Consider the following 55,685-nt stretch of genomic DNA (forward strand, 5'->3'; position numbering starts at 1 on the left):
TAATAATGTATATGTATATATATATATATGTATAATATATAATATATATATATATATATATGTATATATATGTATATATATATATATATAGAGCAGAGGATTTTGACTCCTCTTTCTTCTAATGCAAAACCAAGAATCCGCGTACTGCAACACTGTGAAGATCTGTGGGAGCACTACTCCGGACATATTTATTAGCTACATTTTATGTTTTCTTTAACATTTCTCGTGTCCTCTTTTGTTGAATTCAGTTCCTCATAGTTTTTCTGTTTTTTCTTTATATGTATGTATGCATGTATGTAGGGAAACTTGCTATTTTTGTTATTTATCCTTTTGTTGTCGTGCTGCTGATTTTTTCTCACAATTTTTTCAATTGGATGCACAATTCGAATACTACGGGTAACAATCCTTTTCTTGTAGTCGTCTTCATTATGAACCGCTGTTAATTGCGTGTATTTTTAGAAGTATTGTTTAGGTTATGTGGTGATTGTTCCTACACATTTACGCGAGGTGTTTGCTGAGTTTTGTGAAGTGTAGTCTGTTTGGTGTTCTTGTGTGTGATGTGACACAGGGATCCATTGAAATTGAATTATCTGACATCCTGTGACATTCTAGGTTTCATTGCAACTTAACAAACGTTAGCACCATAGATGTGATATTCGGAGGCGGTGCTCCGACTATCTCATCTATGGTATGTCTATCCCTTTTTCTCGTGGTAACCGGCGGTGCCTTCACTTGAACTGTCACCCCCGGTCACCACGAAAAAAAAGGGGTAAACAGTTTAGCATGTTGAGAGATGTAAGAAATTCGAATATTTCCATTGCAGATATTCGCTTCAACGTAAGAAGCAAATGCACGACGGAACAGTCGGAAAAGAAGGAATATTCATTCATAATTACCGTGTAAAATAAAATAATGTTAACCATGAGATTAAAATCTTAGTCACTTACCTGCCTTCTGATTACAGTATCGCAGTAGATAGAGTACAATAAGCTACGAAATGAGACATTACCGAGAAGGAACCACCGAGCAATAGAGCGAGAATGTGCAGTCAGAGCGTGATTTTTACAGCAACAAAATTTCGCTGAAATAAACAACTAATATTTCCGTTCAGAGGAAAAATCGTACAGCAGTGAAGGGTATCTGGAGATACCCTAGAACATGGCGGATCTACCGATACACAACACATTCATTGCTTTTCATTACGAGAAATTGGGGCCCAAAGTTAGGCATCAAAAATTGAGTGTTTCCAGTTTTGAGCACATGACTTTGTTTAAATAACATAAGGAATCAGAATAAAGATAGCGTAAGGAGATAGAGGAGAAATTCCTCTACAAACTGGTACCAAAATTGTCATCTCACTTTGACGACAAATGAAAAAAATAGACCTGAAATTGGATATTTCGGATCATCTATCGTACTTGGGATCGATGTTTCAGCTAACTGTATGACCACAGGATAGATTTCGTAACTCTGCAGCAGTGACCTCGCAAGTATTCGTTCTCTAGTTACTAATACTATGGTTCCACCTTTAGTTGGTTGTGTTAAAATTATTGCTCCGCTCATTTCACATCATCGACATTCCTACATATTTCAACCTGCTTTTTAAGTTCCGTCCGCATAAAATTGGTAAAACAAATTTTTATAGAATGAGCAAACACTCATTGTTTCACCACGAACATGTTTATCTTGCTCATCTTAACTCTTCTTACTTCATCCTGTTTATCAAATATAAACTGATGGCTTTGTCTGTTGTTCGTAGATGTTACAAAATCTACTTTTCCTTGATTTTTAAAGAGTTCGAAATCATGCCTGTCGCTCAGGAACTCCAATGCGGAGAAATCACGTCCGCTACGAATGATAATCACTATGTAACGACAACGGCAATTCACTTCCTGGCAATGTTCTTTGCCATGCTAACTATTTACATTTTGGAAGTCTCCAAACTACTTTGTCCAATTTTTTCCGATGTTCCGGTTGCTCTGATATGCTGAAACCATTTAAGAGGTACGCTCTGCTTTTGAAGCAGAGGGTCCTGCCGACGTCAGCACAGAAGATAGAGAAACAGCTCAGCTAACGTTGTCCTTAGTCTTTGGGAAGGTGAGGAAGTGCCCCTGCGCGGACACATAGTGGTGATCTGACTTTCGGCAACACAGCCTCCTCATCTACATGGTAGGTTTTTTGAAATCATTTCCTGCTCTTCTCTGCTTTACTGATTTTTTTTTTCAGATGCGCCTGCCCGTTCACTTGTGGAGGCTCTTCAGAAGAAGAAGAACCCAGTTAACACATGGATAAATTTATTGCCATGCAACTTATACGTAAATAAATGATGTTTTATTTTCCTATCTTCTTAGTCGCATACCCGGCTCGACCACAACACTGAAAAATGATGACACCTGGAAAACAGTAAAAACAAAGCGATAAAAACAATTTTGTGTTCTGCCAACTCTTAATTAACACGACAAATCCCTCTATCGTAGCCTTTTCTGCATGACAATGTTTCAGGACAACTATTCAAAAACTATTGATTCAGTTAGTTAGATTAGCTACATGCAGTGTCCTTTTTTTGGTGAACACTTTGAAACACTTTTTTTCCCATTTCCAGCCACTCTAATTTATTTCGTTTACATGCTGCTGCCAGCTCTACTATGGAGAAGGTTTTAACGAATAGCATCACAACCTTTATTATCACACACTATAAATTTCAGAATAGTATCGTTTCAAAGTAGTATTCTTCTTCGGTTTTTCTTCTTCGTCCCACCACATGCTCAATCTCCAAAACCGTAATGACAAAGGAGAAGGATGCTGCTCCTAAAAAAATACCGTAGAAAAACCCGATAAAACAACTTCCGTTTCGTTCCTGCCCTTAGACGGAATCATAGAAAATATCAACTGCCTTCCCCGGAACCCGTCAGTAAGGAAGGAAGGCAGAATACCCGAAAAAAAAATAGGAAATGGAGAAAAACTGTATAGGAAAGGTGGCACCGAAATACGGCAAAGAAATATGGTGGAAAAAAAACAAAAGAGAAATTTGTAAAAAAAAATTAAAATAGGAGAAAGTTTTTCTTTTCGTAGTTTCGTAATTCTTTGCGTAACTCAGTAGAGGGCACAGAAAACAGTAAGATTCACGTCTCATTCGGACATGGGACATGATTTCTTTTAAAGTTCACATAAATATAAAATAACAATAATATAATATAAATATTAGCCCCCTTCACTTTCAGCTGCCCGATATGGGCAGGACCCCTTCATCTGGGAGGGGACCGTCTCCTCGCTATCGCACTTATGGTTAGCACCGATTTTGGCTTAGAATGTCGGCCGTTCCACCACCAACATTATTCACAAAATGGCGTAGAGTGTTGTTAGGTTGGTTGCCGTGATCAGATTCTGCAGCTGTCTTAAAAGCAACATGGATGCTTCACCTTCCGGTGTTCTGATGGAACCATAATACTGCGTGGTGTATTGCACCTCGGCGGGAAACTCAATACTACGCTACGTTTAACGCTGCTTCTGCCGCTTATAGTGGACATCTGCGCGGTAGGAGGTTCGAAAAGGGTGCTTTGACCGTCACAGTTGCTCACATTCATAATACATTTCATGAAGTACGAAAAAGGCCTGCTGCGCTCGCAAAACATTGTTTACTCAGCAGCAGCATTAACTAATTCGGTAGTCTTACCACGGATGTTTGTTAGGTCAGTAACTAGTTCAGAGATGAGATCCTAACCATTTCAAAGCTCACATTGATCGTACATGAAGAGCTCAGAAACCAGCTGCACAAATAAAATATTTACGGGGAAAATTTCGCTAAATGTGACCCAAACATAGGCGACGTAGACTAGTAAGAGCATTGAACAGTTCGAACAGCATTGGTAGACCGATGGATGATTAGCATTCTGGAATTCAGTATGTTGCTGAGAAAAATCACTCAAAAGGGTCCTAGAATGTGATACTTGAACATTCTTGAGCCGCATCTCTACCAAATGCAGTGTGCCACAGCTTTATATACCTTTCGGATTTCGATGTTTAGTCGTACCGCACAGAAAACACGTAGAAAGAAGAAGGCAAAAATAAGCAACATAGACTGGGCCGAACCAAAAGGCATCTCCATCACAACCCAGAATACATGTCCATCGTTGTTCTAAGGTCACGACTGACCACTCTTCATTTACTACCTTGTGTCCCTTGGCTCACTTCAAAAACGACTTCTCCTATTCAATCCTTATTCTAGCAGATAGCTTGCATTCTCTGCATCTACACTGAACATAAACTTTGACACTGGTTTTGATGTCTCCGAATCATGTACTCTGACACAGATAATATATCTGACAGTCTCCCTGATTGGTGATGGCAGCACTGAGTGATCCTTAGATTGGATTCTTCCAAAAACATAGGAAAATAAAAAACGAACACACATGGAACAAAGATAATCGTATGATAACAAACGTGGATAAAAAAGTACCGCACTTTGAGCAACCACAATGTCGCACTTGGTCTTCGTTTATAAATGAAAAAGCTACGAGGCAGTAGGTACGAGTGATGCAAGGACACAGCAAAACACCAAAAAAGGTCACGAAGATGGATTACACATGAATCCAAAAGAATATACGAAAAAGCATGGGCACATTTTAACAAACCCTTTTTTCGAGATTTTCCTTGCTCATGTTGATGTTTACAGCATCATAGGGCTACTATTAATGCATTCTTACAAATATGTCAAGAAGTTAATACAAGAGCAGAAAAAAACGTTAAAAGGAATATGACTCACCGGTGGGTCCCTAACACATTTAAGAGCATTTACACAGCAAAAAAATGTCGTGCGAATAGTAGCAGACGATCAAGAATGGAAGTAGTTATGTGAAGAGACAGGAATGAACAACAGAAAAGCTAACTGAAAGATTTCTCCTTTTACCGTTTCCGTTGCACAAGTCCTCTTCAGTAAATTCCATTACGTCTACCTTCTCAGCAGCCTCATACCTCATTTTTATCATGAACTCAGAAACGATAGCGAACGTTGCCCGCAATAAGACTAACTGTTAGGCTATTTGAACGATGGTGTGCTCTAACGAAGAACTATACTCAAAAGTGATTATAGTGCGACAGATGACATGTGGAAAGCATCGCATGCCTGACCTTCTGAGATAGTCACAGAAAGCCGTCTTCCCTTCTTTGGTCACTTTATAAGATCTTTTTATTGATCTGCTAGGGTCGTGATAAGTTTGGTTTTGATATTTATCAACAGCTAACGTTTCGGCGTTTTCGCCTTTGCAATTTATTCTTTCAAGCCACTTATCACCCTACAGAAAGCATTCAAACTGTAGTAAAAATCAAGCAGCAACACATCGGCTAACGCTTGCCTCGGTGCACACTGTAGTGTTACACTATCGTTCGACTCCGGGATCATAGCACGCAGAACACTAGAGGCTTTTTCGACCACCGCCAAAAGTCCAAAAATGAACAGAAATGATGAGTACGCTTCGATCGCAAACAAACTAGCCTTAGATCAAAATCTCTGCGGGTTTTGATCTACGGGGGCCGTGGGGTTCCTGTAAAAACACCCCTGTGACTTAGCAGTGTTATGTGCTGGTCTGTTGCGCTACCAAATCGTTGCCAAATTCAGCAGATGTGTTGCTGTTTGAGTTTAATTGCCGTTTGAATGGTTTCTAGGGTGATAAGGGACCTCAGAGAAAGAATCACTGATGGCTTTGATTTTTTCCAGGCTCTAAGGAAGGCTAAAATGCCGAAACGTTAGCAGTTAATAGATATCACTACCAATCTTGGCCACATCTTAAGCAAGTCAATAAAAAGCTACGTATTTAACATGCCAAGATTCAAGGAGTGTTGAACATGGCCAATATAAGGAGATCGCTCGCTCGTCTTGTATAACTTGTCTTGAGAATGCTTCCAGATTCACGCTTCAAAAAGTCTTTTTGTTGCACAAGGATGTTTTCGACGGAGGTGGTGAAAGAAGGTTCGAGGACACTTAAGCAGTTCACTCGAGATGTAAAGTTATGCAGATTATGGAATAGCGACGGATAGATACTACGGGAGCTCTAGTTGAAATGGGAACAGGATGGGGTCGGATATGTCTAAGGACGCCACACTCCAACGAAAATGCGTAGCCGCGTTAAGCTGTAAAGTTCTCCTCCGTTTAAACAAGTGAAGTAAACAGTGGCACAACGACTATTGAATATAGCACAGAAGACTGCAGGCAGTCTCCAAACACATCTAATCCCCATGGCTACTAGTGATGATTGTGCTCCAATTCAAAGGATAAAAGGTAAAGTGTCCGGAATCAATCAATCAGCTTTTGACACGCCAATGCATTCACCTTGATTCAAAGTTGCTTGAGGATTACGAACGCATGTCTAGCCTGTACAATGACTTGCGGAGACTAGTCAACGTAACAAGTCAGTGGGTTTGCCCTGCTAAACAAGTTTTACACCAATTGATAACGATTTTGAAGGGAAGGAAAACTATTTGGACACTATTCCAGTTTCAAACTATCGACGAGTCATGCAATTGCAGCAGTACCTTTTCCAACTGCGCTATACCCTCTGTTACAATTTAGGCGAAATCTTCCGACGTTGTCCTAATGACAATTCTTCCAACTCGAATCCGACAAATCTCAGAATCCTCAGAATTCCTCAGAACTTTTTCTTCACAAAGTGTAGTATAGCCGAATGTAAATATATTTTCGTGTCCTCGACACTACTAACGAAGTCGCTGTCGGTGACGCAGCTTCATCACTTCGGAACGATCACTTCAAGAGCTGGAATGGAATTGAGACGTGCGCAGAAGCATATGCAGTTGAACTTCCTGGATAGCCTCGCCAGTGCGATGATGAGCATTCACTTCAGATGTTCAGGCTTGATTCTTTCGGGACCGGGTGAAGTACGGTTTTTTACCGACATGATGGTATGTCGGACTTTCGAAGGGATGATCTCTGAACTGAACTGACATGTTCATCGTCTCTCAGGTGGTGAGGAGGCAGGTGGATATCGCTGTTGAAGAGGATCTGAGCAGAAGTCGTAAATGACCTAAATTCCCCTCCTGCATGTTCGTGAACGCGGGTTCAGCATAGGACTGGGATTGCAGTCGAAGATTTGTACACTTTCTGTAGCTGTTGGATAGTTATTTCAATATCGAAGATAGACACTTGACTGAATAAGTGTTCACCCTAATGAGGGTGAGGTACAACTAATCTGCGGTAAATCTAATAAAACTAAGAAATGATTCAGTAGTGATATGGTCCTCTTCCAAGCATTGCTTCAAATTTTGTCCCCATCAAAGCCTAGGCCGTGGCAAAGTTAGAATTCCTAATATTTGCAAAGGAGTTATTTTAAAAATGTTTCTTCTCTGTAAAAGCTGCTCTTTCGCGCATAAAAAGCTGTTTCAGCTGCTTTCAAATAGATCAACTTAAATCTCCCAGTCAATTAATTAACGATTAATTAAGATATGGAAATGTTATTTTTCAACTTTGTCGGCGAAATGTCGTCCTCCACGACTTGAATAAGGATGTTTCAATGTTTTCAAATAGTCCACAAGTGCATTTTCTGAAACACAATTTCAGAAGCGCCATCGTGGCTATATGTTTCGAGGTCACTGCGCAAACGCCAACGCCCCTAGAGTTCTTCTCCTTCGTTCGCTGCCTTAGCATAACGGTTTGGAGTTGCCTCTCTTGACATTTTGCGTTTGCTACCTGCCGACCGGAAAAAACGTTGCCCGTCATCTCCGCCTTTGCGTCGACTTTCCTGACGACCGCATCAGCTGCATGTCACCTTCGTTGTGAGATTGTTTTTGTTGCTCTGCATTTGTAAATGGACGGCCATTTTTTCGAGGATGCTCCCCATGTCGGTTCCACATCGATTGATCCTTGATTCTCAAACAGCTTTGTTTTTGAGAAGTAGGTTAGTTTTGTTAAGAGAAGTATCACTTTTTGTAAGTAATGTTTTTAATTTACTGCAACCACTGAAATAAGTTGGATGGTAGTAAATGAATTTGCTTAGAATATAATTGCGATCTAAGTAGTTTTTTTTTTTAAGTATTAAAACAATAAGTGTTTTCAGCAAACAGATTTATACAGCCTCAGAATTATGATCTGTAAAAATTGTGGCATTTAAAGTGCACGTAACAACATAGACATTAAAACGATGATTTTTTTTTCCAACGAACTAATTCTTACACACTCAGAATTATAGTCCGCAAAAGTGGCCGTATCTACGGTTCATGTAACAATAAGAGCAATGTAGAGAAGCAATCAACTCGGTATATAGATTATTTTGGGTACGTAGTAAGGCTCATAGGCTAGAATGATTCCCTTCGTCGCATTTTTGCGGACAGAAGGCTCTCATGTCTGGCATGAAATCTTTGAAGGAACTCGTTGCGCATCTCTCTCTCACACAACTATCGTCAAATGCGGTAAAGAAAATATTAAAGTGAAACGAAATGAACGCAAAGCAGATATGAAATCGAAATCTGAATACAATTAAGATGCAAATAATAGCATTAAATAATGCTAAATAGGAATGTTGCGTTAAACTTTCGTCTTAGACATTGCTAAGCGCATTTTGTTTTGCGCAAACCTATCTAACCTACTGCAAAACACTTACGGGAACTTCTCTACACAGCTGATGTGGCAATATACTGCACTATAATAATATAATATAATAATATGTATGTAATATAATATAATATACTGTAGTGACAATAAGCATTCTCAGAGTAAGAAACAGGGAAATTTTTCTGTTAAAATCTGCGTTTAAACGCTAAAATTTAAGAAGGCTTTTCAATTTCTCTTTTTTTAAGTTTAGAAGAATTTATAAATTCTGCATTTCACACATACGTTCAGATCCGAACATTGACAACTTTTTAATTACTAATCTAAACGAATTCCAAATTAACCGCTGAGCGCATTGTTATAAACAGCCTTCTATTTCGAAATCGGGCAAAAAAAAATTTCTCCCGTGCTCACCCTTGAATCTTGAAGCACCTTTAACTTTGTACAGTGATTTTAGTATTCGCAATAGTAGTGTATGCTGAAGCTCCAGTTGGCAAGGTATAATCGATTCCAGAAAGAAAGCGCACGAGCACGATAAGCAATAAAACAATATCTCCTCTGTAGGTACTTGCTACATATGTAGTCAGCCTATGTCAAAGCCCCAATAGAGAAGTTCTAGCTGTGCCTAAAGTAGAACCACGCAAAATTAATGGAATTTTGAGTGTTCCCGCGTTTTCGATATAACTGATAGACAGGTCGATACTTTCGTGAGAAAAGTGGTTGAAGGTCTGCGTCATCTGTGTACAAAGTTTGGTCTGAAGCGCCACAATACTTGTTGCATACTCAAACTTCGAACAGGATTCCGTAATTTCGAATGAACAGCGTCACAAATAGCTGTGACTAATTTCAGTTCACACCCAAAACATACATGATAGACTAAACCGCGTTTTTATATGGCGCATCACATGTGTCAACGAGAACTGCTTTAAGCTTTATCATACGCTAAAATCTAGCGTTCTTGTGACAGAAGTAATGGTGAATAGTGGTGGTCCTTGCAGTGATGGTTTATCAACTATCCCACAACAATATTGAAACCATCGTCGAATGAAGTGAATTGCGGGAAAAGACTTCAATTTTGCATCTTTAAAAGCATCACTCCTCGAATCTGGAGTTGGAGAAGGCGGATTTTCGTTGGAGTATACCTATATCGGGTCGTCGATTATGTATACGAATGAAGTGAATTGCCAATCGGGACGTCCGAATGGATTTTCGACGAATCGCAGGCGAGGGCGGGGCGCAATGGTGGCGCGTTGCAATAGAGGACATCGTAAGGAACCGCATTCTGCAGCCGTCTGTTTACAGTGATGCAGGGAGAGATGAGCGGAGCCGCCTCTGAATACGTCCCGATATAGGTATACTCCAAAAAAAAAATCCATACCACGCCTAATTCGTGGGGTGATGCCTTTAAAAACAATAACCGTCTTTGCCGAGCACACAGATTTACAGCAAACAACAGCCGCAGTTCCACTGGCAGTTCTAGTTTTTATGAATGTGGTTGTTTGAAAAAATTCTTCGCACACGGGCGCCGTCTGCGAGAGGGTTGTCGAAAATCAGTGAGTGTCACTCGACATTCTAATCAAGCAGAAAGAATGAATGGGCTTCTGATTGATCCGGCGCGCGTACAACGGTAGCTAGTGGGAAATTTGGGAGTGGGGAGTTCCACACACCGTTTTTCAGTTTAGTTAAGAGAAAAATGAGCTTGATTACGCTCATACTCGTAATCTACACTTCTAACAACTTCTCCTCCTGAAGAGATCCCACTGAATCAGGCATTGATGAAACGTTGTTGTCGTGCAACGATTCCCAAGGACAGAACGCAAGAAAAGTATTGTGGTTTTACCTTTGCGGAACAAAAGCAATTTAATCTAATACAGCTGCAATTTGAACCAAAGAGTGGAGAACAGCAGCACTGGAGTAGGCGTAGCAAGCGGATTTATCAACCATAGCTTCAAAATCGGTAAATGGAAATGCTTAAACCCAAAAGCAAGACCAACGCTAAAACTTAACTACTTTTAAGAGTTGTAGCGCCTACGTTAGACTGGATTTAGGTCCTAACATGGTGGATAAATAACTTTGATTAGACCGATTATAGTGCTGATAAACAAATTCTTGTAGTCTCGGCTGGAGACTTCCGCTGTCTGCACTATCGAGCGGAGGTGCGAATCCGCCCTAGGGCTCACCAAGTCCTTCATCCCTCCGTGGTCGATAAATTGGTACTAGACTTGTCTGGGAGGATAGAAACCCCCGCAAGTCTTTGTAACGCAGGCACTTTATTCTTGTTTTTATCCTTTATTGACCACGGAGGGATGAAGGAAGACTAGGTCACGTACACGTTACCTACAACATCCTGCCCAGGTGTGAAGAGAGATAGAGAGGCGTGCCAAGATGTTTTTGCCAATAGATATCATATGGTCCTCCGCTATTCCGTTGCATAAGCAGATTTCAACCACTGAATTTACGTTTTCCGCAATTTTTCGTAAAGCTAATACACTGCCCACTAATTAGTAAGCAGGTGCCCAATTTTATATGGGTTTGGGCACACAGTGCAGCAATCGTCTATATAACGACAGTACAGCAGTGGTTGCGGTCCACAAAAGTTTCTTCTTCTCTAGTAAATTTCCAACATGCGCAAAATGGAGGGCTACTTATTTATTTATCACAATTTGTTGGCCACGGAGGGATGAGACTTGGTGAGCCCTAGGGCAAATTCGAACCTCCGATCGATGGTGCAGACAGCGGAACCTCCAGCCGAATGCGCTACAACTGCCGCTATCAGCGTGTGGTAATAATTGGTACTCGGTTGAAGATTTCGCTCCCCCATGAACTTTCTTTCTTAAAACTTTAACCTCGCATACTGCTTAGAAGGATGTCGCTCTGTTCAATTTTCATTTTCTTCTTTACCAATTTTAAGCGACTATCTACGCCTACCCGACTATCTACCTAGACGAAAATCATGCGGTAAGATTACCAGCAGCAATCCCTAAATTGTATACTAAATCTTTGTGTACCAAGTCAAGCGCATCGTTCTACACAACTCTTAGCTACATAGTTTTTTCCATACAGTAAAGATAATGATCGCGTATCATATCAGTACCTGTTTATCGCATCACAGCCGAGGAAATGTGGGGACGATTACGGATGCGAACTCCTTCTGAGTGAAGGAACATTGGGGCAGAGAATTGAAATTCCCACTTCCACTCCACAATTTCCATGGAAAATACCGCAGAATACGTCGAGAGAATACCAAGCACAGGTTGGAGAGACAAATTTGTCCTGCGAACATGGAAGCGTTGTGGATGAGAGGTAAAGATTTAGAAATAGACAAATGGTGTGGACGCATTGCAATTGTTTTGCTCATTGTTGATTTCTCCTAACTCATACGTCTGATTCGAAATAGTTCCTTTCACTCACTTTATTTTGCAGTTTTATCTTTTATTGAAAACCGGCTCTATCTACTATTATTAGGAAGACTATTCTTACTTTTTATTTGTGACTGACCAAGAGGCCTTCGAGAGGAGGGGTCATATAAGGATTTGATTTTTTTTTTGTTTCTGAACATGCAAAAGTCCGATATGTGGCACTAGAGATAGGTAACAATATTGATCTAGAGTTCGAATGAACTTTAATAATAGTTTATACTAGTAATCCCAGTGAGAATAAGCAGCATTTTGAAATTACGAACCTTGTACGACAGAAATGCTCAAATTAGTTCTAAAGATTCGATCATGACTGTTTTTCATAGTAGTAGATCTCAGGTAGGTCTTAGGTATTAGGTTGGTGCAAAAACAATGTGCGTTTTCAAACATTACTTCTAAACGCTATAACTCGCTTCAAAATCAACTTTATCAATCGAAAAAACTATTACAGTTCATGCAACGAGACGCATTCTTGCTTATTCCCGCTGCATGAAAGTTCGAGCTTTCGGAGTCCCAAGATCTTCCGGAAGTCGTTTTCAGCATTACCTTGGTTTTGGAAGATCTTACCTCTCAGGCAGCTGTCCAGATGTTTGAAAAAGTGATTGTCAGTCGACGAAAGGTTCGGCCAAATTGGGGTGAGGCAGAGTCTCGTAGCCTAACTCGTACAACTTCAGTAGCGTCATCTTTGAAATGAGTGACTGTCGTGTATAAGAATCGGACCATTTCTGTTCACTAACGCCGGGCGGAGAAGTCGGAGTTTTCGATGCAGTTCGTCCAGTTCTTTGCAGTACTTCTCTGCGGTGTCGGTGTCGCTAGGTTTCTTGAAGCTGTAGTGGATTACACGTGTAGCACACCACCACCATGGTCACCATGGTCTTCTTTGGTTACACTTTCGGCTTTGGGAAGTGCTTGGGAGCTTCACCATCGTCCAATTATTGAGCAGAACGCTTTCTGTTGTTGTACAGGATCCATTCCTCATCGCACATAACAGTGTGATCGAGAAATGGATCGTTCTTGTTGCGTAGCAGAAGCGTTGAGCAGATCTCGAAACGACGGTTTCTTTTCTTTTTCACCTTCCCAGTTTTTTTCCAATAGCCGGACGACTGTTGAATGGTCAACGCCTACTTCTTGGGCAACCTCTCATGTTGTTTTAAGCGACTCAGCTTCTATGATTGCTTTCAGCAGATGGTCGTCAACTTCAGAAGGGAGGCAGCAACCTTTCTTATCTTCGAGGCTCATATCGCCACAACGAACATTTGGAAGGAACGCCGTACCGTAAATTTGGGGGTTCCCTCACCCCAAACAACGTTGTTATTCCGAGCTGTATCCGCTGCAGACTTCCCAGCTTGAACTCGTAGGAGAAGATTTGGTGAAAATCTTGTTTGGACATCTTCTTATGATCCTTGGTACTGACCCCCATGTGGTCCCCGTGATTCTCGTTCAACATCACTGCAGCACTTATAACCACAACGAAATGCGCTAAACAATCTTACGGCTCCTAATATTAAAGATGAGTGTAACTGCAAAAAAATTTTGTCGTGAAGATAAGGCAACGAAAACGCGCATTATTTTTGCACCAAACTGATACCACGCCAACTTCTGGAGCTGAGCTTCTGTTGGATGTTTGATGCAAAAAAATGTTGCGCGAGGAATCTGTGTTCGTTGTCTATTTAATTGTATTCCAGCTCTCAGGCGCCCTGATTCTCTGAGAATTATCCACATCGAACTTTAGACGGTCGCAAATGAGAGGGTGTCACTATTAGCCAAGATGCCAAGTAAGTTTCAGGCTGCTTCTATTCTACAATTTTCGTATAGATACTAATAATGACTCTTTGAGTTACCATAAATATAAATATTTTTTGATCTCAGGTTCTCTAACGTAATCGAGCGAATTTGCGGCTTAGTTAGCACGCATCACTGCGAGCGGCTGTGATGAGTTGCGTCGTTGGGCAGATTAGAAGGAACAAGTCGCAACCGAAGGAAACCCTTAAACATCAGAAACTGAAGCATAGACTTCCTTTTTCGAGCAGCACTGAGGCAAAAAATATTCGTAGTAAGATTTGAAAAGAAATAATCAATAGACAGTATGAGTTCTGAACTATGCCTGTCTTGGAGAACATCATTGATGCATAAGTAGCTAGAAAGGTGAAATTCTTGTTGCATATACGAATGTTCAATCCTCTAAAGAATAATTGGGAAAAAAAGCAGAAAAAATTGGTAAATAAATTACAGAAAAATGGTTATGACCATATAGTCATTCCTTTACACTCATTCTTGATGAGCGTACTCGGAAAAGTTTTTCCTACTATCAGTTGCACCATATCGTAATAAACGTATTCCGTGAACACCTTTGCAAAACAAAGGATTTTACATGTAGGGAAAAAACTCGGTTTTTTGGGTACAAAAAAAACGGTAAATACCTCGTTTGCGCTCTGGAAGTAAAAAATTGTTTCTCAAAATTTCCCACTGCTATAATTTTATGATGGCGCAACGTCCGGAAATGTCCATTGAAATTATTGATAGTTATAACATTTTCTTCTTCACCATTTTACCAAACTAAGAAGAACGCGCCCTAATTCCATATCTACATGTACAGCTCCTCGTTCGGCTTCGACACGAACGTTTTTCGTTTAGTGTGGGTATTTTCTTATTCTATCTTTGGATTTTCCGTGTAGAGATTGGAGTTCGAAATCAAAGGTTAACGTTTTGTTTATTTGTTGTTTTTGTTTGTTTTTTTTTGTCGTTTTGTTTCTTCTATATTGATTCCTATTCGATAGCAATTCTATGCTACTTCTTCTTTGCAAAACTGGACCCAAATTACACGCTATGTATTTACCCATCACCCTTTAAAGTTGTCCTTTTTAAAGGCAGCATAGCACGAATCTAAGGTGGTGCGGATTTTAGGTGGAGTATTCGTGTACGGGATCGTAGATTATTGAGAGAAGGGTGATTCCGTCCATTTCTTCCTAATTGCCGTAGAAAACGGCCCCGAAGATAGGGCTTTGGGGGTTCTGGTGCACCATTTTCTACAAGGAGTTCGACTGGAGTGCGCCAGCCTTCTGCACGCGCCGCATCTTCCGGACCGTTTTTTTGCGGCAATTAGGAAGAAATTGACGGAATCACACCCCTCTCCATAATCTACTCTCCCGTATACGAATGCTCCACCTGAAATCCGCACCACCTCAGATTCGTGGGGTGATGCCTTTAAGCTTTAGATAAAGCAAGCATCTTGTATCAGGAATCCGTAACGTTTTCATTGTGATAAATAGTGCCAAACTGTGACATTTTGATTTCGAAAGAGTTACTAAAGGCAGAAACCGGCCTGTCGCGTATTTTCCCTTCCTTCTTTACTATGCAAGTTGCTGTGTGACTCAGGCGAATTTAGAGTAGCATTGAAGAAAAAGGAAAACGGGGAATGTTCGTTGAACAGTGAAGGCTAGAACGTTTTGTATACTGGTTTACACTTCAACTCTACTCTACACATAATCACCTGATACGCAAAGGCATTCACACTTGCCTTGATGGGAACAAAATTCTACCAATAACTCCTTGATATTCAAAATCGGCATTACTGATAAGAAGTTGACAATCTTTTTTTACTTTGCGATTGGCATCAAAACATTTTCGTCTTGCTGGATTGGTCAATTTGATGGTTAGGTCAATTTGCTAAAATCTGTTCAAAATAACTAATAACTTGCTATTTGAATAGGTCCTCCTCAACCAAAACAAAACTGTTCTGGAAATTTCAAACAACTGTCAGTGTACGACTAGATGGAGCTTCAATCGTTGGTTTGAGAGACACCAGGAATTCAGAAAAAAAACTACCTATATTTCACATCCATTTACTACCTTTAAATTCTTTAACCACCATGTTGGACCCCTTCTTATCATAACAATTTTGCGTCATTTTTCAGGAGTCGTGTGGAAGATCGGAATCCTGTGGACGCTGCTAAAACTTCATCTACCAGTTCTTCCATCAAGATCAGGAGCAAAGAGAAATATCGATTGATGATGGAAATTGTCGAAATGTTCACATTACGTATCAACTGTGGTGACATACATATATCATACAGAGCCAAGTAAGGAGAACGATGAGGGGATCTTCTGATTTCTTTGACAGAGTTACATGTGTCAACAATTTGGCGAAAAAATGAGAAACATATGTAAGCGCACATGTATATAAAATGCTTTCAAAAAACTAGTTTGGTTGCAATACGAAGCTTGGAAGCCTTAAGGGAGGTAAGGGAGATATTCATTCTTCTTAATCAGTACTAATCCAGGTGATCCTCTTCTATGCAAACCTTCAATTCTGCACGTCAGAACAAACGGAATTGGGTCCATTATTTGATTGTAATTTACGGCTGCACTTATGCCAGCAACTGCAATTGTTAGAACACCCACCGCGATGCAGAAAACTGGAATTCGTTCATCCATGAGGAGATAGTAGAAGGGAAATTTTGACGGGAATTGAAAATTTTCTCTTCACAAGCGAAAAAGGGAAGTTGTGCGAACTGAACATTGAACTAGGAATATGTATTTGTAAAAAATTGAGAAAGAATAGTCGTAATTCTGTACCGTCAGAATGTAAAGAGGAATTTTCATCCCGTTTTTCATTTAGGAAGAGAAAAGAAGCGAACCCTGAATAATGAAGAAAGAAGGAGAAGGACCGATGTTGCCCACATTTTTTTTGCATGCCGTCGACACGCTATGTACTTTTTAAGGAACAGAAAGAAATTTGAACAATTTTTCAAAAAATCCATAAATTCTAAGGAAAACGAGAATAAAAAAATCAAAAACTTGGAAAGTGCTAAAAAAAATTAGAAAGAAATAAGGCTGAATAGGAATTTTGTCATTGTATAAGGGACGCTGATTATGTGAGAGAAAGCTTCAAATTTTCAAATAATGCATATGTTATCCTTGGAAATATAACCATAATAATCGTAGCTGCATGTTTATTATCCTTGTATTCTGTTGTGCAGATAGTAATGGGAAAGCAAGAATTAAAATGAAAGTAAAATGTAGATGTGCAGTTTATATGGTGTTTTTGTGGCGCGCATATTAGTCTTAGTATTAGTTAGAATTCGTGGAATCTCAGAAAATTTAGCCCAACCTTACATAATATTGTTTAATATGAATTAGCATAATATATAGGAGATTTTAAAAAAGTTAAAACTGTAGTGATATTATTGTGAAGAACATTCGCAGCATATCGAACTCACTCCTCATCTTCTATAGGGTTAGCAAGAACGCATACAACGTACACATTATGTGCAGAAATCATAAGAAATGAGCATGAGAAGCAGATGTAGATCAAAAGAGTGGATCAGCTGACGGAAGCCGAATGAGTCAGCCACACAACGGCGTTCGCTGGGAGGTTTTTGATAGTGCGGGCCCGGCGGCGGCTCTTTTCATCTCATGAATTACGGTAGTGGCGCTAAGTCTCACATTAAACAGCACACGCTGACTATCATCGATCCAATACCTAGCACCTCTCAGCGTCACGAACAACTACAATAATTACTTCCTGTTCGTCATTTAAACGAAATTGGTGGTCCCGAAGTGACTTTGTTAGAAGGACTCGTTGGTAGTATTAGGTCTAAGTCCGTTCAACAATTTCAGTTCGAACACAAATCAGCTTGTTTTCTATTCCATGAACAGTTAGAGTTACGATGACATCTCCTGTCTGTTTAAAATCATATCTGAGCCAGGACCCTTCCTCTTAGGTTCTCTTGTTACGGTGCCGCTGCTTCGAGATTAAGATGTCACGGCTCTACCATGTAGCGACAGATTATCTAAATCATAATACTCTGCTTTCGAAAAAAGTGTTAATAAATGAAACACGAAAATTGACTGTGCAAAAGACCTTACGCTCAAATTTGCTCATGTCTGACTTCTAGAAGTAGCCGTAATATTGCTATTATAGAGTTTGTTCATGATATACTGTACTACTGATGTTAGGTGTCCTGATCAAGTTGAGTAGATCAAGTTGACCGAACAAAATCGTAGCTATTCTTATAATTTGTCGCTGCATTTATCACTTCACTTTCATCTATAAATCATTGCACCTTAGCAGCATTCTGAGCATCATCTGCCCCTTCGCCTCGTTTCACGGTCTGTCACAACTGTCCATCTCTTTGTGGTTCTTTTCGATCTGATCCTTATCCACTGCCTCTACGGACCTTTGGTGGCCAATTCGCCTAATCATCCAGATACCGTATAATTTTCTCTTTTTTTCAAAGCCTTCGTCCAAGGCTACATTCAATTAGACTATCATAGATGCGGTGTTGTTCGAGTCGGAAATGCACGTCAGTGAGGTGGTGCAGCGTTTGTTGGCCCGTAATCGCAGGCTGAAGCGAGTCTCATTGAGCCGTCGTAAATCACCGATTATATGTAAAAAATCATAATTGCTCAGCTATTGGACGACTGGATTCCGCCTGGATTTTCGAATCGAAAACACGGAAAAAGCGTATGTTTTCCGGCAGTTACGCCCAGAACAAGTTGCCAACGTGTGCGCCACTGGAAGAAGTTCGGAAGAATGGCTTTTGTTGTCGATTCGTTTGCGCCGGTACTGACAAAAAGGTACGTTGACGTGACATGAGACGGTGATATGTGGGGAAAATGAAAGGTGCTCTGAGGTGGGCGAGCGAGTGTGTTCGTGTGTCGCAGACCGATGTTTGCGACGCGACGAGATGGAGATGGCGAGAACGTTCGCCGTGCGATTAATGAGGCAATGAAAGGCGAGAATTCGGCACAAGAGCGGGCAGTTGAGAGGGCGATAAACTTCACTGCTGCTGCTGATCGGCTGTCTGCTAAAGGAGCGCCCGAAAGAAATTGCGACTCACCGAGGGTATCAATCGACACCATCAACAGTCGTTAGCACCTTTGTGGCGACCGTTCGACCCAAGCAGTTCGTGACACTGCATATTTGGGGATTAGAACAGATCTCTAGCTTCGACACCTCAAGCGGGAGTACAATGAATGACGAGAAGAACGAAAATTCCTTCATGGAGAAGGTGTCGTCATCGTTTTCCATAATTATCCTTTAGCGGCGATGTGGAAGTTTTCTTTGATCAATTTGGCGTGAAAAACGTGTTACCACTTTGTACTCGAAAGCAATTAAAGTTTGCCGTTCTTTTTTCTATCACCAATTCATAAACGTCTTCATTAAACAGGAAAAACTAGTTTTTTTTACAATAGGAAGTAAAAAAAAAACCAAAATTTTTTTGCTTCTTCAATTAAGTGTATTTCCTTCCAGAATTTCTCTGGGAAACAAAAATATCTCACTGGGAGAACTTTAGTATTTCGACTTCATGCGATCGTAACTGATTCTTAAACTCGAATATCTACACTTGTCCTTCTGAGTTAAGTATCCTTTATCCTCCTTACTAGCTTACTATGTACTTACCTTAAATTATTCTTTACTTTGGCAACATTTGGAAGTGAGATGAACTTGTCAACGTAATGAAAAGCTTGCCTTAACTAATAATTTTTGAAAAAATTCCCACATTTTCATTAGGTCTTTGTGATAATCTCTAACTTACATGTTTGAGCGAGAAAAGAATTAACTCGAGAAGTGATCAAAATTCCGGGTTAGGTCTAACAAGAGCGATTTTTGCCAAGTTTGTCAACAGAAATGTGGATTCCAACCATCCACTCTTTTCGCTTCTACTTTTCCGATGGGTCATCGACCAAAGCGGAAGTCGACTTCTAATAATGTCCTACAAATGTACTAAAAAATTTTGATAGAAATGAAAAGTGAAAATTGCATTCCTTCGGGATCTACTAACCACTAAGCGTCTATTAATTAGTTGAACTAGTAGTTGATTGAGCAATCAATCGAACGAGTTGTTACGGAAACGCTATCAGGTTTCCTTTTCTAAAATAAATTTACTGTCGGGATTATCAAAAAAAAAACAATATTGTGAAATGTGTGTTTCGGTGCAAGCTTTAGTTCCTCATTTTCCTCCTTATTTCGGTTCTTGTCTCACAGCGGCAATAATGTAGAGAGCAAAAGAATTTTTGTGGTATTTTGTTCTAAAAACAGGTAACCTACTGAATTTATTTCTCAAGTCTTTGAAGATTCCTCAGCATCAGCTTTTATCTAATGTCAAAAGGTCTAAAATTGGCAGTTAATCTAATTCCTCACGGATTCTCTACTGAAGACTGACCAAGTAGAAAGTGAATGAAAGGTTTGCGTGTTTCGATATCATACCTTCGTTTTTAAGAAAAATATTAAACAAATATGAAAATATCTCTAAATATAGGAAAGGTGAAGGACTTCGTAACCTTTTCTGTGTAAAATACGGTTTCTATATTTATGTAGTTTTGAAGTCTGAGCCAACCAATAAAAATGTCCGCAGATTTTTCTAAGGTGAAATTGATAGAATGAGGCAAGATGTACATATGCGACCACACTGCTTGTCGAAAGGGACCATAGACGTCGTCGGCCAGTTTCCCCTTATGCCATCGCTGCTTCCTAACAGGGCATCGGCAAAGATAAAAGGGAAGCGTTTGCTTCGCTGTGTATGCAAATTTCTATAACGTGGTCGTAAAGAGATTGAAATGGATAAAAACCATCAGGTCGAATTGCAAAACTGCCCCAATTTATTCGTGCCGCACCCGACCGATCGCTTCCATGCCTATTGAACTCTACCAGTCTGTTTCGTTTTTTTTCTAATTTATTCTCTGAGAATTTCTAAATAGTTCTTTTTTATTTCATATGCATGTTCATTAATACATAATTAACTATGAGAATTAGTTGTAAAACATCTACAAAGTGTCACATTACTCCTCATAACCCTTCATTAACCCTTTAAAATAACAGTGTAAACGATTTCTTTGAAGACTTGCATGTTCTACAACTATTTGCACTGTTTGAACTGACATGAGCGCAACGTGTTGATTCAAGTAGTGCTAAATTAGGGCCAATTATCAGCGCGGATACCGTAGGTTGTTCGCATGACTCCTGCGGCACCTTTTGATGTAGCACTACAGAAAAATGCCGCCAGTAAAACACACCATCGCATCTGGAAAATTGAATTTGAATATTTCTGTTCCGTTATGTGACGCTTTTTTTTCTTTTTTCAACTTCCATGGGTCAGTAGCTGCAGAACTTCTTCCGATTTCCAAAAAAAAAATCTACTTCTCCTTCATTAATCCTGGGATGAACAAGTCCATCGTCGTTTTAAGGGCTTTGATTTTGACAATTTTATAACTTCCCTGATGTCCAATAGGATTGCTGCTATTCTAAGCCGTTTGGTAAGTCTGACGATACGATTTTAAATCCACAGATTATTAGACTCGGATATTGGCGAGAATAACCGGACGAAGCATCACCTCTCGCACGTCTGTTGACAAAGTTCACATCATACGCTCTTTTATCCACTCATGCCTGTGCAATGAGTCGTTTCCTCATGTAAACTGACCAATCCTTGCTGGTTTACTTTGGTGATTGTAGAAGACTATGTTTTCGCTGAAACTCGGATACAGACCACATATAGATATGCATCTCTGGATCCCTTTTTTACACCGAAGAAAACCCAGTATCGAAAATTTCCCTCTGTGGCAGAGCATGAAGGGTTCACGGTTACCGTTATGCACTAAGTAGATACTTATATATTAGATACTCAGACATAGTATAGAGTATACTTATATAGTAGGTAAAATCTACATTTTTGCTGTTAATTTAACGAATGCGCTTCTCAACGTCAATCTATGATCTACTGTTAACACAACACTGGCCTTCTCATATTGCATTGAATTTTTGCTTTCTTCTTCTGCTCTTTCCAGGATATAACTCACCCTTTAACCTTTCATTTTTGATTAGATAACGTTTCCTTTGATATATTGCTAACTATTACTGATACTCCTTAAATAACATATAATTATGATCCTTCAAGCAATGCCATTTTCAGCTGAAGTGATTGAGCTAGTAGTTGGCTGATGCGATCAAAAAGCCGATCTCGAAGCTTTCAATTATAAAGGACTTAATAGATGTTGCGAAACAAAAATATTTCAAAGTCAAACCTCTTCTCGACAAAACTATGGTGAATTATCTTTTGTGTTTTTGAGAATGGTTGTGCCTGTCCAGAAATGAAGGGTCTTCATAACGTGAATATCTCCTATTTTAGGGCTTTATGTAGCGTGCAAATTGGTAGAGCTAAGAAAGCATATTTTTTTTTGTTATCTCATAACATTTGAGTCAATCCCGCATCCCTGCGCGGAGCCGGTGCAAACCTCGGCGGCAAGGCATGCAGTTGCATGCCATCTGCATGCATCTGCCCTTTTTCGGTCGGCACACTTCCGCCTGAGTTTTACGACCGTGGTTTATAGTCGTGCTACTCATAATTATGCCCGTCGCTCGATTGTTGCCATGTTATAATGAGTTTAAACTGCTAGCAGATGTGGTTTTTGAGTGTCATAACTTCTGAAAGATCTTAGGACATTACTTGACGTTAGTGGAGTTGTGTAACTGCTCAAAGTGTCTGACCTCAGTTGAGTTTGCTTAAGAAGTGCAAATTAGGTGACGGATATTGTTTAGAAGATGGGTCACTACATGGGCGAAGTTCGCCAATTTTACTGTTCTCGCCATCAGCTTGAAGAAGTCGTAAATCTTTAGAACGATCCGAAAAATCGTTTACGTGCTTCCAGTGCACTCAGGGTGGCACGTGCGTTGTACGGTAGGGACAGAACACAACGAAGACGCGTTTTTTTTTCAATCGAACAACCGACTTTTTTAAAGGGAAGATTTTCATATCTGCAGCTTTTATCCACCTGATTTCGAATCTTTCGATCCATTTCAGTTCTAACCCCAGACAAATGCTAACACTTTGGGAAGTGAGAAGCTTCACCACCACCCAAGACGCCACCCGGCCTTCACAAAAAGTCCAATCTGCGATTGAGTGTATATTTATTGCTGTTTTTCGTTGCCAAAGCAGCGGCGTTCCTCAAAAGCAGACACTTTCAACAAAAAACCACCTCGCAAAGCCGACTCAGAAGCGCTTCAGCACACACCTGCTCGATGTGAACTACAGTAGCCTTCTGAAGAAATTTTCGAATATCTAACCGTATACTTGGTTGTCACTCAGCGTGTAGAAAAAGCATCATTAGGAGAATTCGGGAGGAGATTAGGTATTGCTTACAGAGACATTATTTAGTACTAGAGGAAGAGAGGTAAGCTTGGAAAGACAGGATACGGATACCCCTGGAAAGTTATTTCATGCGAATTGATCAACATGAGGAAACGATTCTGCATGACCTCCTTCCGATACTTTCCCGAACACGCCTGAAATTTGAGTCTCGTTATAAATTTACTACAATTCATTATGTGCTCCGAGTTTACGCTTTTTTTTATTTATCATCTTTTATCATTTCATATATGTTTCTATACATTCATATTATATACGTATATATTGTTTTTCGTACATATTGTATATGTGAACATGGAAAAGTGAAATAAAAATTTTGCAAATGACAAGCGGTTCGTTTCCTTGGTGGAATTCCCAGAAAAATATAAGACAGTACTATTTTTGCAAACTTGTTGGGGAAAAGACATTTCTCTACCTTGTGTTCAAATTATCTTGGCGTTCATGTTGTTATAAAACAACAGCAGTGAATCTTTGAAATAGGGGCAATCAAACACAGCCGCGAGCAAGTTGCAAAAGTCGTTCACGGTCCCGGGCGCTACATATTTCAAACGTTCTCTTTTTCACTACTGCTGATCAGGTAAATCAACCCATTTGTTTGCTCGAAAGACTTTCACGCGTTCGTACATCTTTTATTTTATCCAAGAATTCCATCAGGCAAATCGTACAGTGACTACGAATTCCTATGGCGCTGTGTAGTCCGGTGAGATCAACATTGACAGGTGATGAGGTCGCCACCACCCTGAGAATCCTGAGAATTTCTCCCTGCCGTTCGATGTCTTTTTACCGGGCTTTGTCGATAACCTACATCAAGTGAATTTCCATTTTTCACATCAACTATTACAGTAGCCGTGGTAGTGTACGGAACGTGAAAACATGCGATTTCCACTCCAGCTTCTGCCCTTTCCTCTCTGCGTTCCGTGGACCTCTGCGACTTGTGCACACTCTACGCCATTTGATTTATCTTCTTCTGAGTGGAACAGGTTCAGTCACGCCTTTGATGTTGCCGCCTGACGCGCTTCGGGCCACCCGACTTCTACCTCAGCATTGCCCTGGAATTTCACTCGTATTAACCCCCGTTTATAAGACGAATCGATGTCAAATGTCGGATTTTGCTGTCACGTGATCTACTTTTAGGCCTAGAATTGTGTTTCGCCTAAGAAAAGAGGGGACGATATGTTTTTACCATGCAACTATGGAAAAAGAGGCGAGAAAAACCTTATTTTATATTACTACTTCCATTTTCTGTTAAGAATTGTATCTCGATTATTATTACACGACAAAAATGATCCGCCTATTTTTAATCTTCTTTATTATATAATTTCTATTTTTTGATTTGAAAATTGGATCCATCATCTTGTTTCTGTAGAATATTAATCCAGTACTAGCGTTGGGAATTGAGTTGTGCAGGAATTTGCTTCAACAACTGGTGGAGAGTTTCCAAGAATACTTCCTAGTTGCTACCTATTCCAGCTCATATTTCGGTACAGCCATTTTATTTCGATTGCATTTTATTTCATGGTTGATCACGTCCTATTAATTCAAACATTAAATGGGACTAAAATTTTTGTCTCCGAAGTAAGTTTCTATTACAATTACGACAACTGCACTATGTTTTTCGGAATCCAAAGGTGTAACTGGTGACTTTTGAACGCAGACGCTGTTTTATTTGTTGGAAATGATCTCAGCTTAGCATGACAAAACTGCATGAAGAAAGACTGTAGTGACTCTTGCCAAAAAAAAACCCTTTAAAGTATCAATTAGAACAAAATGATAGTTTTGTAACAATGCACTAATGATCCAAAAACTCAAGCCTCACATTAAATACTCAGTTGTACAGGCAGTTGCTGTCAATAGTTGTCGTTGAATGGTCAAATCAAGGAGCTTTCCGTAACGTGTGTAAGTGTAAACCACTACTCTTACGTGCTCTGAACAAGAATTGTGAATGACGTTCTGTTTTTGGCTGGGGTTTTCCCAGTTGGTTGCAAATAGAAATATTCTGATAAACAACAAATGTTGAGGAGTTGGAAAATTTATCCGAGAAGTGGCCAGATCTCTGATCTCTTGCCTTCATAAATCTTCCAATAACTGACCACTAGTTCGACAACGTTGTTTTTTAAACTAATTATTGGCTGTATCTGGACGTAACATTTGATCAGTCGATCTATTGATTAGATTCATCGAGAAAAATTATCCCTCACAATTGGTCTCGATGCATGATCTCGTTAAATTTTTTTTCTGCACATGAATCGGTTGACGCCTTTTTAAATTACTGCAACATCACCTTCGCATTGAAAATCAAAATGAATATGAATCGAAATTTTCACGATTGGCAAAGTGCGATTCAAGCTCTGAAAATAAGATACAAGACATTCTTCTAAGCCCCACTTATGGATGCTTTTGGAGAATTTTATAGTTCAGTCTTTTTCAATAATTCTATCATGTTTATTTTTATGTTTTCTTACTACTTTTTACAAGCTTTCATCACATGCTTTATTATATCATATATTAGTATATATGTGTAGTATATTACTATATTTTACTAAGAACGTTTCAGTTAGAGAATAGAAATAATATTGAAGAAGGATTCAAATAATGTTTATCGAAGTTTTAAAGTATTTCTTGCGTTGCCTTAACGAACGCAAAGCTCCTTGGTTGCTTCTGAGAATATTCGTAAAAGAAATATTTCGTGCTGCCTCTGGTAATATAAATTTGTGTTGCTGTCGCTGGTGTTTGCTTTTCAAGCTCAACTAGGACTGTATATCAATTTTTTTCAGATGTTTCTACATTAAAATGATACATTTCGAATGCATACGCGTAAAACTAATATTGATGTTCTGAATCATATCTCATGGATAGTAATGGTAGCGATAGACAATATAAATGTGGACCTTGTAAGATGGTTCTTAGAAATACATCTTCAACGCATCCGTTTCCGAAGATCTAGCTATTTCTCCTGGAAAGAGCATGTCATCGTAGTGTGTTCGTGTCGACCAACTGCGGTAGGCGATCGACTTCTGCCTTGTCGACAACGCGCCTGGCTTTTGTCCTTGTTCGGTATTCACATTCAAATCATCGTCAGCCACCCGTGGATCGCCATCGTAAACCGTGGGCGGTTGCGAACTATTGTTGCGCACGATCATCGCGCTACAGTAGTGGTGAGAAAGTGTTTTTATTTTGAGCGTATTTGATGATGATACAAGTGAATTCTTAGATTTTGTGAACACGAGTCATTGGCCATTTTTGTACGTGCTTGTAAGGCAACAGCATTCATTGCTCTATTTTTCCGTTAAAGTTATCGATTTGCTCAGCTCCATTACTGTGCACTACCGTTATATTTCCATTACTTCTTTTAACTAAGAACCTACAGTTCCTGATAAGATTCAAAAAAATAATTTTTAACTACGGCAATAAAACAATGCATAGGAAATGTTTGCTTACTTGTTACTTTGTTTCTGATGATATCCATCATGATTAACTCTATTTTGAAAATAGACTGCCATTATTTTGCTTAAGTTCTTGCAAAAGCTAGAGGTAAGCTATCTGTTTACTACTGGATTTCTCATCCTTGACAACTTCTACACATGTCACCAACCATCGCTAAAATTTTACACTTGACCATGCGATAATCTTACAAATTTTTTGTAAGCGTGGCTAAATGTTGCTTTAATTATCACTGTTTGCTTCGCACCTCCTTTAAGTCCATGTCCAACCTCAAGTCCTCGTTACTGCTACTAATATGTGAGCCTAATTTTCCGCGTTTCCCGAGCGATACCCGTCTCTCTAATTGTTTTGATGATTATTGACAATGAACAAGCCGAGCGCGTTGATAGTTGCACAACGTAGTGGAGTTTGACGACCTTTTTATAGCCGATTCGTGGTGATTGATGAGCAGCGTCGAGCTGTTGGCGCTCTCGTCTCGTCGTAGGTTTATGATCGAATGAGCCACTTGTGTTGTTTCATCTACATCATCATCCTTCGTGCTTCCGTACGAACAAAACCGGCCGGGTTCTGCCCGGCCCCCTGTCTCTGCGCCCCTCTATTCGCACCGGAAATTCCAATGTCCCCGCACGAAAACCTTCACTGGACTGGGTCCCAGCCGCACCTGGGATTTGCCACACACACACTCTCAGACGGCTTTTGCATATGGCTAGAGCAACGAAAAAAAGTAGTTTACGATCGCCCCACACGTGCGATTCTGATTTATCTCATCCGCTCTGTCCTGAAAAACAAGCTTGGAAGCAGGTATTGTTTTGTAAGACATTGCCATGCTATTTGAAACTATGGATTTATGTCTAAACCTGCACGACGTTTGGGCCGCGGTCCGATGAATTCTCGTGCAAACCAACCATATGATGTGTCTCGTCCTAATGGTGGCACTCAGTGCCAATTTCATTAAAAAACCGGAAACTCCGAATTATCCTGCTGTTCTAAAATCTTCTATATCGAGTTCACAAATAGAATAATTGATCGCTATGATCTACAGGTAGTTTAGTCTATCCTTAAAAACGGGGTTATGAACCAGCTTTCCGCCTAATACGTTCGTAAGCACAGGGATAAAAATCCGTTTAACTGTTCGTCTAAAAAAAGCATTAATCAGCATTAATCTCTTTTTGAAAAGAAAATTATTGCCGTACATCTCAAAAGTGAAAATTAATTTCACTTGTGAAGATTGTCACTCTTGTTCATGTTACGATGTCTGTCATCGGAAGCGAGGCGGTTACTGAAGCAGGGGAGCGTCCATGGATTTTTCCTCCACTACGTACTCTACCTAAAGTTTTGCTAGTGAGTGAGTTAGTGATAGAGTGATTCGATCCAATGAGAAAAAATCCAAATAGATTTTGAAAATTACTTATGAGGAACTTTAAAACTGTCACGAGACACCAGAACTTTTGCGGTAAAATCTTTTTTTTTCGACTGCACTGTGGCAGAAAATCCTTTTTAAAAGTTTTTGAGATTTAGTGATGCACATGTTCGGCTGTCCTTGAACTTTGGCATGCTGAATACGTTAAGTTTTTATTGATTGCATTGAACTGAAGCCAAGATCCGCCATAGGTGAAGAAACTTTGAAGAACTGTCACATTTAAAATGCTGGTCCTCAAAATAATTAACTCATAATTGCTGCATGGAACTCGGCGTACGTCACTTTCGGGCCAATTCTTCAGCCTACTGAGAAATTTTGCCCCGGGGCACATTCTTTGATTGTACATAGGAAGTTGACGCGCAGTGAAGTTGTTGGCCTTTCTACTTCGGTCGTAAATCGTTTTTACGACTTCCACCTGGGTGTGCTGTAGGCTTTTATCTGAGCCGCTTTACTCACCTGTGCTTACCGTAGGGAGTCGAACAGTCTTTACTGGCTCTCATTCCATTCTTCGTCCAGGTTTCAAGCTGCTGATGGCTCTAATTATCGATGTGCCTTATTATGCTTTTCGCCAACCGAACCTGGCGTTCTTTCCTCTTATTTCGCCCTACGAAAGCGAATTCGTTGTCATCAACCAGCGAAAGCGCTGCAAATGCTACGTTTGAAACGGGGCAGCTAGCCTTTCTCATGTTTTTCTGGCAGCAGGAGGCCTATAATTTTGACTCTCTCAGGTGCGCGCAGAGTGAAACCACATGCGGTCCCGACCCGGTCTGGTTAGCTGGCGTTTCTTTTCCGCATTTCTGCCTTACCGCTTATTCCTGATGTCTCATGGAACTCAGTAGTTCATTCGCATCGGCTACTGCTAGTCACTGCTCGTCTTTACGTCTCCTTTTTCAGTTCCCGTCTTTCATCTCCATTTTTTGTCTGCTCCTAATTTCTTTGTTCAATTTCTGACTCCTCTATTATTCATGTTCTTCAGCGTTCAGTTCAGTGCTCCATAATTTCCGAAAGAACATGGTACTGTAGTCCGAGAAGTCCACGTGAAAATTCCCCACCAGAACCCTTGAAATCAATGGGAAGCGTCTCGCGCGCGAGCGGCCGGCTGACTGCTTGACTGGCCTAATACCACAGACAAAAAACCACGCAGTGAACGACCGAATTTTCGCCCATTAACATGCTGGTCGAACTGCTGCTGCTCAACATGTGTTTAGTGAAGACGTGCGTCAGAATACAGACGGGGGTACTCACCTCCGGACCTCCGGTTTAACCACCTATAACCGGTTCAACTTCCTAGAAAGTTTTACACATGAAGACAAAATTGAAAGTTTGGGACCTACGTCATTCATATTTAAAAGCATCAACTTTGTGGAATGCGAGAAAATTTTCGAGCAGCTCCGCATGGTTCATTTGCAAAACCTACTATTCTATCGGCTTTACACATTTGCTTTGTATGGAGTTTAACAAAATCTCTTTCTGTTATGTTTTACCTACGAATAGTTTAAAACGAAAGCATGAACCAAATTAAAAAGAGCCACCTTCAAAGTGATACGCTTCAGATTCATCAAGGAAACTTCTCCGTAGACTTACAATGTTTCAGAAATTGACGAAGTTCTATCGTTATTTAAAATGCTTTTTCAGAATTCTGCAATGGATATTCTCAGAAAGCAAAATATTATATTTTGAAACAGAAAATCGAGAAAATACAACAAAATTGTTGATCACTTACTTTATACATTTCCAAGCTATTTATATATTCCGGATTTTTAACTTCAAAATTCAAAAATTTAACTCCTCTACTATCCTGAACGTTTTGCCAAAAATTTTCTTGCTGCTTTGAAAGTTGTTTGGCATCAACTGTTTGCATTCAACGTGAGTTTGGAGAATTTAACTTCAGCGCACAACTTGTTCCTTGGTTTCTTCTTTACTTGTGAATATGAAGGATGCATACGTACTTTTTACAACCACAAATTGCAAAAAGTGGTTTTACCTCGGCAGGAATACAAGTTCTTTTGTGAAAAATAAAGTTTATTTTGTTAAGCAACCGCTTTGAATCGCTTAGCTGCACCAAACTGAGTTTGAAAATGCACCAATGATTCGCTTCGGGTGCCGCGCATCGTCGCCGATGCACCGAGCAGCTCATCTGCTGAGTGGTGATCACATTTAGATAACGCAACGCTGTGCGTCAAACTCGAAGGCCCGGCGGTCCTTCATAGACCTAAATCATAGACGTAGGTTTTTCGAGTCACCGAGTTTATCTTACAAAGTAAAGACAGGTTGTTATTCGGAATTAATGACCGTTGACGTTTGAATGGGGTTGAAGTTGCAGGTTTTGAAGGGTTTAACTTCAAGGATTTTTCCCAACGAGTTTCACTGCAAAGCTGTTTAACAACTCAAGAAAAAAGTGAACAGCTCTGTGATTTTTTTCTTGGAAATATTTCAATGTTTGGAACACTTTAACATGGAGTAACGCAAACAGAACGTCTAACGTATAAGAGTAGATAAAGGTGGCTTGAAGGAAAGCACAAATAACGTTGAAGAGTCCTCTCCAATGTAACAACACAAATCATTTTCTTTCAAAAACTAATCATATTTCCAATCTTAGTGAGAAAAATATTCGTACAACCGCATTTTTTACATAAATTAATTTCAGAAAGGCTTTTGAAAAAAGACTGAATTGATGCTGTTCTGAAATGATATTTCCAGTCTTTCTTTGCTAAAAGCGGTTGTGGATGTGGTCGATATTTAAAGCTAAAGAAAGCATTAGAACTAAGGACGTGGTATATCTCATTAATAAGCATCATCGTCTACTTATGTGACACAAATACAGTAGGCGATTTAAGAATGCACTTCTTATGCAAAACTTCGCAGACAGCGCTCAAAATCGAACCCAGCGCTGGGCGGTGGCGCGGAGGATGGAGCGGCGGCACCTTCAAAGGGGGCTACTGTGGATCAAGCTCCGCCTATGGGTTGGGGGAGCTCCGGCGGGTGTGTGTGAGCGAGCGAACGAGTACACGCAGGCGCGCGCGCGACCACCATCAGTGCCACCCATCATTAGAGTACCTATTCGGGTAATCTAACAAGCTCGTTAAAAAGCGAAATGTCTTCTAAGCGAAGCTGGCTTTTACGTATGATTTTATCACCTCTAAATGGTTTCTTCGTTCGAATCTTTTCATAATCCTCTGCTGGCAAATAGTTGTTGAATCTCTTTAAGGCACTGAAAAAGCCTCATTAAGCTCTTAAGACAAGCTTCTCGGAAAGAAAATAACATTGAAAATTAGCTTGATACCCATTTCATCCTTAAGGTAAGCGCGAGTTTCCATTTGCGTATCGTTGATGCTCTGCTTCGAGAGGCGATTCTCTTCTAATTTTAGCGCTACGACACACAAATTAACGTCCTTCAACCTTTACTCTTTTCTCTATCAATTAAACTCTCAAACTCTCTTGTCCCAATCTCTTCCTCTCAACTCCTACAGCTACACGGTCAATTCTAACGATACTATGCTGAAATGATCCTGTTGCTCTGGTGAAACAATGCAAAACTTCTCGAGAAGTGAATAAAATCACTCGTTTTCATGTGATTAATAGCACCGTCATTTTATGCTCGCTGAATTTCTTTTTCTTTCACCTACATATGAGCGCCCGCAATTACTGCAGCGCTAAGACGAATTACAGAAGAACTTATGTAGAATGATTCATCTTTTTAGTCCTCTAATAAACTCCCGTTCGTTGTACTTTTACAGGATCTCCTAGGTATTTTCGTTTGAAGTTCGTCCTGCTACTCTTTCTCGAAGACATCAAAACACTGAAAATTTCTAACGAACATCCTGTTTCCGATCCAATGCGCCTTCTCCTGCGCTCTAATTTGCATAGTCATAAACCTTGAAATGTGGTCCGATGTGATTCAGAAATATTGATTTCCCGCTTCTGTTGTGCACAAAAATTATTCTGAGCAGCATTTTCTACGGCAAACATTCGTCTGTACAATTTTCTCGTCATTACTCAGCTAAAAAAACGTAACTGAATGTGAATAGTTTATTTAATAAAGATTAATGAGATGAATAGTTTACAAAGCAAATATGAGACTATTTACAGACATTGTCACCATCAAAAGAAACCACTGTCCTTTTCACTGAGAAGTTTTTCAAGTAGCTGGCACGAAATCATTTTTTGTTAGACAGTTTTACGGGCATTTTATGTCATGCAAACAAACTTTGCAAACAATGAGGGTGGTCCGTCGGTGTATTGGAGCATCACTTTAGGCTTTTCTCATCCTAGCATCCGCATCCTAGCATTTTACTAAATATCGCTAAGTTAATGAAATTTTCCACGAAACTTGAAAACTTCATTGGTTTGATCATTTTTTACAAGGAATTCATGTGAAGTTTATTGAAATTTAAATACTGAAGCAAGTGAGTTTTTAGTATGCATAGGAGATAAAGAGTTTCCGAAAAAGAGCTCTAAAATAGGCAGGAGAAAGGTGACGAACCGCGATTCAACTGCTGCCGTGAAGGTATGAGCCAGAGCGTTCTCTAATAGCCGCCATTCGAAATGATCGTAAAATTCGAACGGCCATCCAAATGTCCTCATTAGATTGTCGAAACTATCGCGAAGAGGGTTTCTTCGAGTAATTAACCGATTCTCACTAGCAATAACAATGTTGCGCTCGGTAGTGTTCGAAAATTATTTGTTTCGCTTTAGGGACCTTCCATGTATACGAGCATCTACAATAAGTGATCAGTTTCTGTGCTATTTGCTGTTGCCTTCTCTCAAATGCAATTTGCCTTGTGAAACTAATTAGGAAACAAGTGCACTCTGCATATCTGTCCACCTCTCAGTCTGCAACATTTACATCCTGCTATCCTTCCTCTCTGGAAAACCGTTATTCATGCGGAATTACTTCGGCGGCACTTCACGCATAATTTATCACCCCCACAAATCAAACCGACTTGTCACCTCGGAGGCTCAATCGACGAAAACTTCAACCTTAATGCCGATTTTCAACAGATCATTACTTATTTCATGGCGTTGTCTCCAAGGTATCCGTTGGTTCATCCTGAGCGCGGCTCGTTTCAGCGAATCACGGCCAATCGCCACGCCCTCTCGAGTACGGTAGTGTCGCCGCGGCGCCGAACCTCAGATGAACCCCGCCACGCTGTCATCGGTAGGCTTCGATTTCGGAGCGTCTGGCAGCCAGCCAGAAGCAAATGATCACCTGCAGGTCAGTGACTCGTTTCGTGTACACGTTCTCGATGTAATTTATCTTGACACCCGTCTTACGTCCTCACGACTACTACGAATACCACATTACATGCGCCATCATTGCGGATCATAATTGGTAATGGGCCCATTGGTGAAACATTAGGGTCCTAAGTGCCTCATTGGGCCGACGAGGCACATAACTCTTCCAGTTGGCATAGTCAAGACGCGCACTAACTCCTTAGATCCTCTGCAATCCGGCCGCATTCTTGGCGATTCTTAGATTCGTTTTTGTATTTCGTCTATCAGCATTATTATGCTGCTTAGAAACGTTGACAGCAGAAATTCTCATTCCACAGTACGCATGAGTAAGTTTCTATTTCTTCGTCTGTTCCTTAACAACGCTTCACGCAATCATCGATGACAAATACATGCATCACTCTTCAGAGGCTAGCTGCCATGACCCAAGGAGTTGGCAAAGACGATCATGAACAAACAGCAGCTCCCTCCGCAGACGCTGCCTTGTACACAGGTGAGTAAGTGCTCGTTACCGAACCAAATCGGGTTCTCCCTCGAATAATCCTCAAATGCAGGTGCAGCAGCGTATATGCCTGGATATGCCGGTTGGCCTAACTACTACCAGCAGTTTGGACAACCACTCGCTCCTGCAGCATTTTCTGCCTGGCCCCCGCAATGTTATGCCGCTCCACATTGGCCCAACTATGGTCAGTTTCTGCTTGTTGTTCTGGAAAGCCTAGTGCGAACCTCTGAACTTTCCATAGAACCTTAACATCTACAATCATGAGGTTTTCTTGCGACTCGAGCCACACCTACACATGCTGGCATAATTTGAATGCCTCGTTAAAGTAAAAGATGGTCTTATGCTCCCATATCAGGCAAACTTGTTCTCTAGGTACTCGGCGCAAGGCTCAATTTGCTGGCATCGATTTTCTCTTTGTGAGGTCTCTCCGGAAGAGCGACATGAGCTCTTCCGTTTAATAGCCACTTACAATCGTTAACGCGGCTCTTTGTGATTTATGTCATGTAACTGCAGAACTACCATAGTAACACTGCTCGCTCTAGCGCTGTTCGTTGAGCGCAACGTAGACAATTTCCATCGTATGTCTCGATGAAAAACTGCACAAAAACACATCAATTAGACAATAGCGGTAGTCGATCGAGTTGTGACTGTTGTGCTCGTGCGTGTTTCCTCTGTTTGATCATACGTGCTTCATTTACGAATGTGCACCCCACCTCGTTCTTGACGAGCGTAGTCGATCGATGCACGATTGACTACGCATGCGTTAAGTTTGACGTGCGTGCGCGATGCGCTGGCAAACACACGCGAGCACTCGCGCAGCGCTACCATCAACAGTTTCTCCTATTCTCACGTGTGTTTGTTTCAGCTGCGTCGAAAAAAGGCAGACAGACGTATCAACGGTACCAGACATCAGTGCTCGAGCAAAAGTTCCAGCAATCAAGCTACGTGAGCAAGAAACAAAGGGAAGAGCTACGACTACAGACGAACCTCACCGATCGACAAATTAAGATTTGGTTTCAAAATCGACGGATGAAGGCGAAAAAAGAAAAGCAACGGATAGATGACCATGGAGAACATGCTCCACTGTTGCCGGCAAATCCCCCGAAAACCCTGTTAGACGATGATGATAAGAAATGGCACATGAGTGCCACACAACAAACCACAGCGGCATGGCCACCGGCGCCACCGCATCCCTATCAGTATCCATTATGTCCCCCATGAACGCCAACAACGGGTATTTTATTATGATGAAGCTATTCAATTCGATATTGATTCTGTGCGGTGTGTATTGTGTAAAGTATTTGTGCAAAACGTGTCTCATGTGTGATCAACTCGATCGATGGTCGCATTTCTTGCATTTGGGAGATCTGCAACCCCAGGATGTTAGATACGGCTGGGCATAAATTTTGAGGATCTTGATTACGAGGATACGCCTTTCTTTTTTCCTGAGAACTGCGGAATTATGCGCTCATAAGCTATTCTTTTTAACTTGTAACAGTGTACCATTTGATCACATTACGGATTGCGCAAATTCTACCTTGAGCAGTTCCAAACCCTGAAGACAAATATTCTTCAGCAAGAAATCATGAAGGGGATAAATCCAGTCCATGCCAGGGATGTCTGCGAGGCGCTGCCCTTGCTTTATGTAGCTGATTTCTGGATCCGAATTGAGTTAGATTTCGGGAAAAAAACATGATTGCTACAGTATAGTCTTAACAAGGATTTTATAAAAATTCCCTTCTACAGTATGACCGGTTCGATTGTAACGTCAAGTCGTGAATAACAATGTAAAGGTTGTTTACACATATATTTACTACACTGCTGAACAGATTTGAAAGTAGTTAGGTGATTCCAATTTGAGCGTTTGTAGTTGAGAGTGAGTCTCTTCTAGAATGTTCCACATTTTCCGCAGCAGAACTTGTAGCTTGGCTTTCCTGACCAGCACATAGGTAGTCGCCGAAGTTTGGAAGGTGACCTATCATTGGTGTTGACAATGATTATGTATGTGGTGCTTTTCTGAACTAGTCTCATGTCATTGCTTCAGACTACGTAACCATTTCACCATTTTCAATAGTTAATATTTAATAATTAGCAAATTTAGCGCTGACTACTTTACATAGCGGTGATTAGCTGACCGTCCTTCCACTGATTCTCTCCGTCTGCTTTTTTTGCTTTTATTAAATGTACTACAACCTGAACGATTCGTCTATTTTTTTCGAAACCTGACCAGACTTAATGGAAAACGAAGGATTAATAATCGGTCATAACGCAAGCTCTGTTCAACACCACTGCCAGTCTCTCTGGAACCGCTCACATATACATATGCAACGTTTTCCTCGATTTGTGCGTTCGCTCGTGTGTGGTATGTGCAGTTCTTCTGTTCCTATCCGGTTTCGCCGCGTCGCTCATGCAGTTTCCAAGGCTGCGCACACAGCCGGGACACGCTGCTCAATCCTGGTTTTTTTTTCGGAGCCCGTCCCGTAGCCTTAGTGTTTCGAGTGAGTGTCGACGTCGTACCGCATTGCTCTAGATTTAGTTCACCACCAATGTCATAAATACCATGTACGACGTGTTCTTATATCTATACCACAAAGAAAAAGAAGGGAATGAGAAAGGAATTCAGGGAACTTTAAAAGACAGTAGAAACTATTCTTTTGATCAAGTCATGGTGACAATCGTTTTCTATTGAATCGATCGATTTGAAACAAAAGAATTTAAAGAATGAAAAAGGGATCACTGCACTGCTTGAATTTTTGAGTACCTCTTGAACAGTGGATCCCAATACAGCTGCTTTAACTTCTTTTACATCCAAGGGGGTTACAGACGCCGAGAAATTTGGCGAACATTTCCTTGTTACCACCGCTTTTCCTCTTTTACAGTAACTTCGCTAAAGATTTCTAACCTTTCTGTCTACAACAATTTGACCGCAAGAATACATACAGTAACGAACGACCACAGACACAAAATAGAATAGAATAAATAAAACTGCTAAACTGGACGACGTTGTCTTTCTAGCACTCTACTGATCAATAATTTTCACCATCTCCTTCCTGTACCAATCTCTTTTCTCAGAAAAAGTTACTGGAAACTCATGTCGCACTGACGTTCAGTGACAAATTACCTACAGTAAATGTAAACTGTCCCCCAAATTCATCAAGAAGTGTTTTCTCTCATTGAAACCTGTCTAAATGAGTTGTTGTGTCAAAAGTAACACATCTTTACAGTATCCAGACTGCACTTTCTCACTTTGAAATGTGACCATACGAAAGATTGTATGAATAATAACTTTAAACTAGTCACACATTCGAACATACTTGAACAGGTTTTCGGATTTCTCTCGCAATTAGGTGAAGTAGTAGTGAACAAGAATTATTTTCTGAGCAAATGATTGCATCGTTTAGTCCCAGATGCTTGTAAGAAACGTGGACGACAGACGTACACGAGACAACAGACCCTTGAGCTCGAAAAGGAGTTTCACTACAACAAATATCTCACACGGAGGTAGGCAATCACTTGTCAGCTGATCAATCAAACTTCTGCTTCCTTAAATCCCTGATCGCAATTTCAACACTTCGTTACTCGTAGGCGCCGAATCGAATTGAATCGAAGTCTGGGTCTTTCCGAACGTCAAATAAAGATCTGGTTTCAAAATCGACGAATGAAGCAGAAGAAGGAGAACAAATCGCAGAACGAGCATCGTAGCGAATGTGCCTAGTCACGGATTAGCTCTCCACCTTTCCCTTGCCATTCATTCACGCATCTCAGCCCCATGTCTAGTCATTATAGTGATAGTTTCTAGTAAAAAGAACAGCAAAAGGACGTATTCTAGGAATTTTTGTTCGTGAACGTTTGTACACACCGCAATTGATCTCAATATCAGCATTGCTTGTTTCTCGTTTGTCACTTGCAACTTAAAGATTCACTTGTGTTTATGAAGTCGTGTAGGGAAAAAAGCGATCTAATGGATTTGCATTCCAGATTTGTTTCCATTGAGCTTTTTGTTTTGTAAGCAGTACAACAAAGTAGATATTAACTTGGAAATAAAACGTTTATCGATTAAGCACATTCGACTTCTCTGAATAGTTGAACGATACAGTAACCACCATCGAGCAGGAAAAGTACTTGAACTTGGCGGCACGACGTTTAAAAGACACAAAAAACGACGTTCTAAAGGAGCACCGAAAGATGCGTGGCACTACTCCAATCGAAGCGTATAATGTGGTTGTACGTGGCTGGATTAGGCCAAAGTGTGGACGAACATTTCAAATGCTTGGCCAGGTGCCAGAGAAAACTCGATCGTGATCACAATGAACGCTGAAATCGATGACCGTTGTTACTTTTCAGATAACTGACACATGATCAAAAACAGCTGTAATCCGTAACGCAGACATTGATATATCGGCAAAAGATGTCAATTTCCGAGAAAGGCAAACAATTTGCAAAAGATGACGCACAGAGACACCCACACACACACGTACATACCAGCTGTGGCGTTCATTCGTCCGGTTTCATTGTGTTTACACAAATTTCACTACCGTAACGTTGTGCAGTGGGACACTTCGAGCGAAGTGTTCGTTGTTGGGCTCCTCCTACCGTAGTCTGCGCTCCGCTCAACTACCTTATTCATTTATCCCCGAGCGGCAGTGGCGCAACTGCCTACACGGCCATGAACACAACGGAAATGTTTCCACCACTCATTTCCACTACTATAACCGGATGTAGTTCTCCATAAATTGACGTGACGGGAAAAGCGAACTACAGATTGAAGATTAGAGAATGATCAGAGAAGAAGCAGCTCTTCTAGCCAAACTCATTACCATCATAACTGGAACTATTAGCTAATAAAGAAATAACTTCTCTTTAATTTTCCTTTTAGCGATGATGAATAAAAGAGAATGTCTACAGCTTCTATTAACCACCATAGCTCATTAATTTACTTAAACGGCGTGAGAAAATGCTACGTTGAGTATGAAAGGCGACGATTTAAAGTTCAGATTCTATACAGTAGGCATCTTTCGTCACTTGCGTCACTTGTTTATACCACATGACGTGGACTAAGTGAAGAAATAGCCAAAAAGACAATAATGTATCTCTTGAAGACACAAGTGCTGTTCGCCGCTTGGCGTATTATTCAACATTTCTCGAAGACAGACCAGACTCTGAAATTAATTTGCTGCGTTATGCAGGTAACGTTCACATTTTAGAGGTCGTACAATGGGACATGAGCGGAAAGAACGCAATTGACGCATGTAATACAAAATGTTCGCCCCGTGTACAAGTAGAATCACTTAAAACGTGTTCCCAACTGAAATTTCACGCAAAGAACATATTTGATATTGTACGTACGAATTCCTGGAAAATTTGACTTTCTCTTTGAGACTGAGACTGAGACTGAGACTTTGAGTAAAGTTATCGCACTAAATACCTATCTCACCCCTCTAATTCTTAAAGTGTGTTACGATACGTGTTTAGTTTAAAACGGGTTTACTTTTTCGCCCACATTTCCACATCTGAACCTCATCCCACTGAGCAAATCTACTGTATTACGTCGTTTGATGCAAATCAAAATAGCGAATCTTTCCGAAAAAGGATGCACTTCGATCGCCTTCGCTATCTTCCCCATTACCCTACGCTTATCGCTCGCAGTCGCTACCGTATCGGCACATCGGGGCCTACCGTACTTGTTCGGAGACCATGTGCTTGTGCGGCGTGTGCCTGCGCATGTGTCCCGGTTCTTGCAGTCCCAGGCGTCTCGTTGTCTATTGATATTCAGAAGGGAGAGCGACTGGGAGCCAACTGTGAATTAAACGATAAATCGCACGCGGTTTCATGTGATTTTCAATGGGCCCATAAATGGGAGACAGCGATAGTGTTATTCACGAGGAGAGCACAGAGACGTTCGGAAAAGCAGGCTAGACCTGCTTGTGTGCGTTATGTGGTCGGTTAGCGTGGATCTAATGTCGGAAGCTTGTCCTCCTGTATGTGGTTCGATTTTCGTTATAACAGCATTCGGTGGAGAAACGAAGAAGTGCTCTACCACCCACTTCTGTGAATCGTAACGACTGCATTTTTGCGCTGGAACGACAAACTACAAAAATATGAATGAAATATTGGAACCGATGCAAAACTTCGCTTCTCAAAGCTTCCTAATATATTAATTCCAAAAATAACCGAAATAAAACATAAACTGCATAAGTGATGCAGGAGAACTAAACTCCTTTCACTTCAGTAGAGTAGGAAATATTGTCTCCAGACGTAATACAGACGGAATACAAATCACTAGCACACCGCATCCACAGCTCACCACCCGGAAGGCAGTGGAAACCAGTCCGCTGCGGATGTGAATCTTCGTTACAGAAATAGTGGAACGTTTTAGTCGGAAAAGTGTCTGGAACCGAATTTGTTCGCGAACATTTTAGCGCTTCTTGTCATAATTTGAAGTCAAGTGTACCGACCGACATCCTTCTTTTCAAATTTTGCGTTTCCTCACATCCTGAACTGCCTTTGAGAATAAGCAAAAAAATCAAAAATCGTAAACTGCATCTACAAAGAAAGCCTAAGCCCGGTGTCATCGCGTAGAAGTCGTGAAAGAGAAAAGTCAAAAAGGTACACGGACTATGGAGTTATTTCGTACGAGAACAACGCTAGCAGGGAGAAAACACAGAAAACCGCAATCTGCTACCGTACTTGGTGCTCCTGGGCAAGGAAGTGACTACTACATTGCGAGATACGTAACAAATTCGTAGTGTATCTGAACTCACTACAATCCCGGAAAGTGATCCCAACTTTCCGAGAGCTATTGTTTCCATTGTGATTTTTTTTTCACTTTTCCTTTACAAACCATTACATTCAATAAAGAAGTAAGAGCTAAGAATACCAGGAAGAAAGTTTTTTGCTGGTGCTGAACAACAACTAAGAGCGTTTTTTCAGTAAGAACACGTTTTCCTCAAGGTCTTGAAAAAAGAATATCTAGCGATGCTTAGAAATGCCAACAGAACTGAAAATAGGATAGGGAGAATTTATTTCTAAAAGTAAATAAGTATGCTAGAGCGATTAATTCCACACTTCAAGTACAGATGTTATTTTGAAACCAACGTGTGGAATCAATAGTTCGATCGATATGGTTGACGACGCCATTAGGCTGGCCCATTAGGCAGCAGCGTGTCCGACACACAGACACACGGGATATACGTAGACCCTCATCAGAGCAAAACGAGGAGAACAAGGGATCGTCCATATGATGGTGAAGCAGTGTGGACTGCTACGATTCCGTAGACCTTGGTCACGAACGCAAAAGTGACGAAGTGTACACCACCGTCGCCGGCAACACGTATCATTATCGTCTACCACCAACAGATGTTCAGTTTCGGCTGGCCTGGCTTTAATTAGCAACAGCACATCAGAATACGTGACATGAGCACTCAGTTTACTCGCGAACTCACAAAAGTCAGTCCATCTGACCCGCACTTAGCAGTGTCCATCGTCTCCACACACACACACCATGTCGGAGCTTTTTTTCGTCAAAAAGCGTGCTGAATGTCTTATTTTTCAGAGGGTCGGCTAGGTAGGTCGGCGCCATGTAATTTCACCACGCGACAAGGTCGGACCGCCGAAAAACAAGCGCACTTCCTGATGAAAACGATGGGGACCACATTACAACCAGAGCGACATAGACGTCGATGTTGCTTGGTGGCTTTAGTAGGGATAAACCGAGATATGAGGACACTGGGTCGGAGTAAGTTCCCGACACTTGTCCAAGAAATCCAAAAAAGGAACAATATTCGACAAATTCTGGGAAATCCCTACACAACTTTCCTATTTCATTCTAATACTCTTCTTACTCTTTTACGTGGAAAAGTCCCTTGTCTTTCATTATTTCATGGACAAAAACACGAAAAAGTTCCTCTAATAGGAGAAAAAAGAGAAATCTTTGAATACGTAGCAATACCCAATGACGATACCTCAACTTAACCAAGAAAGGAGAGGAAAAACAAAGACGCTTGAACTTTTCGAATCCTACTCACGTAAGCCTACTGGAGAATAATACCAATTTCCAGTTAGGATCAGAAACCATTAAGCCGCATATTATTGCATACATTACTTCAGCCTAATATGCACACGGAGTCGCGAGTAGATAGCTCTCAAAACTGAGGACTGAAATCAATCGATATCAAAGGTTTCTCCTTCAGTAGATCCCGAGAGCGCTGGAAAGCAAATACCATCGGGATTTTGCCTTTAGCTACCTTCAACCCAACAATTAACTCCCGGAACTTCTGAGCTTCTGGAACAGCTTCAATTAATTCCTCTAACCTCACTGGTGTATTGTGGATACATGAAACAAGGACAGAGGTTTAAAAAACAATACATTCATTTCTTACTGTAACTTTATATTCTGCTGTGCTTATTCGGGAATAGACTTTAAAGGGAAATTTCAGGACTGATATCTCTGTTTACCTAATGCACGACTGTGTTTTAACGACTATATCGCTATCGTTCATGTCCAGGGATCACTAGAGCAAGCCACATTTTTTTGGGTGGTGCTCAAGTGATTCTCGATGAAATTTTTACACAATCACTCTTCCTTCCCATTGATTCCTTTTCTTCAATAACTCCAACTTTCTAAAAACGATATTTTATTACCTTCGTCTCTTTCACAGTCCAGAAATTGTTCGATCATCGAAGAGATGCGTCAGCATCGACGCTATTCTTCGTTCCTTGCAACGGACGGCTGCTACACGTCACCCAAATAGGCACAAGGGCAAAGGAGTCAAATTGAAAAGCGACAAAAAAGGTCATACCGTAGTCCTCTGGTGTGTTACGTGGGAAATGGACGCCTTTGCACATTTAATTATGAATACTAATCGATTTGCGTGCGAATTCATTTAAAATAGATCATAACACAGGCCATAAAATGGCGTTCCGTCACATTCGATCCGCAGGTATTAATTAGGCTCTACACGATTACTGTAGTTGGTGTTGGTGATATGAGATACCGTATGCCAATTTCAGAACAATACAGCCCATATTGCAAATGCAACAGGCATATGGATTATGCATTGCGTTCTCGTGCCCAGTTCCGACCATTGCCGCTCGACATGCTCTGCTTTGCAGTCAGAAAAAGACCGAGCAGAAATTTTGATGCTAGGCAACATCCACAAGGGAACAACAAACTGCTATGGCTGTGATCTTTCGTTGAAAACAACGCAGAATATGAGAGGAAGATCTGGATTAGTGCTAAGTTGCTCGATCGAACATCAGAAATGAGGAGAGTGAAAAACTCGAGGAAGAACCGAGCAACGAAGAAGAGAGGAAAACCAACTATACGGCGGAGTGCGGAAATGCGAGTGTGTATAAAGCGGTGCCTGCCGCGCCGAGCCAATACCATCCATCCAGATGAATTGTATTGCCTCAACCATGGATATGAGAGGTTTTCTGGTGTGGTAGAACAAAATCGATCGATCGGTGCGCTGCCACGCTGCCGAATCACTGCGACCGCATTGATTTCAAATCGGTTCACGTATCCTCTCCAGATATTAACGTGAGTTTCACTTCTGATAGGATGTAACCTCTAAAACAGATTTCGAACTTTACTGTGAGCAAATATTCAGGATTGTTTGCTCTCATTTATGCTCAAGGGGAAACTTTATGCGATACGAATAAATAGTTGGGCTATAATTTTGCTTTTGATCCTATCTAAAATATGAGGAGTTTTTCGAGCTGATTTTCATGGAGAAGGGCACACTTGAAGAAAATTGTCTTTTCATTGATCAAAAGTGGGTTGCAGTGGCAAGTAGTTCGAGTTCGTGATGAGCCACAAACTGATGGGCCACAAATTGTCCGAGTTCTCAAGAAAATAAAGGTGGGAAAAAGTAACGAAATATTCTGCAATGGATTTTTTCTCTGGAGTAATCGTGTGAAGAAGGAGAGTCCCCTTTAAGTTCATAGAATTTTCTTCTCCAGAAAGTTGACTGATTAATAGGAGTCGACGGCCAGTAGACTCAGCAGAAGGTGATTTTTTTCTTATTCAAAGGAATTTGCACTTATATTACACACATTGGCATTTGCAGCTGTTCTTAATAAGACCAAATCTGTTACGTGTCGCATACATTGTTAACTAAGGTGTTGGGAGCTTAACTAAAATAGGTGGTGAAAACCGTGTAGAAAACTCAAATAATGTGGATAAATCAAAACTGGGGTGGGTGTAGTGTAGCGGTAAGAGGTTTCGCTGCTATCCGCGCGATCGATCGGAGGTTCGAATCCGCACCAGTGCTCACCAAGCCTTTCATCCCTCCGGGGTCGACAAATTGGTACCAGACTTGTCTGGGAGGATAAAAGCACTGACTTGACACATCGGCTAGCCACCGAAAGTCATTGTATAGGCCAGTTACACGTTCGTGAACCTCAAACGATTCTGAATTGACGCGAGCGTGGGGGTGCATCCCAAGCGGACTGATGAACGCCAGACACTTGATCCTTTATCCTAAATCAAAAACTCATCCTTACCTAATACACGTAGAACAAAATAGTTCATTATCCCATTACAAATCAATGTATCACTGCTTTAGATGACAGGTCTAAGAAGTCAGCCTTTAAAAAACCTTATATTAGGCTGTTCGGATAGAAATGCGACCTTGCGCTGCCATTTCAAAATTTCACACAAAAGCAGCATCCACGTTGTGTTTCATAATGTATTCCCCACAACTATCACCAACATTTCGCTAACGACCGCCTAAAGAATGGATGCCGTCTACGTAGAGCTGAGCCGACTGCAAGTCAAAGAAGCCCGGCCGAATCGGTCGCGTTTTACTTACTTGAAATCGTGCAATATACAAGCGTGCACGATGTGTTTCTTGCCCATTAGTTTCTAAAGTAAGATTTTTACTAAAGATACAAAGAGATGAAAGAAAAAGATGATAGAGACTACAAAATTGGTGAACCAGGAATGATAAACACTACTGTGAAATCGTTGCGTGAAATGTCTTGCCGAAGGCAACCACGAAACCAAACAAACCAAACAAACAAAAACAAAAAAACAAACAACCTACAACTTACAATTTGAACTACTGTAAAAAAAAACAAATTATTCACTTGGAAAATTTCCGAGCAGATTTTTCACACCTACGAATGTTTGCTTTTTCATTAACCTTCAATGGAGCATTTTCGTCAATTCCAGAAGAGAATGGAAATTTCGAACCCACATACGATGTGCGGTATCAAAATTCTCTAAATAATCTCTTGATTACGAATATAACGAGCATTTCATCTGATTCTGAGAAATTAGTGCGAATCCTATGAACATCTCTTCCTTCCACGGACGGGTTCGTATCCGCGGGATATGCCAATGGCAGGATTGCGGAGGTGCGAAAGTAAATAACGAAGGTTGGGAAAACTTTGCTTGTTTTCAAGCCATACACTTCTCAGAACTAAATTTTTTAAGTATATTTGAAATCAGAAGCTCATTTGCTTCCGCATAAATGATAAAGGATAAAGTGCACGATCAATATTTGTGGGGTTCCCCTACGCGTTTGACTTCAACTCAGACTTCGTTTGAGGTTAATGAACGCGCGTGCAGCCTTACAATGACTTGCGGGGGCTAGCCGATGTGCCATTTCAGTGTTTTTATCCTCCCAGACAAGTTTGGTACCAATTTATCGACCCTGGAGGGATGAAAGGATTAGTTTGCACCTGGGCGGATTCGAGCCACCGATCGATTGCAGCCACAACTTCCTACCGACTGCGTTACACCGCACTCCGAATGAATGATATTTTCAGAAATTAACGTTCTCTACTCCCAAGGATTCCGACGGATTAATCCGTCGGCGGCAGACTTTGGGACAGAAGTTAGTACCGGTGTCGTAGTGCATCATTGTCTTCTTGTAAACAATGTATAATGATAATGTAATGTTAAACAAAGTTAAGAAAATAATTGAACAGATCGCAGTGGCAGCTCGAGTTATCATTGCATATCCAAACAATGCAAATGGGACGAATGATGCAAATTCTGCCTTTTCTATGAAAAATGAATCATAGAGTTTAGTTTTCTTTCTTGACAGCGGTAAACACCGTCGGACTGATTGCTCTTCAACAATGTCAATGTATTCTTGTAGCTCACGTGCACTGATCTCATTACAAATCTACTACGAAGTTTTACAAAATCTATTGGCCCTTTGCGTATCCTTAATCCCTCTTTTGTGAACAAAATTAAAACAATTTCGTTCTAATAGCACAAATCAAAGACCGACAGTGTAACTAGCATCATTAGCAGTAAAATGTAGCCACTTAATGGGCAAAGTCTCGATGCCCTTCTTCCAAGCGGTGAGGGACTGTGACGTAAAAAGTCGTTGAGTACATTTTGGAAGTCATTTTTGAAAGGTTTTTTTTTCGTGTAGATGTTCCTTCAGGGCCTGAAAGAGGTGATAGTCTGATGGGACGACGTGTGAGATATTGGAATGATGGGACACGGTCAACCAATCCAGGCCTCCAGAAATTGACCCGTTACCTTTGCATTACGTTGTCATGCAGCAGTGCGAATTCGAGTAGTCTCAGGTGTTTTTCACGCCAGCTTGCGCCAGGCGTTGATTGTCTGATCACCCTTCAACCGTTATAGAAATTTCTCGAAACAAGCTAGAATAAAAATTTAGAATCAAATATGGCGAAAGAGATGTGCAACAACTGAATTTGTACACATCTGCGCTTGAAAAGATCATAATCGTATACTCACCGCATGCGGCTGCTTATCCAGTTCTCTGTATTCTAACTTTTTTTCCCCTTTTCTTTGGTTTTCATAAATTTTATATTTTATCATTTCACTCAGATTTTTTATCCTATTCATGGTTCTGCTAACTCGTTTTCCTTTTTCAAGCTAATTCCTTCCGTTCACGTCTCGAACTCAGTTTTTCGCGTTTCTCTGTTGCAAATCGTCGGTATTGATTATTGATAACATGCCTGGATCTACTCAGCGCACTCTCCGTAATTCTTCCCGCAGAACGAAAGAACCTATCAGCACTCATTCGACATCTCAAACCATTTTTCAATCCAAAAATGATGAGATTGACATCGAGTCGCTCTCTTGTGCCGGAATCATCAACGAAGTTTTGGAAAGAAACACAGATCCTGTCATTGAGAAGACGGTTCTGGCCTTGAAAACAAAAATCACACAAGAAGTGTGGCTGGTGGAATTGAAGCTGAAAAGAGGGGCAGCAGTATTGTGATCACTGGCTTAGCGGAATTGGGTGCTGATAGATCTTTGATAGAAAGACAGAGGGACCTCCAAGAAAAAGTGGCCAATGTCCTTGACGCGTTGGAGCTTGACTGCCCACCCGAAGTAGCTTATAGGTTGGGAAAATTTAACGATAACAAGCCACGTCTTGTTAAAGTTATACTTCCTTCTCGCTCTCAGTGGGCAAAGGCTCTGTCAAGAGCGCACCTCCTACGCCGCACAAGCCTTTCGAACATATTTGTACGTAAAAGCATGACCGTCGCAGAACGAAAACGCGATTATGAGTTGAGGCACGAAGCTCGTCTGAGAAATGAACGGTCATCTACGCGTGAGTGGGTGGTTTACAAAGATACTCTCACCCACATCACCGAACTTCCCCGCAAACAAATGACGGGAAACTTATAATCCAGTGTTGATCTCTCTCTAAGACAAAATGTAATTTGTTTAACGCACGCAGCATAGTAAACAAATTGCACCTTTTTCACTCTTTTCTTCGTCTACACCAACCTGATGTATTAGCCGTTACTGAAACATGGCTCAGCTCTACAATTTCCGATTCTGAACTGATAGCCAGCCGATTTACCTACTTCGTGTTTTGCTCAGACAGACCGCTTCAAAAAGGCGGAGGTGTCTGCTGCTTAGTTAGAGACAAATTTCACGCGGTTCTCCTCCCACTCAAACGCCAAATGGCTGCTGATATGTTGTGTCTCCTTTCACACCTCATTCTCTAAAATTTGTTACGTTCCATTCTCCACCTCGTTCTTTCTTCCGCATCTAGTATCAGTGATATCGAAATTCTGCCTCCCTTTGCCAATTCCGATCATAATGTTGTTTCTTTCAAGTTCGACTTTAATACTGACCAACCCCTCTATCTGCCCTTGCCAGATTTCAGTCGCGTAAACTATTCCGAGTTACGTAAATTTCTCGCTCGTGTGGAGTGGCTGGAAGTTTTCGACAACTATCAGTCGGTTACAGAAATGTATCGCCGTTTTTGCCTAGTGATGTACGATAGTTTAGCCAAGTTTGTCCCGCTGAAATTTAACAAAAATTATGTACCTACTTATCCTTTGCATTTACGAAATCTATTTGACCAAAAGAATCGACTCTTCTACCAACTTGATAACCCTTTGAACAACGTTCTCTATAGAAAAATTTGCGCTGATCTTGACTATCACATGAAAAAGTACCTTGCATATCGTGAGCGGCGTTTGTCGAAAACATGTATGAAAAAGTTTCATAACTTCCTCGCTAAAAGAATTAAACAAGCACAAAAACTGCCTGTGTTGAGGACTGACAATGGGAATCTGATCAAAACCGATCTCTAAAAAGCTAACGCACCTGCTGAATTCTTCGCTTCTAACTACTCATTAAAACTGAATGAAAGCTGTCATAATATTCCATTGCCAACTACTGATTCCTCTGCCACTCAGGTTCCTCAAAGATTCTTCGACTTTGTCATCTATCCAAATGAAGTCCTTACCGTTCTAAAACGTTTAAATCCTTCGTTTTCGTGTCCCTACGATGGTATTCCCCAGATAGTTTACCAAAATGTGCAGATGTTTTGTGTCTTCCTCTTGCTCATATTTTTAATACGTCGCTTATCTTCAGTGAAGTTCCTAACATTTGGAAAGAGGCACTTATTACCGCAATACCCAAAAAAAGCAATTCTAACGCTCTCTCGAACTTTCGCCCCATCAGTATTGTATCCTCCGCAAGCAAATTTTTGGAAAAGATAATCAAAGAAAAACTAAACGAGTGGCTATCATCAAGAGATGTAATTCCTTTCGAACAACATGGCTTCCAATCTGGATCCTCCACTACTTCACTACTGTCTGACTCGGTCTATGATTGGATGACCGAAGTAAACAAAGGAAAGTCAGTTGATGTAATATTATTCGACCTCTCTAAAGCGTTTGACATGGTAAACCACAAAAAACTTCTCTTCAAACTCGAAAACTATGGAGTTCGCGGACAGTTGCTCAGTTGGTTGAAATCGTAGAACGACACATGACTGCAAATGTCCATAACAGTTACTCCAAGCGTTATACTTTGCAAATCGTAGTTCCGCAAGGCAGTGCACTCTCGCCTCTCATTTTCCTCGCGTACACTGCTGACCTTCCCAGCTATTTGAAAACCCATCCTGACATGAAAGTTCAAATGTTCGCGGACGACATCAAAATATATTTTTCGTATCGACCTAATGAGCAAACTTTCGCCCACAACACGATTTCGCTTGCAAGCCAAAGAATGGTATCATGGTCAAGAAAATGGGATCTACCTTTAAATCTTTCCAAAACAGTAGCGTTGCATTTCGGAGAGGCTCCTCAGATTCCCTACTTTTGCAATTCAACAACTTTTCAGTATCAAGAGCAAGTTCGAGACCTTGGGGTAATAATTGATAAATCGTTCGACTTCTCCACTCATTTTGACCTTGTCACCAAAAAAGCGCTGTCGTCTATTTAATAATGAGGAGCGTGCACGTTAAGGACCGTGATTTACTAATATTTCTTTACAAGACGTACGTTTTGCCACATCTAAAATACGCTACGCTAGTCTGGAGTCCATTCCTTAAAAAGGACGTCAAGAAATTAGAGAAAGTACAACAATTTTTTACTAGGCTGGTTTATTATAGATGTTTTCCCAATCCGGGTTACCCTGACACACTTCCCTCCTATGAAATTCGAATCAACGCGCTGAAATTAAAGAGCTTGAAGTACAGACGAATAGTGAACGATTTAGTTTTGGGTTTTCGAATCCTACGAATGGAAGTTAAGCTAAAGGCAAGCAAGTATTGGATTTTCCGTCCAACAAGCGGGAGAACAGGAAGCTTCAATTTGCACTACTCTAAACTCAGAAGAAAACTCTTCTCAACTATGTTTAACTCTCTTTTCTGCAGAGTTGCGCGTTGGATTAATCTACTTCCAGCTGAAATTATGTCTAGTCCAAACTCGAAGATATTCAAAAACAGGCTATCCAAATTAAATGTTTTACCTATTCTAGGTATAAGGGAGGCCTAAAATCTCATTGTTTCAGAGACGTGGAGCAAGTTCTTCCTCTAACAAGCGACCACAATAAGCATTGGATTGATATCTGTTTTTAGCTCACAGTTTTGGTTCCTCCTTTCCTGTTGTTCATTATGACACTAGCTAGCTGGAATTCTGCCTTGATATGCTCCTTTTTAATTCGTCCTTGCAGTTGGTCCTTATTCTGCCCTGGTGTGGAAAGCCGTTCAAGGATAGCAAAGTTGGTGAGCCCTTGCGCTTGAGGTCCCCCCACCCCCCAGGGTCCCTGACGGATTCCTCCGTTCGAGGTTAGGTTGGTCACCCAAACCCTGGTATCCGTTTATCTACCGTAGCGTTCTGGGTCTGGAAAAAGGATCTCGCGTGAACCTTTCTCACCCTCTGTGATGACCTGCCAACCCACCACTCCTCATGCTTTAAAAGGCCAGCCTTGTTGTGTAAAATTCAGGCGAAATTCTAGTGAACTCTGTTCCATCTTGTCCTTTTTTTCTGTTTTATGGTACACCTGCAGGTATTTGAATAAATAAATAAATAAGTAAATCTACTGTAGATTAAATGTGTAAATAGTATAAACTACAGCTGACAGGGGGCCACTTGGGAACATCGCTATATTCTTTATAGATTAAGACTTTATAGATGAACAGACTCTGCATAGAGAGATCGTGAAAAACTCAGCTCTGGATCCTTGCTGTGGAAGTCGCATTGGGTTCGGCTTTAAAAGATTACTAACAAATCTTTTCTTAAGGATTTTTTTTCATTTTCATTTTTTTTTTCGAACTCAAAAAAGCAAATTTTTTTCAAACGCACGAAATAGGCTTAATATCAACAACCTTAAACCTACTTGATTGATCAGTTAAAGAATTTTTTTATAATAAAATGAGCAATGAGTGTATAGACTTCCTCTGTTGAAATAGATGAAAGTGTGAGGTTATTTTTGATGAAACTAAATGTAAGGCGGATGCGAAATTATCATTACCATTTAGAAAATAACCCAGGATTGGCTAATTTAGGTAAAATTGAAATCTAACCTCCAGTTTCGACAATGAGTTGTAAGAATTTGTAACGCGCAAGGAGGCATTGAAAGAAAGGAATTTTCCAAGAGTGTCGACACATAGTTCAACCTTTTTAAGTTCAGTTTTTTGTTGTCGAGAATCGCGTTCTTTTTTTCTTCTTATGCAGTCTATAACCGAAAAACTAAGAGAACGTTCGTCGCTTAATTCATTCACTCTTCTTAACTGAAAGATCCCGCTCTCCGCTGGAAGTTAAAGAAAAAGTAATCGCTCAGTTAATTGATTAGTTTTAATGGTACTCATGAAAAATCTTTTTGAAAGAAAAGAATCGGACTTTGGACCTCCGAGGATTTTCTCCAAAGGAAATAACGTAACCGATACAACGGATTGGTATATTTTGGTAATTTCGAGACTTGTAGAGAGCTGTTCAAACCTATTTATTCGAAAAGGCCCCTGGGTGTGTCATAAAACAAAGACAAAGAAGAACAGAGTTCATTGGAATTTCGCTTAAACTTTCTGCGTCAAAGTTGGCTTTTTTCGCACGCTGATGTGATGAGTTGACAGATGATTCTACTGAGGCGAGAAATCCTCACTAGAGATTCTTTTCTCAAGCCTAGAAGGCTACACTAGAAGCCCCGTAGAGTTGACCAAGAACAGATGGGTCAATCTGCGGGAACACGGGTGGGCAGACCTCAAACGGAACGGTTCACCAAATTTGCCATCTTTGAACGGATGAACGATCAGGAGAGAATTCAATATAATACTATTAAGACGAGCATTAAAAAAATAGCAAAGGCGGAATTACAGCAAAATGCGTAGTGTCCTTCAAGAACAACGGGAAGAAAAAAAACTAAAATTCTAAGCTAAAGACACAAATCAACCCGGATAATTGATTTCAACTTAATTGTTTCTGCGACCTTGAAGGATCCGCAATACTTAACCTAGGTTAAGTTTCTTTTGCAACGGATAAAGCACATCTAGAGCTTCTTTCGCAGCGTACTTCTATGCTTCTTTCATTGCTTAGATCGTGGCTTGACCTCCAATGGCTAATTCCAACAAGAAGAATTGAGGTTTTCAATGAAAACGAAATCTGAGCAAAAAAAAACACCAAGGATATGGTTTTAAGTGGTACTTTTAATTAGCTGTACTGAACTGCATTTAGCACTGAAATGTGTGCAAACTGCCTCGAAAGCACTACTGAGTGTACAATGAATCCGTTCAGACGGCGTCGGAAGGTTGAGTCTCCAGCGACGGTAGTAGGAACTATTAGGTGGGTGCAAATGTTATTCCGTTTCTGTACAGTTGACAGTTATCACTTAAATACGAAAATTCACTCTTCAGTAGGCATGCAAGGTCTCAAATTGTTGTAATGCAAACTTCCAGTTCCATGTTCCTTTATAGTGACATACCACTTGTGTCGATTTCAACTCTGCAGTGCCCACGGAAATGATCCAAAGAAAAAACCAGATTTGAGCGATTTATAGTCGGGTCAATACGACATGAAACACGAGTGTAGTTGCGGTGCATTTGCGTACGCGCTCGAAATGGCGCGGTGAAGGCAGCAGCTGGAACCAAGTTGGGGCCGTCACAAACTGCAGCGATGGGTGGTGCCTGCAAGAATTTCACCACGCTCCTAGCCGCTACGGTCCATCGAAGGGCCTCGAAAGAAGCCGCGTACGCAATTGCGTACGTGTTTCATGTCGTTTTGACCCTACTATATATGAGTTCTGGTTGAGTTATAGTGCAACGGAGGAAAGTAACGATACCAAAAACATTTTCGTTCGTTTCTATGAGGTAAGTTGGAATGCACCACTCTTGTGCCGCCGCACCGCATCCACGAGCGAACGATCTGGAATCAATGAGGCCTCCGCAGCAATGTATTTATGCAAAAGTAATGCGTAGATTTCTGAGTGGACCGAAGCGAGTACAAGTGTATCGCGTTCTGACGTACCTCATAAAATTAGAGCTGCTCCCACGCCGTTTTTTGGGTCGGTTAGGGAAAATTGAGCGGGACCACGCTCATTTTCGTAATCTACTCCCCGTGAGGAGAGGACCGTAATGGCCGATCAGGAGTTGATCAACGATCATTTGAGAATCATTACTGAAGTAGACCTTGTCATGAACGCAGGAAAGGTCTCGAAGAACTCAGAGTTGATCACTACACGGACAGCATCTAATGCTAATTGAGAAACTGAAAGAGCTCGATAAGTGGGTGAAAGTGAGAGTCAAGTAAGGTCCCGCCTTCTCTTTATCTACACCAAAGTAACGAACTATATCTCGACAGGATCGCTAATTGTGACAAGAAATGAATTGTGTACAAAAACCGTCGCCAACAAACACCGTGGTTAACTATGAATCTGAACCTCCCAAATACTTTTCAGAAACAAGCTTGCACAAAGAAACATCATGGTTACTGTTTCGTAATCTAGTGAAGTAAACCTTCGTGGAACAATTACGTCTGGGTGGTTTGCTCAACGAATTCATGAGATGCATCGAAGACGGCGACACTTACAACCGGTACTGGCCGACAAAAACGGTGCAGATCTTCTTAACGACAACGCCAGACAACAACCGGCGCAACCAACACGTTCTAAAATTGAGCTGTGCGCTAGTGCCCATCCGGCATGTTCATCCGCATATTTATTCACCACCGCCCTCCCTCTACTCACTTCGACGGCCCTCTGCAAGAAAAACACTCCAACTACCTGTAGAAGGCGAAATACACGTTTTATAAGTTGTACGCTTCAGAAGCACAGACTTCCACTCTACCGGAACTGACAAACAGAGTCCTCGTTGGCAAAAATCTGTTAACTTCAAAGGTTTCTAGTTTCATTAATGAAACGTGTTTGAGCCTATTTGTTCTTTAAAGTTTGTAGCCTGAAAACGACAAAACTTTCGCATCAAGTTAATATTAAGACAATATTTGTTATGCTAATATGGATAGAAACTTCCACAATAGATTTCAAGGGAGATTAATGCTTACTCGTCAAAAACGAACAAAAAGAAGAAATGGGTTTTGAGAAAAAACCCTTTTTTAAGAACTGTTTCTTCCTTCTGCTAGTATTTGTTGGTAAGAAGAAGTTTCAGAAGAATATTTTTCTGAACTGTAGCCAAGATTGTCTATCCTTTTCAATCCATTAGTGTTTTGACTTGCTTGCTTTTTCTTAATAGAATAAAATGTGAAGGAACAACTGAAATTTGTCCACTCAAACGTTCCGAGCTTCAAAAAAGGCAAACAAAGAAAAGGCACAACTATTAAGAAGTCACTCACTTTAGATGTTGCTTAGCAAGATTTTAGTGAGCAGCGCTAGCCAGAATTGATTACGGTGAAAAACTCGAAACATGTATAAGAGCGGTAGGGTTTATTCGATAAGGAGAGGTTGTTAGAGGATACGAAAGATGAGGATCGTGCACACTCGACCAAATTTATAGCAAATTTATAGGGTTTTTTATATACACATCATGAGAACCAACGGATTTACATTTCTCATTCGGTTTTTCTTTGCTTTTTTCAATTTTTCTATTTATTTTCTCTACTGTATTTTTAGGACTCTTCTGTGTTGCTCCTCCAAAAGGTCCTTTTCAGTATAGGGACGTGCGTGTATTACGATTATATGATTAACGTGCAAACTGGCTTAAAATAATGAAATGTTTCCTTCAAATAGTCATAAAAATCTTCTGATGAAATACCGCGTAGGTTCCCATAAAAGTGGGATTCCCCTAAGGTTAACAGTTACACAGTACCTTCAACTCCATCTCAACCGTCACGACTTCATCCTAAATATGTTGCGAATCAAGTAAAATCCAACTCCGAGCAACGTGGGGCACAGTGCTGATATCCGAGCGGATGAAGGCAGTAAGCCAAATTTCTCGAAAATTCAAGTTCACTTCCTAACTTTTTTATTTAAGGCAGAACTTCTACTGTCCGAATCATCGAACACTTCAGTACACCCGAAACAAGGTGTGATTCAACGGCCTTCACAATTTCTTTGTTTTTCTGAACGAACCAGGAACAAAAAAGACATTTTGGAGGATGCGCCAAAATCATCAGAGTACGGTAAGATGGCCTTTTTAAACTGTGAGTTTAAGTTCTTTGACGCGTCGATGCTGCGATGAGCTCTTTCACAGACTTCCGATTCCACCACACTCCCGACTAAGTAATCTAACCTATTTAAACGAGAACATGGCGGCCACTGCTCAGCTACCACGGATTGGTCTCTACCTCGACCGGGACGATCCTTCACGTTTCAGAAGTCTTTGTAACTTTGAATGGTTTGATATATTCCCACTGTTTGTCGAGCAGTCGCGTCACACCCAGACGAATCGAGCCCGCCAGAATACCTTGCAATGAAGTTCAATGATGAAACGACGACACCCTGACTTCTTTGTCGTACCAATAATTACCGAATAACTTGTCAAACTGGACTGTATCCATCACAAACAACAAGAAACCCCAAAAAAAAACATAATATATAGATATATGCATAAAGGATAAAGTCACTGGCGTATCAATCCACTTGGGATGCGCCAACGCTTTCTACTGAAATTCGTAATCGTTGAGGTTTTTGGAACGCGTGTTGGCCTATACAATGACTAGCGGAGGCCAACCCTCGATCGTGTGGCTACAACGGACCTCTAACCGACTGCGCCACACCCACCCTAATATATACATACTACTACGTAATAGCACATACCACATAATAATAATACACACAAGGCCAGGC

The 55,685-nt window shown here is 40.7% G+C and overlaps 4 protein-coding genes across 4 annotated transcripts; 3 read left to right on the plus strand and 1 right to left on the minus strand.

The window, feature by feature from the left end:
• Nucleotides 1-18,640: 18,640 nt before the first annotated feature.
• Nucleotides 18,641-18,847, plus strand: RB195_011051 (uncharacterized protein; the record flags this gene model as incomplete). Its single annotated transcript, XM_064192309.1, has 1 exon — nt 18,641-18,847. One exon carries the CDS (start codon nt 18,641-18,643, stop codon nt 18,845-18,847), a length of 207 nt encoding a protein of 68 aa, XP_064049892.1.
• Nucleotides 18,848-26,020: 7,173 nt separating this feature from the next.
• RB195_011052 (uncharacterized protein) lies at nt 26,021-26,257 on the minus strand (the record flags this gene model as incomplete). Its single annotated transcript, XM_064192310.1, has 1 exon — nt 26,021-26,257. One exon carries the CDS (start codon nt 26,255-26,257, stop codon nt 26,021-26,023), a length of 237 nt encoding a protein of 78 aa, XP_064049893.1.
• A 6,855-nt stretch (nt 26,258-33,112) lies between these two features.
• Nucleotides 33,113-34,933, plus strand: RB195_011053 (uncharacterized protein; the record flags this gene model as incomplete). Its single annotated transcript, XM_013440969.2, has 4 exons — nt 33,113-33,193; nt 33,619-33,703; nt 33,765-33,896; nt 34,578-34,933. The coding sequence occupies 4 exons, from the start codon at nt 33,113-33,115 to the stop codon at nt 34,931-34,933; spliced, it is 654 nt and encodes a 217-aa protein (XP_013296423.2).
• Nucleotides 34,934-39,302: 4,369 nt separating this feature from the next.
• Nucleotides 39,303-39,659, plus strand: RB195_011054 (uncharacterized protein; the record flags this gene model as incomplete). Its single annotated transcript, XM_064192311.1, has 1 exon — nt 39,303-39,659. One exon carries the CDS (start codon nt 39,303-39,305, stop codon nt 39,657-39,659), a length of 357 nt encoding a protein of 118 aa, XP_064049894.1.
• Between the last annotated feature and the right edge of the window lie 16,026 nt (nt 39,660-55,685).

Source organism: Necator americanus, chromosome III (genome assembly GCF_031761385.1).
Source record: "Necator americanus strain Aroian chromosome III, whole genome shotgun sequence".
NCBI lineage: Eukaryota > Metazoa > Nematoda > Chromadorea > Rhabditida > Ancylostomatidae > Necator > Necator americanus.